The 72,089-nt window shown below is 37.1% G+C and overlaps 1 protein-coding gene across 1 annotated transcript; it reads right to left on the bottom strand.

Moving 5' to 3' along the window:
• Positions 1–17,859: 17,859 nt before the first annotated feature.
• NDUFS4 (NADH:ubiquinone oxidoreductase subunit S4) lies at positions 17,860–65,591 on the bottom strand. Its single transcript, XM_064736636.1, has 5 exons — positions 65,423–65,591; positions 44,640–44,718; positions 25,826–25,998; positions 22,329–22,402; positions 17,860–18,068 (listed from the first exon to the last, which is right to left on the bottom strand). The coding sequence occupies exons 1-5, from the start codon at positions 65,506–65,508 to the stop codon at positions 17,965–17,967; spliced, it is 516 nt and encodes a 171-aa protein (XP_064592706.1). The 5' UTR covers positions 65,509–65,591; the 3' UTR covers positions 17,860–17,964.
• Positions 65,592–72,089: the final 6,498 nt, after the last annotated feature.

Below are 72,089 nucleotides of genomic sequence, written 5' to 3'. Positions count from 1 at the left end.
CTAAAGCTGTAATCTGTGACTAAAAAGATCTTGCTTTAACCAAAATGATCTGTTGAAACCCACACTACTTTTCCAGAAGCACAAAAATAGCTTGGAAAGAGCTAAATTACTACTTTATTCTCAGTCTCCTTCTAGTGTTTAAAAAAATCCAATTATCACCCCTCAGTGGATCAAGAGATTCAGAAATGTGTTTTCCTGATAAGGTGAAGTTATTATCTAATGTATAATACTGCAATAACTGATGTATTGAACAATTACCAGCAATCATTCCTTGGACCAGACCAACTCAGAGATGAGTAAGTGAAAATGAGGGTAAGTTTAATATCTAATCTAAGTATTTATTAAATTCAGCAATGTTTTCCATTTCAGTATCAGGAAAACATAAGTAAACTTTTGGCAGAAGAAAATATTTAGAAACACTGCAAGACCATTAATACTCTTTTCTATTGGGGATCATCATGTTCTTGCAATGATTCTTAGGGCAATATGTTCCAATAACATTTCATTCTCTGTTGAAAAGCTCAAAGGAAGTTTGATCGCTGACATTCATATACACACAGTATAAAGAAAGGGAAACTGAATTTTCCTTACAACCTCAGAGTCCAACAGAAAAATGAAAGTCATGAGTCTGCCAATGAAAAGAATAAAATTATTCGTGTGCTGTCTGTTTCTCTGAAAGGCTTTCTTGTAATGCTTGAAGGTTGAAAAAATTAGGGTACCTATTAATCTGTGTTGCATGAGGTTACATAATGAGTAACTGATCTAGAGGACCTCTTACTGCTTTTATACTCAAGCAGAGGCTTGAGTATAAAAGAACTCTGGGAAAATGAGCATAATTCTGCTGGAAAAATCTAGATCAACTTACAAACTGATTTGGCATTTTGAAATTTAGTATTAGACCATTTTGATCTGCTGTGAAGCATTTTGGGGAGTGTGGAATAGAGTCAGGTTGTTTATTTTATCTTTATGAACCTTAAGGGCTTCCTGTGATTCACAGAGATGTATTTAGTCAAATAAGACTGTTGTTTCAAAGCCAGCAAGACAAGCACCCAAAAGAGGCAGGAAGACAACACACAGAATATCCAATAGAGTTTTAAATTTCTCCAATCATATATTCAGCTGGATTTTAACATCCTTTTACTACCAGATTTAAAAAATTATTTTTGATTTTTCATGAACTGTTTTACTTTATGGGCTCTTTGGAATTCTTAACTCCAATCTAATTTTGCTGGTAATACTTTTTATTTATTTGTATTGTAAATTCTATTTTAGAGGTCTTAAATAGTCTTTCTTAGCCAATATGGAAATAGTTACATTTTCTGTTATTCCACTGCAACAGTGATACAAACAGGAGCTGTGGACCACAAAATGAATAAAAACTAGCAGTCTGTCTAACACTGAGAGTCAAAACTGAAGTCTGGACTTGAAAATGGATGTACCTGTATAGGTATCCTTGACCACTTCATTTTTTGTTTACATTTCTAACCCCTCCTCTCCTTGCAGTTCTAGGAGAGAGCTTGTGCAAAGTAATAAAAGAAAGACAACTCAGAGCTACAACGACTGGGGTTTCAGAGCAACTGCTATATATTGCATTACAGGAGCCAGAAGCTACAACAAAACTTCAATTTTCACATTGGACGTATTTTCTAATAGAAGAGTAAATTGACATTATTCTCTTGGTAAAGTGGAATTCTCTGTGTCTGTGTAGTGGAGACGTGATGTGCTCAAGAATACACACAGGATTCATATTCTACACACAGGCTTCAATTACTGCCTTATTTAGAAATCACAACTTATCTGCAGTACAGCAGTAATGTAGTAGTATAGCAGCATAAAATAATAGACCTGAATTATATGTCTGCTTTTTTCAGAGTATGTCAAAGAAATATGCCTCTCCCTGCCCAAGGGTATTTTATTTTATGAGTATTGTACATCTTCCTACTGAGTAATCATGCCTGTTTTAATTGTTGCATATTGCCAGTTCAAAGACTAAAGAGCATTTGTTGAGACTTCTGTAGCAGCATCTTGGTTTACTTCTGAGGAAGTGGATTTTAATTCCAGAAACCATGACAAGCTCCTCCTTGTATTGGTTTTGTACACTGGCAGGGCATTCAACAGGAAGTTTTGTAGTAGACTTGTGAGTAAGTAAGTATGTCAGACAATGGAGGCTTTAAAAAACAGTACTGAAAAAACAAGAAGAGAAGAGACTATTCATTATACAGATAATATCAGGATGAGGATAATTTGTTGTTATACACTGGAGTGCAGAAAATACCCATTACCTTCTGACTCCCTAATGTGAAGTGCACATCTTGCTTAATGCTCCTCTGTGCAAGTTCTGGGACAGCCACTGAAATCCCCGGAGATGGCTATTGCACAATGCAGAGCAACTGGCTGAAACATTTATGCCTTAAAAAAATCCAAGTGTATGGAAATGTGTTACATGTTGCCTCAGTTCTTGCAGACCCCTGCGAGGTTACAGCCTTCATTTGAGGCACAATGTCAAAGACTGAGTAAGCTTTATAGAGCTCTGCTGGGAACAGTCTCCTGGGTAAGAGGCACCCTATGTTCTGAGTTTGCTCAGCCTACAGGAATTTTGTTCAGCCTAGAGCTATTGGTGAATTCCTCTTTTTACGAGGATGATCTTTGCCATGGACCTTTTCTTAATCTTGTTCACCTGACAAGTACTTAACAACAATAATGTTGACTGGCATGTAGATTCTTTCACATTAAGAATTAAATACATTTAGAGTGATCCTTGCCTGGGTAATTTAGGTCACTTTATCTTGCCATAAGCTTCTGCCATGCCTCATGACAAAGGCAGCAGATACACCCAGCAATAAAAAACACCAGGTGGAAAAGAACACAAGTGACAGCCAGCGCTTAGCTGAGTTAATACTGCTTTTTGTATTCACTGGTTTACCATGCTGGATTGAAAGCATGGGTCTTGCTCCCTGCCATGGAGAAAGCACTCACAGGGTCTGTTTTTCACTACAGCATCATTCTCTTTTTCTGGAATGGGGCTTGCTGAGAAGTTATCATGGCCCATAGTACCAACAACTCAATTTTAATCACACATGAAATGCATAAAGAAAATAATGCTTGCTGGTATTTTGAAAGGCAGGGCTGTCTCAATGGTTTAGGCCAGATGCTATTTTGGCAGATGGTGTAAAGGCAGCAAGATGAATACACTTTCTCTTAGTCTACCAGCTCTGAACGCTCTTTAAGATACCATGTTCAAAAACACAGCAGCAACTCCATCATTCAACAATGAACAGCAAGCCATGCCCTCTTTTAAGGATTTCATCTGCACAGTTTTGTCTCACTTCTGGAATCATTCAGTCTGCCCTTAATGACAATGGGGACTTTGGCAGAGCACAGAGGATTGATTAGCTAACACACTGCCATTTTATTCTTATCTTTTTATTTCCATTGTTTGTATGCTGCTATTTCATATGATAGCCAACGGTTGTTATTTCTGACAACTCAGATAATTAATCTCCCTCCAACAGCTCTTCCTGTGCAAGGAGCAATAGTTTCCTCTTCACTGAAACACTCTAACCCACCATTTTGTGGCAAAAAACAGCCCCTGCATTTCAGTTAAAAAAGAAAAATTGTTTTTCTGTGCATTCCTACTTCATCACGCATTTCTTTCTCATTGTCTTCCAAAGTTGCCAGTGTCAGTACCATGAAACTTTGAAATGTGCAGGTTTAATACATCTGTGATAAGGAAACATTTGATTTCTTGAAACAATTTTGAAAACATGTATCAAGAAATCACAAACAAAACAAAAGTGCTGCAAATGCCATCTGGTTGAGAGGTAGTTTCCAAATCCACTTCAATGCCAGGATGGAATGGAATGTCTTGTGGACACAGCCAAGTCTCAGCAATTCATAGAATTGTTTAGGTTGGAAAAGACTTTCAAGATTATCAAGTCTAATCATTCACCCATGTTCCTCTTCCCTTCCCTTATCCAAACTATAATACCTACCTATCTCACCTGGCATCTCCTTCTGTAAAAAAACTACCTCAAGAAATTATATGACAGTGCATTTAAAGCTCCTAGAACGGTAAAGTAAAGCAGCTAATTAAAATAGCCATGTAGTACATAGTAACCTGTTCAGGATATTACTGTTGTAAGTTTTTAAAAACTAACAAGTTCAAAGAATAAATTTTATCACAGAACTTTGGAATTTCGAGTTAACGCTCACATACTGTTTGGCAGCCTGACAAAACCAGAACTTTGCCTGGATTGGAATGAAAATTTGATGAAAATTTACTTTGCTTACGTACTTGGCTTCTTTTAGCAGAAAGTTGTTGCTACTGCTGTGGAGGAAAGTAAAGCCTTTTATCCACTGGAAACAGGCAGCTGGATGCTTTAAGTGAATTGTTAATATTAATTTCACTGAAACCTATATATTTAGTTATGGTGGTGTTCTTAGTTCTAAGTTGCTGTTAAGTGACTAAGGAAGTATGCTTTCAAGCAAATTTTACACTTGTTATAATGCATATTTCTTTCTTCAGACCTTAAATAAGGACCAGAACAGTAAAGCTATCAAAGGAGTATCTTAACACTTTGCCTTTCCTAAACAATTTGGGCCTAGCAAATCAGCATTTGTTTCAACAGTTGCGATCCTGATATACATTGACTCCTGTCACATTGCAGTTTGCACTCCTGATGAATAACTTCCCTTTCTCCTTCATCTATCTTATTTGTGACTACACACAAATAATCATCAGATTGGCAAACTGTGTTGCAAATGGAAAGTAAATACTAGTAGACCAATCATCACCACTGGCACTGTTCTAGTAGGAAAACAACTCCCATTTGTTATTTATTGACTATATTCAGTCGACTCTTTACTTGCTGTTTTGAAGTTTATAAGGTAAAGTTTGTAGAGAGAGGTGACAACACTTTCAGGCCAACTGATGATAGAATTTTATTGGAAAAAAATACCAACTCGATAAAGAAAGTGAAAATGGAGACCTACCCTCGGTACTTTCAATGCTCTAAATGGCTGTTTTATTTATGTATGTATTTATTTGTTCTAGCCTCTGGACATGTCTCACACATTGAAATAAAACTACTAAACTCAAAGTACTTCAGTGCCATCAGAAGGCACTTAAAAACTACTCAATCAATTCCATGTTTGATTGCAACTTGTTAATGAGTTACAGATTACTTCCTTAACAATAAAAATCAGAGCAGCAATTTATTTTTCCCAGTTTTTAGCTGAAAATTTTCAGTGTCTTCATTTAACAGATTGACGAGACTGGTATTCCAGACTCTCCACTTCAGAATCTGATTTGCAATTCACTGCCAAATTTATGACACCTTCTACTTCTGAGAAAATTCTTAGGCTGTGATCTTTCATACCTTATCAAATGCTGGTTAGGGTTAACTGCACTTTGTGGCAGAAACACGTTTCATCAGCTCAATGACAACAACCAATCATAATTCCCATTCTGAGTTATGTTTTGACTTTGCATTGGGCATGATTTATGTATAAAAGAAATTAAAGCAATGGCTACCAAAAGGATTTGGCAAATGACAAGCCATTGGCCTGAGAAGAGATTAAAGAAAGATTTTGATGTGCTTAGTTTGTAATCAAATCCTAAAAAGGAATCTGATTAGTTATTTTAATTCAGAAAGCTCTTATCAGAGAGGGAATATTGGTTAAAGCATCTAAGTGGAAAGTTGTATAAACTGGTTATAAATAAAACTAGTCTATAAATAAGACTAGAGTTTTGAAGATAAGCCATTCTGGAGTAGCATTTGAAATAATGACCACAAGGAATAAAATATTTTATGCTAGCAACTCACAAGTGTGTAAATGGGACTTGATGACAGGATAGAAGTGATCCTGTTGTTCAAAGTTAAAACTTGTGATTTATATCTTTGAGTGGTTAACTTCTTGTATCTGTAGCAGAGCCTTGAAAGGAGACTGCATTTCCATACACCTTTTTTGTACCATGTTTTAAATACTTTAATGCTGCCAGCTGTTTACCTGCAGGGGCCAGATTTACATTTGCCTTCAGTGTATAATTTGGCTTTTGGGGAATGAAGGTAGACAGGGTTACTTTCTTTGAAAGCATCAGAAAATGACCACAGAAAGTGATGGGATACTGGGGCAGAATTTACTAGTATTTTCATGATATTGAAAAAAAACCCTTGCCTGCTTCTGATCAAAGAGGTCCAAAGAGGACCTTGATTGTCAGATCTGTAGTCATAGAGGTTCCTATCCTGTTTTCATAATGGAGTTAACAATCCTGTCTGTTTTCTGCCTTTATACATGGGGTTAGGCAGTGCTTACTTTCTAGATCCACTAGGCAGTTTCTCTTAAAAATTATCTCCTATTGCTAATGCCATGGTTGGGACAAGGGTGGCATGTTTAATTTTCCCAATTTAACTCTCACGTATTATCCTCCATGGCAGATAGTGTGGTTTTTTTGTTTGGTTTCTTCTTGTTTTTCCTTTACACTGAATCTGCATTTATGGAAGATATTTTTGTAGACAACAGCAAAATATATATCCATGGTTGGCTGTGATTGATTCCAGGTCCCTCAAGACTTGTGATTCTCATTATTTAAGTTCACCAAAGAGTTGTTAAACCTCTGTGAGTGTGATGAGATGGAAAATGTTTGATGCCCTAAGGAACTTTAAGCATAGTGAACTGCTCCATATGTCCTTTGCCTGAACATTCTGCGAATGTGGAGTTTGCAGAGGAGATGTTTTGGTTTTTTGTAATGTAGGCACTCTTAATTCTCTTGTAATCTCCTAAACTCTAATTCACCAATTGATCAGCTAGAAGAGTAAGTTCTAGCTTCTGGGGATGCAGGTTTGTAATAATCACTTCATCTATGTTTCCATTCTAAATTCAGCATATAGGCATGTTGGCAATTTATCCAGATTTGGTCTTTGGAGAATGATTTTGAAGATGTGAGGTCAGAGTCATAGTCTTCTATGCCAGATGGCATAAAAAACATCTCAGCAACTTACTTATCACTGATATTTTCTGGTACCATTCTGAAAGCAATGTAAAAGATTGGACAATGTGCAGTAGGGTCCCTGCTCAGCTTTCTAAGATGTCATTCACCACCTCCTATCCTTTGTCTTGACACTTGGAGAGTACAGGCCACTTCTTTTATTGCTTCCAGATGTATAAAGTCAACCTTTAGTTCTACAATTAGATTTATGATGAGTGAGACATTTTTTGGAGGAAGAACAGTCACTTCTACTAACTCAGCTCATTCTATGTATTCATCAGCACCTTGATGATGCTGCCACACACATAGCAAAAGGAAATCCTATTTTCCCTTGAACGTAAGAAATTCCAGAGCTAAAAACACTTCACAATATATTACGAATTTTCTGTTGAACATACTGACTAACCAGAACAGTTATTCAAGAAAGGATCAGTCTTGGGAAACTACTCTGAACCACCCTGCTGGAATTAATATGATGTCCATTCACTAAGCAGACTTGTGAAGATACCAGAAAGAACAGTAATTTATGCATCCTTAGTTGTTATTATGATATCATCTACTTGGAATTACAGCTCAGCTGTGGATAAAATGGGATGGGATGTAGAGAGAATACCAAGAGCTGGCTAACAGTATGCAGACATCAAACCAGTTGGACACCCTTAGGGAAACATCTGAACATAAGCTTATTTGATTAAGCAGCATTTCAATGTTTATTTAGCTGGATGACAAACATCACTTCCTATCACTGGATTAGCATCTGCAAGGTACCAACAGTGAAACACACAAACACACACTCACTCACTCTAAGGACACTCCACTGTAGCTCTGATGATCACTGTTTTATAGCACCAGTTTGTGCAGTGACTCTTCACCTGTTGCACACATGCCACAAATGCACAGACAGAATACTTTGTCCTGAGTTGTTAGATGGTCTTCAGTGGAGTCCCAGATATCTCCTTCGTTTATAATTCTGTTTAAAGCTTTGAAATAGCAGCATGCTGCCTACATGTATACAATACAATGAGCAGTTAATTTGGGGAAATTGAAATGAGAGGGAAAAGGTATAATATATTCTACTTCTGGACATAACTTCATTAGCAGGAGGTAATTACTTAGTGTCTGAAGATTAAAGTAGTGCTTTATCAAAATAAGCATACAACCCAGACTTGTCCCGCAGGGAGCAGCGTTTCATAAATACATAAACAGGTGGCATAGTGCATACTCCAAAGATGGGAATATTTCCAAAAGAAGTTGCAGAAGCTTTTATGAAGTAAATCTTTATCTGACTGGGGAGAAGGTTCTCATTTAGCTATCTGTTACACAGAGTATTTGAGTTAGCAATCCATATGGGTTCATTTTGGGAGAAAATCTGTAGTACTGCTTGCAAAATGGTTTGTTCTTTCTCTCTTTCAACAAAGCCTGTCACCTCAATCAGGGCTGGGAATATTTTAATAAGATCCAAACAACTGTAAAGTGTTCTAACCATAGAATGGTTTGGGTTAGAAGGGACATTAAAGATCATCTAGTTCCAACCCTGCCAGTACACCTTTCACTAGACCAGGCTGCTCAAAGTCCCATCCAGTCTGGTATTTAACCCCTCCAGGAATGGGGCAGCCACAACCTCTCCAGGCAACCCTCAGAGTAATGAATTTTTTCCAAATATTCAATCTAAGCCTACTCTTTTTCTGTTTGAAGTAATGTCCCTTTGTCCAATCATTACACACCCATGTGAAAAGTGCTTCACCAGCTTTCCTGTAGGCTCCCTTTAGGTACTGAAAGGCTGTTCTAAGGTATTCCCAAGGTTTTCTCCAGACTGTGCAGCCCTGACTCTCTCAGATTGTCTTCAGAGGAGAGATCTTCTTAATAGTAATGAAGTTATTGACATAAAAAACTACAACTGCCTTAAGGAGAAATTTTGTTTGGAATTAAGGAAAGGTTATTGACATAAAAAACTACAACTGCTTTAAGGAGAAATTTTGTTTGGAATTAAGGAAAGGTGAACTTCTCTTGGTTTTCAAAAAGTTGAATCAAAATGCTCATGAAGAATTATATATTCACACAAAGATTTAAGAAACAAAAAGAGTGAAAAACCAGTCCTTGTACATTTCACCTGTAATGCTAAGTACATTAAGGACTCAATAACTGCAGAATGTACACACAGTAATGCTTTTGAGACTATAAGAAGCTGGACTAATAGCTGCTAAATTAAGCACAAAGAAACCTTTAAACTTGCTCAGACTACTCAGGGAAACAGCAGGAGAGCTTATTTGGATGAACGTAAGATTGCAAATCTTTTTATCAGCATCACTGCAGGTGAAGGTTGTGAGAACAGCCTTATATATACTGCAAGAAGACTGTTCCACCTGATATGCTAGAATGTTTTAGTCTCTGAACCAGGATGCCAGGCCAGAAACACTTGCACATAACAAAGACAAAATCTGGCTTCAAGAGAAACAAATGCACCCCATGTCACATGATTAAATATTCTCAGATTCAGGTTATTATTGCCCAGGGACTTCTTTAAAATTGAATTAAGTTTAACTGATTGCTATTGATGCTCTGACAGCCAAAGTTTACAAATTCACTTCAGTAAGATGGGGTTAGAAATTGGATTTCTTTTTCTTTCTAAGCCAAGATTTTGGCAGAGAATTGTGAGGCAGCATATTCTGTCTGTGATCTGGCAAAGAAGATACTCTAAATTAATTAGAAGTGGGTGGGGAAATATTATCCCTGAGGACCTTGTCTGGAAATAAAACCTGGAGCTTTTGAAGTTCCTTGCAAAGAAAAACAGAAAAATAGTAAGACAGAAATAAACTATAGCCATTAACAGCCACAGCAGTTTCCTAGGAGACATTAAGATCCACAACTGAAGTTCTGGCTTCAAATCAGACCTGGGTCATTCCTACACAAGATGAGCAAGTATCCCATCAGTATCTATTTCTTTGTTTCAGTCAAGTCAAGGATTGTTCTCTGGAACAGTCCTATTTCTGTAAATAAATGGGTATTGTGTCAGCAAAAAGAGGAATTATGTAGCCTAACATTTAGGGAATTCACCTGGGTTGTAGCAGCAGCATGTGCCACATCCTTAACTGCACCTCCCCAGATACTCTATTTTCCTGCTACTCGCTACTCTCATGCATGTTTAGTGGTTTTGATCTGAAATCATTACCAGGCTGCAAAATATTTCAAAACTAGTATTACTTCAGATTGAATCTTTCCCCAAATCACAATGATTTCAACAAATCAACATTTCCCAATATTACCTAATTTTTTGCAGAGTATTTCCAAGCTGCCAAGACTCAGAGAACTTTTTACATTGCTGACAACTCAAACAGCAGGGCTGTAATAGGTAAGAAAAAAAATCAAAATGATGCCTAAAACCAACACTTAATTTTGATTTAGCCTGCTACTAGATTAGCAATATGCTACAGATTAAAAGAATCAAAAACCTAGACACAACTAGCAATTCTAATCACAGATGAGACAGTTGACTACACTGCCATTTAATGCCCTCAGGAGATGGTGAAGGTCATTTAAGTGCACCAATGTGGGACGCTGAGCCCACTGGCCAAAAAAGAAATTCCAAACTCCAGCAAACACAGCAGCAGAATAGAGAACACACAACCACATCACTCAAAGACTGACTGTGAATCTTTAAGGCAATGCCTATGGAAAAGAATAAAAGGCCCAAGAGGCGCCAGTAAGAACTGGATTTTTGTTTCTGTGACACCATTTGTTTTCTGTTATGGGGTATTTGTGTCCTAGGTTAACATGCTTCTGAGATAAGGCCTCCTACCTGATAACATTCATCCCCAGGCCAGGCCACTGATCTATGCCCCTGGCACAACACAACTGTTTCTGTCTGGAACCATACTTCCAAGAACACATCACTTTGAGTAGTTTTTCGTATAGAGAACTGGTCAGAAAAATGGTCCAGTGAGAGAAAAATAAATTGTGAACCTGGAAAGAGACCCTGAGCACGTATGAAAGACCATATGGTAACGATCAAAGCTGAGGAAAAACAAAAAGCTGCTTTCCACCTGCAAAAAAATTGTCTGAAGATAGTGAAATGGGAATGCTTTGAAGATAAGCCATCATGTAGTGTGGGAAAAGGAGGCAAGAAGTGAAACCTGGTATTGAAACAATTTCCTAAGGTGCATTCTGTGATTGGTGGGTGGTGGAGCCAGGTGCTGATTATTTTCTACCCTGTTCTAACATGTAAAAATCAGCAAAAGAAGTGGTACTTGTATTTGTTTCCCGCTTTTCTTCATAACCTGCTTTCCAGTGTATAGAAAGCAGGCACAGGTGAGTCTAAAAATTATCTTGGCTTTTTTTTTCAAATAATACCAGATTGTAAAGTAAATCATCCGCCCTTCCTGGAAAGAAATTCCTATATTATCTTTCTTCTGGTCTTCTGGCTCTCTTCAGGAAAATAAAGACTTGATTTCAAACATTGGGCCTGAAATTTCTCTCTTCTGTACTTCCTAATCAGCCTGAAATATGAAGATAGGCACTGATGTGAAGACGCTTTTTTTGAGGGTACCTGAACAGAACTGACTACACCCAACTTTTTCCATGCCTCTGTTGCACTGACTGGTAGCATCTATGCCTCATTCAGAAAGCATATGGAATTTTGAGACATAGGCAGGACTTTGACACCAAACTAAACTACTAGTCTGGAGGAAAGAAAAAAGCAAAAAATAATTTCTTAGCTATTCTTATTAACAGCAGAGGATGCTTCAGCCATCATTTTTTAAACAGGCAGGATAAAAACCTGAAGGAACTTGACATAATACAACAAAATAAAAATATGTAATTCAACCCTAAGCTGTGCAAAGCATGGAATTTCAGATATAGAGATATGAATCCAACAGTTTAATCATCACTCAGATAATATTTAATTCAACAGACATTAATTATCTCTCAGACATGAAGAGTGGTATTGATGACTGAACTTCAGTTGTTTACACCTGAGATGGCAGTCATTTAACTGATCTCTGTTTATAGTCATGTAAGAACAAAAGGTGGTTACGGTGGATCTGTCTAGCTCAGGTCCTGTTTCAGAAGGGGAGCAAATGTAGACAGCTGTCTAGCTTTGCAGGGATGCCTGCTGAGTCGTGTTCCTTTGCTTATTCCGACACCCTTCAGCCATTTGTGCTTTAGGGAATTCTATGCTGAAGGTGGCTGCTATGTGTTTAAAAACCCTTGGGGTTTTTTTTCCCCCCCAAACAACTTGTTTAGTCTCTCTTTTGAGACATGCACTTTTAACATTCATTCACATCACACCCACAGCAATAGACAAGAAGGTATTTCTATAGCTCCATGCATTTTACCTATTCAGATTTCTGCATCAGCTAAATTAGTCTAAATCCACCAGCTACTAAAGGAACCCAGTAAGTTCCTCATATTTTGAGTATGTGCAAATATCCTCATATTGTGAACAGGTGGGCAATTCTCACTTCACCTCATTTTAAAACAGATACTCTAAGATTGTGGATTTGCAATTTTACTCCAAGTTACAGTGATGGGCTGCAACAAAGTTGTTTCCAATTTACTCTTATTTTTAAAATTTGGATTATATTAACAGTAGCAAGTTTTGATTTCTTATAGCCTAGTTATTTTAAGTAATTTTTAAAAAATCATTTTACTTAGGTAGTTATTGCACCTTTGCAAGCACAGTCTGTGGAATTCAGTTACTGTGCATTCTCAATGCTGTGGTTCAGTATTCTGAGGCACAAGTATCTTTTACTCCAGCTTTGCTTTATGCATAACTGCAAACAGCAGTTGCAAACTAAGAATAATTAGAAATCAGAAATTACCCCCCACTTCTTCCCCCTCACATTTAGTAATTTATTTTGTAGTGTCTCTGTGAAGCTCCTTAGATTGTGATGACATTTTATGCCTGTTCTAGAAATTGGCTATTTTACATGTCTGAATGCTGTACTTTGGGGTGTTGACTGGTAAAGGAACATTGCTATCATATCCCAATAATAAACTGAAAAACAAAAAATGCACCACTGGAAAACTAAAACCTGAATGTTCCATGCAACAGAGTAATGAACAAGATATTCTGAAATGTCAAGAGCACTGCAGTATTTCTCCAGTCATATCCAGAAATATTTTCTCAAGCACTGTGCAGACATCCCAGGTGAAGCAATAAAAGTGGTCAGGTGGGGGAAAGGGTAAGAAAGCAAAAATAAATTTCATTCATGAGCAGACTGTAATTTTGACAGAACTATTTGGCAGCAACACTGGATCATGTAAACAAAAATAGTGAAGCATCCAAGAACTGATCCAAAAAAGGTGCAGGAATAAGCACAGAATTTAGTAGGGACTGTTTGCAATAAGAAGTGTGTCCTGGTTTTAAATTTACAGTGCTTCTCAGTTTGATGTTTAACTTCCCTTAGCTGGTTAAGGAAGAAGGCAGCAATGACAAGCTTGCATTCAATTATAGAAATCATCTCAGTAGACTGACTACAACTTTGCATACATATTCCTGTAACAGACAACCAAGGCATGCCAGAAGACAACTGCTTTACTTGATAGACATGCTAAGAATTTTCTCATTTTCTCTACCTAATAACAGAGAAATTAAAATATCTTCCAGTATTTATAGGCACAGTACCAGAATAAACAGTTTTCTTCACGTCTTCTAAATGACATTTTCAAGAATAATTGTAGTTATTTATCAAGACTAGCCATTGTTTTATCAGAATGTTTTAGGACGAAAATTGTATATGAATCTTCATTTAAGTATTTCTGAAGTCCTAGAGAATACTCTTGAATCAGTGGAATTTGGTTACATGTAGGTATTAATTTTAAGAAATGTGATGATCACTAAAGATCGTGATGGTCAACAGTGGATGTTGTTCAGCTTCAAAGTGGGAAATGTTTGTGGTCATTTCTTCAGTAAGAGGGATGTATTTAATTATCACAAAACACTGAGAAAACACAATAGCATACTGTTGCCATACCGGCAAACAGTACAAACAATATCCATTCTGAGCCAGATCAGGATAGACACGTGAACAAACCCAGCTTCGGCAGCGGTTGATAAAAACAGGGATACACTCCAAGGATCCAGGATACTCTAGGATACTTTCCTAGCTGCAGCATGTTTAGGTCAGGGATTTTACTAATCAGGATACTATTTTATATTTAATGCAGATTTTTATAGCATGCATTTTTTGTATTGTATCTAGTGAAAAGCTAGTTTTGGCAGTCAAAAAATTCCCAATGAATTTCAAAATCTGCTATGTGAAAACGCACTTATCCTCATGAGATTGTTGATGTACTTGTTTAAAAGCCGGTGAATGATACAGTTTTCCCTGGATTACTTGTGATTTTAGAGGCCACCCATATTAATCCTCAATCCTCTCTCCTCCACGTTAGAGATTTGCTCCTCAAAAAAAGATACTTACATCTTCAGGTGTGTTATTTCTCTGTAACTTTGCAAGAGCCTTCTGAAAGCCCTCTGTAAATCAAATTAACTACTCAAATCATCCTGCCCCATAATCACCAACTGCAATGAAGAATGTGAAAATAATTATTTTTAGAGTTTTTCGAGGTGTAGGGAGGAATGAAAGAAAACCCAATAAACAAAAAACCCCAAACTATGTCACCAGTTATTCAGATGAGACTTTTAAGAATAATGTTTAAACCGTAAGTTATAGCTACACAGTTTCAAATTTCAGTTACTTCAAGACCACGGTCTTATTCTAATCAACTTATTTGTACTTATTCTAATCAACTTGTCCTAAAAAGGTGTTAAATTCACTTTTTCACTTTTTGTGCAGGAGGCATTCACGACAGGAACCTGTTTACCTTCCCTCATGATGAACATGGATGTGAAGAATCAGTATTTTACATCCACTGAAATCAACATTTTAATACCAATTCAAAACTATTTTGCACCCCGTTTCATATACCACATACCTTATAGAGTTGATGGGAGTAAAAAGTAGTAGCATATGGGAGGAAAGATATTGTGATGCTGCTTGTTTCTTTGAAGAAGGAACTTTCACCAAGACTTGACAGGAATAATCCAAAACTCATTATGATATGCTGGCTGAGACAGCAATGACAGATAATAAGCCTTTTTCAGAAAACTGGCGGCTCTGTGGAACAATTTGCTAGAAATGGGAAAGGACTTTGTCTCTAGCAGCAGCATACTGCCTCCAGTACTTCACACAACATAACTACCGAAGCCAAAGCGTAAAAATACTTCAGATCAGCCCACTCTTTGCACAGGGCTTTCCACAATAATGGAAGCTACAAAACTGGAAGGAAAACACCTCAATTCTAAAACAGCTCGGTGAAAGAATGTAAATGTAACATCTGAGGTAATTACTCTGTAATACTGCAACTGCCTAGTAATTCTTTAACATTCTTTTGCTATTTCCATGTAAGGTGGCAAGACATGTGACCTGCAAACAAATCTCACTGGGTAAAGAACATATTCAGTCTACTTGTGAGCTTTACACTTTTTCTTTACTCAGTAATGATCTTTTTACTTTCACAGGTTTCAAATATTCCTCCCATTAAAAGGTTAGATGCAGCACAGCCAAATCTACCACCAAAGTGAATTTGTAATCTCATTCAACATTCTAATTCTCCTTCACATGAACTGCTAATCTCATTCATCATAAATGACTAATTATATTCGTTTACTTGTTGTGCCTTTTGACGAATTCAAAGTTCAGGAGCCATTTTACTTATCCCAACACATTGTGGAGTAAAGTAGAAGCTGGAGTTCACCTATCAAATAGTCACTTCAGAAGGTACTTAACTAAAGACAGTCAAATCATGTACAATTTTCAGTTCCAGCCTAGAGTTATAATAATTTTGTAAATGAATGAAAGAGTAGTTTAGTATCTAATACAACTTCTGATCTCTAAAATATATTCTTGTTGCAACTGATCCTTTCCAAGGTCAGTACTAGTACTTAGTAGTACTGCCCTCAGTAGTACCACTCAGGTTTGAAGACTGAAGTGACTACAATCAATTCTATTTCCAATGTCACCACAGTCATTCTTAAACTATGCAACAGGATCAAAAAATCCAAGTCCTAGGAAAATTATCAAGGGAAAAGAAGATCAGGGCTCAAATACAACTTAAAGACTTCAAGGGGGCATGAATTATACACAATCATAAAAAAGAAACAAACAAAAAGATTTCTTCCTTAAAAGGAGATCTATCAAATTCTCCTTTTAAGTAATTACATTATCTTTCCAGGAGAAACAAAGAAATAAGAAACTGTGCTTTATATGAAACTGGTTTTAGTTATGAGAAGTCTAAATTAACAGACAGCAATTTCACTAATTGGGGGTCCAAAGATAATGTTAGGTATCTAACACTTATCAGTCAATTCCACAGACCATGTAATTTCAAAAACCAAGCTGTGTGGATTTCTTACTTTGATAATCTGATCATGCTTGAAGATCATTAAATTAAGAACTTGCTTCTCTTTACTTGGAAAAAACCAGAAGAAAAACACTCCAATGAATGGCTTTTGCTTTTACTGTCTTCTTTGTAAGACAAGCATATTAAGCTGAGCTGGAATACAAAAAGATGCAGTAGATTCTGGCTGTTAAGATTCCAGTTTGGTGCACTTTGGCATTCCTGGAGGACTTCAGGCTCCACTGCAAAATGCAGCACTCAAAATTCAACAGAAGATGAATTGGAATAACAGCTTTTGTCTGTGATAGGAAAATAGCAACTTCCTCCAGCTGGTTGATTATGCTGAAACTGGGTCAGAACCAATGCCTTACACAAATGCTAACCAGCTTATAGGGAGCTGGTTAAAACTAAAACAAGAATACACAATATAATAATAAAACCTGGGCAATAGAAGATAGTTTTATGCCTTCTTTTCATTAAAATCTAACACAGCACTCACACCATTACTTAGGTCTATGTGGAGAGAGCTATTTCACTCTATCTTTTGTGACAGCTGGGATAAAACTTTCAGTTGCATAGCAAAAAGGTGTACAATCCCCCATTTTTAAAACGTTTTACTGACCATGTGCCAATGCCATAACTTGTTAAGTTAAAGTAGATAAAGCAACAGCCAAAGATATGTAAACAAAGATTTCAAATATAACATTATGCACTTTTAAAACTAATAATTTAATACCATTGAAGACAAATTGAGTGTACAATATATACTTGCTGTTAAGGCTGAGATGCTATCACCCACATCTCCTGTTAAGCAACAGGAAACCTCAATTCAGATAAACATGTAACCAGCAATAAAATACCCAGAACTGTAATTATGTAATTAGTATAAGCTGATACTGTGTGAGGCACTCAAGTATTCTGACTTCATTTGTGAATGTTTAACTGGCTTAGTTTCACTTCTCTAGAATATCACAGAAAAACAACTATAATCTTAATCTTTCAGACTAAACTTTTGTTTTGCTCCATAAGCAAAACAAAACCCAGTGCTTTCTATTCCAGTCATGAATGCTTCTGGAATAATGACAGTATTAATTTCAGCGGAAAGGAGTTATATAATACACATCTATACAGAAGAGTCTTGAGTTATACCCACCCTTTGCTCTTCAACTGCCAACACTGTCTTGCATAGAAAGAAAAAACCACAGCTTTTATTGAAAGACTTTGTCTATGTAAAGCTTACTGAACTTGTTAAACTTCAGAAGTTTAAACAGGATAGTAGATATAAAATTACCATCAAAGATCAATCATAACCTCTAAAGTTGCAGCTGATTTCAAACATTCCTTTTGAGAGGAATGTACAGCAAGTTTTTAGAAGTAAGAACACTTCAAATCTCCTCTATTTATAGGGAAGTTTGTAACAGGTTCAATTGGAGATATGAAAACCATTTTAAATAGACATCACAAGATGCATCTGCAGTTTAAAGGTCAAATTTATTAGGAGATTAAGAGATGTATTATACATGGACTATAAATACAGCACAGCTGACTTTATTCACAGTCACACACCCAATGCCAACCTATTTTGTAGACACTCTTGTTCTTTTGTTCCAAGAAAAATTTGCACCATAAGACTTGGATTTAGGTTTTGGCATCTTCTTCTCTTCAACATCATAACTCCAGCCTAGAGGTTATGGGGTGATGGCAGGGTGAGACAAGAAAGAACAAGAATTATATCCTCAGCATACAATATACAGCAGATCCAACTTAAAGGCTTTAACTTTAGTATGTTTTTTCAATGTAGGCACCCACTAATCTGTTCCTTTCTAGTTGGCAACAGAGATTAATAAAATGCCATAAATGTGGCAAATGACCATTCTGTGAGATGTCAAGACTTGACCATAACACAGACCTCCATGCAAAAAAACCTGACAGTCTTCAATGAAAAGCTCAACAGGGAAGACTGACTGTCCTGTAAGTTCATGGCACCACTATTCTACAGCACACAGGAGCACTAAGGCTCTGTGCATGTTGGCACAGGAAAAGAAGAAGGTAAGAAAACATATGCCATAAAATAACATACAAAAGCTCATTATCAAAGGCTAGGAGACAATGGAGACCTTGGAAAGCTGATAAAAAAAGAAGGGTGGGAGGGAGGACCAAAAAAACTAAAAAGCAAAGAAAAAACTTCAACATTAGTAAGGAGTTTAATACTTAACATTTTAAAGGACTTTAATACTTAACATTTTTTATAAGAACATAAAAAATTAGGAGTAAAAAGAAAAGGGAATTAAGTGATAGAAGACAAGTAAATTATGCGATAGTTAAGCAAGAGAAATGCTTAAAAATGTCAGAAAAGAGGAGGTGGAGACATTAGTGTTTATGTAAATCAAAATGCAAATTGATTGCAGTCTCCAGGTGCCTGGAAAGTTGCCAGGGCAGCACTCAGTATTCCGAAGTTTGGTCTCTTTAGCTGCAGTATTTCACTCAAAGTTGAGATACTTCTGTTGAAGCCAGAATTGGTTAAATATGCAGTTTTAAGTGATACTCATAAGACACTACTTTACTTGGTTTTAAAACTGAAACTTGCAAGCCCTAAAATTCTTAACATATATCTGAATTTTTATACTTAAGGTGCTCGCAGTAAACAGTCAAGATACAGCTACACATCAAAATATTCTGTAAGATACACAAGTTGTCAAGTCACTGCATCAATTTTGCGTATTCACAAACGTCACATAAACATTTTCTTCATGTTTATCAGCCTCAATCAGTGTTAATTTCCAAGTTAACTATTCTCTGTAAGAAACACTGAACAGGGACTTTAAAAACATATTCTTTCCATCTGTGAAAACACTGGCTTTTGCCTCCTGTTCTGATTAAAAAATATAAGCTTGAGTAAACAGCCAGAACTAGATCCAGAGACAGACTTCAGTGTTGCAACATTCAACATTGTAACACCTAACATTGAGACACTTGGCTGCTGGAATGGAATCTACAGCCCCAAGGTATTGCTTCATCTTTTTATACACCAGATGGAGAGGGGCCGAGTGCCTCTAAAAGAGATTTGCAACTGCCAGCACAATGACTTGCACTGCCACAGATAGCCAAAATGCATAAAGTCAGTTACACGTAACTAATGACTGCAAGAGGCCACCATTCTTTGGAACAGACTCCTTCAGACCAGCATTTTGAGGTGTTCACAACAGAGAGCAGAGGTCACTTTTATAAAAATACCAGAATACTGGGGGAAGTGACTCTTGCCCAGAGCGCTGCTATACAAGCCAAGTAGACAGAAAGCAGATTTCACCTTCTCTGGAAGAACACCCTCACCACCTGACTAAAGGTTACTGTGGAGTAGAAAAACTCTCCATCCTTGTTACTTAAGCTGTATGTTTTTAAACAATTGCTTCAGTGATTCAGACAGGGAAAAAAATTAGGTCAACAGTCAGAATTTTTCATTTCTTCCAATTAAAAATGTTACCTCCTTGCCTAGAACTCAGACCATCCTCAACTGTAATTTTGGACAGCAATGTCTCCTGTTACTGTATCCAGTGCTGCTACTCCAACATTAGAAAACACATCAGATGGGGCAGGCAGAAAGAAATCTTAAGTTGTTAGGTGAGAAAGAACTCTTAAGTTTACTAACTGTACCAAAATAACCTGCAATATCTAGAATTTTCAGAAATTACATTCCAGGTTCTTAAGGAATTTTGTCATGGAATATTTGTGCGGTTCACACAGGAGCCACAGGGAGAGGTAGTTATTTGTGTTCCTAGACATAGCTATGTCTCAATACTATCTTGGTTATGAAGCTAACTTCCAGTGTAAATGTCTGCCTAAATTTCTAATGTCTCTTAAAAAGCAGAACTAAATAATGTAAAATTTGTATTTCTAGCTACACATGATATTGAAGCTATCACTACAGAAAATACTATGCACATATCATACACATAAATGAAAAATGAAATTAAAAGTTAGGCAAGTCAGTGTCTACAGAAAAGTACAGTGCATCTCAATTATGGTTAAATTAGAAGTGCAAGCTAAGTGAATATTGAACTACTAATATTAATACCAAGTCATAGCCTTAGTTTAGTTGGTTTCATGCCCAATGGAGTAATTTCTAACTCAGGGAAGGCATAAACTTTCTTCAGTGAACAAATGCATTTTACTTAGTCTGCATTTTGAAAAGATAAAACATATCATCTACAAAGAGATGACATAAGCAGGTCATTACAATAATTTTTTTTCTCCTATATGCTGAATTGTTCAAGAAATAATATGAACAATACAGAAACATAGTGCCAAATTCTCCCAAATTTCATTTGTTCATAAAACAGTAAAATACACTAATAAAATTGCACAGGTTATCCAGTGCAAATGTGATCCTATCCACTTCTTAGATAATAGAACCTATTTTTCAATAAAATTAGTACTAAGCCAAAAAATTTTCCACTTAAAGAGGAACAGACAAATTATATTCTACCTTTTACTATTAAAAAGTGCAAGTAAATTGAACTTTAAATGGTTTCGTTTCTTAGATGCACAGGCTAAAGGACTTACCATGTTTGTGATGCATAATATCAACCTCTAACAACTTTGCATAATTTGGTCTGGCCAAGGAACTTTACTATTTACCCCAGCCTAAATATAGTTGAAAGCTGCACACCACAGGGAAGACTTTTGAAGAACCTTACACTTCATGTGCCTTATTCCTGGCTTTATCTCAATGTAATTAATCACCTTCACATCCACAGGGACTAAGCATCAAGCTAACCTTTTTAAGGAAAATGAAGTTGATTTAAAAGAAGAAAAAAAGCAAAAGAAAAGAGAGAAGCAAAAAATTCATGCTAACAGAAAAAAGGACTGCTGAATATTCAAAAGGCTGAGATTATGGGTATGGTTTGTGGTACCTTCATTCTGTCAGGAAATACAAGCCTAACTAAGTTTACAGATAAATTCCCTGTGATATAACATTGCCTTAATAGCTAATAAGTAATTATACTGGCTTTTCTACTGTCTTTTTCACAAATAAGAATAATCACCAAGCGTATGTGTTTAGACTCTAATGCTGGGCAGAGTTAGGTGTAACATCCTAAATCTACAGGTTCCTCATGGGGAGCAGCGAGGGGATGTGCTCATCTCCCCTCTGGTGACCAGAGACAGGACACAAGGAATAGAATGAAACTGCTTCTGGGCAAGCCCAGACTCAACAATAGGAAAACCTTATTCACAGAGAGAGTGTGGTCATGGGAACAGGCTTCCCAGGGAAGTGACCAGAACACTAAGTTTCTCAGAGCTCAACATTGGAGTGACGCTTTTAGTCACATGGTTTCCTTTTAGGTAGTCATGTGAGGAGCAGTGAGTTGGATTTGATGATCCTCTTGGGTTTCTTCTACAATAAATCTATGCTACAATATAGCCAAAAATGAAGTCCAAGATGCTTACATGGTAATAATTTAATTCTGTTTTTTTTTATTATCAAACATTCACAGGACCTCTGACAGTTTTCCTTAGTAAGAACTGAGATGCTCATGTTAAACCTTCAGGCAAAGATCACACCACCATGCAGCTGGAACACCAACCCTGGGATACACCTGAAGTATTTAACTTTCCTCCAAGACCTGAGCAAGCTGTGATTCAGCTCTCATTTAAAGCAGAGACAGGTGCAAAACAATTTTAACATTAATATTACATTTCAATAATAATAATAATGGCTGAAACACCTTTCTAGACAGTGGAAAGTCTAAAGTCAATGCCTTCAATACCCCTGGAAATATCCTCCCTTCTCATTTTCCTCCTCCCCATGTAGAACACTAGTTTACCAACTCTGCAGAAAAGAGGGAAGGTACTTTATCCTGTACTTATTCTATTGTTAATACTTTGAGATCAAGATTGCCTATAGAAGGATGAACCTCTCATGGCCCATACATACAATACATACCATTTTTTTCAGCAAAAGCAATGGCATCTTCTTTAGTAGAGAAAGTAAGAACCATGTTGGATAAAGGGTCAGCTCTGTAAGTAAACAGATGACAATTTTAGGTGTACTGGAAATAGAAAAAGATTGCATCTGTATGTCAAATGTTAAATCAAATACTGTATTACACAGCTCACAGTAGTATGCCAACTCATAAAACTATTCAACAGACTTCTAAAAATTATCTTCAGGGTCAACACTTACTTTTGGCAAAGTATTGCTTTACTCTTTCAGTGCATTAGACTTCCCTCACAGCTACTTGCAAAAATTAATTGGGTTGTTAGACACACCCGTCTAACCACTTGCTGAGGAAACAGGAAGTGCTCTGTGAGACTCTTTAGTTTAAATCTGCAAAATTCCTTTCTTTTTGTAAGATCAGGAGGTCTAAAGTAATTCTGAACATTTCAAGGAGACCAAGTGTCTGTAGAATAGTTAGGTGAAGAATAATCTTGGACAGAAAAGAACAGAAGTGAGCAGAGAAGGAACTAACCAGAAACTGAAAAGCACATTAAAAAAATATTGAGAGTACTGCTTTAGCGGAGGTCACATGACCCCCACAAATCATTTCTACACAGCAAGCAGATCACAGGCCACAACTGAAAATGAAGCTCCAAAATGCAAACAGCTAGCTAAGTAATTACATAGTAGTTTGTTTTAGATGACCAGCTATTCCTCAACTGCATGAATGAAGGACCATAAAGGTTTTTGAAACAAATTAAATTCTCAGTGAAAACACAAAATTGCCTTATTTGTTGCTATAAAAGCTCAATTTACGAACAATGACAAAGAATGGGGGAAAAAAAGAAGAAGAGTTCTAACTCTTAAAGAAATTAGATACTGGTTGTAGCAAAACAAAGACAGATAAAACCTCCCTGTGACAACACTGCCTATGAGCCTGGGAGACAACTGGAAAGACGACCAAATTGAAACAAACTATTGAAGGAGCTGCCTCTCAACTGTTCTCTCTTTGAAGCTAGAAGGATAAATGAAGAGAAAAGACCGAAGATACACTGAACTCTCTACAATAAAGGGCAAAGCCTGTGACTGGAGAAGGGGGAGGGGAAAAGGGGGAATCTCGCTTCCAGCAAAGACAACAGTGTAATTTTATCTCATGTACACATGGAAAAATGAAGTTCACTACATATCCAATATATTCCCCAATAAAAAAATCAGAAACAAATAAACAAAAACCACACAACAAGCGAACAAACAAACAAACCTAGGATAAAGACAGAAATTACACTTTTGCAAGCCACTGCGGATAGGTTCTCTTAAAGATATTTAAACATTTCTCTTATAACAGCATCTAAGTGAATTAAGAACTAAGAATTAGTTGATGACATGACCAGTGGTGAACTAAGTGGCCCCAGTATACTGCAATATTGTGACAACTTCTGCTTATTGTTATTCCCTTCCATAACTGGGGCTGGAAAAATCTTTTCAACACTGCTAAAAAGGAACAAAGAAGCTTTAGGTCTGAAGTGTGGTGAGGGACCAGTGCCTGTTCAGAACAGCAAATATGGCAAAAGCCTTCCAGGACAGAGGCAGTTGGGAAATGAGAATTGTGCAGACATTATTAGTTCTGTTTAATGTGCAATCATCTTTCATTCAATCTAAATAGGTTTCTGATTTATTTCCATAAATGAGCTATCAGTGTGAGAAAACTGGATTTCAGGATGTCCAGAATGACGTCCCAATAGTGTCAGCAGTACCAGTGTTGCAGAATTTCCCATGCCTATCCCCATTTGTTCTATCCATCACTGAAAATCAGGATTCCATGTTTTGTTCTCCTATGAGATCTCATACAACGAAAACTTCACACTTCCCACATTTTTTCGTTTACAGTTTTAAATTAAAAGGTGTACCCAAGAAATATATTTAGCCATTCTCATAATGAAACCTCCCAACTACAAAAAAAACCATGCCATGGGTCCATTTTACTTAGATCTGTAACTGGATAATTTTCACTTTAAAAAAGCTGAAATAGCCAAGAAACAAGTGCAAAAAACCTCCAGCCCCAAATAAGACTGCAAAATGACAGAAATTTAGGAAAGACTTACAGGTCTTTCCAATATATTCAAGTATATGGAGTTCAGACAAAAAAGGGCTTTAACAAATAGACCCTAGAGAGCTCTTACCCACTAATCTCATTACATTATTCAAAAGTAAATGGAAAACTGTCTGTGAGATGTTTTTTGCAGAAATTAAATCTCAGTGGAAGAAACTCTTCTTGGGTATTTTTGGGCGTCGAATGGTAACACCAGAGTTACTAGAGTTAGTACACTAACAGTTTTCAGAAGCATGCCTTAAAAATGAATGGATACAAACTAATTTACAAAACCTTTAACCTACTAGCATTGATTCTCAATGGAGCACTTTTTTTTAATCTTACCTGGAGCCTGCTTACCCATGAGAAATTCCTTTCCCTACCCCAAAATAAAAACATATGTAGAGCCTTCTCAAATTTTTATGAGAAATCAATGCAACAGGAAGACTTAATTTCAGAGTTATTTTGAACTAAATTTCTGGATACATTCATGTTATATATATATAAAAAAAAATTCTGTGACTGGATTTGGAATGTTAATACATCTTAAAAAACGCATCCTGAAATTATTTCATGTTTAAGGTTTTACAGTTTTTTTCATAACATTTTGTGATATTCGATGATAAGAGCTAACACGGCAGCAACCAGATATTCTCAGTACACACAGTACTCTTTCTGAAGTTAAAAAAAAAATCTATAGTGGTTGATTTCAGTTTATGTCTAACCATTAACTATTCTGAATATTGCCTCTGAGATTACAATATTGTCAGAAGAATTGCTGATATAGTTCTCCGAGTCAACAGGAATTCTAACCACACCGTGAAATGTAGGTACTGTATTCATATGAAAAAAAAAAATAAGAATTAGATGCATACAAGTTGCAATTACATTTCCAAAATACAGCATATTTAGCTAAGACTAGTACCTTTCTGGATTTTTTGTGTATTTAAAGATTTTAATGCTAATACTGACAATCCTGTAACAAACAGAATAATACTTTAAATAGCTGGGCTTCTTGTGGTTTTTTATTAGTCATGACTCCTCATTTTAGATCCTCAGGATAAAAAAAATCTGGAAATATTGTTGTTTTTGTTTAAAAGATGCAACTGAGAGCTAAGAATGATTAACTACTTTATGGACCTTCTGGTCCTGATGCTGCCACACAGTAACATCATCCCAATGTAATTACTGAAATGTGTGGTTGTTAACATCTTTTTTGAACTCTTCCAGATGATGAAATGAGCTTTAAAAATCTGTTTTTAAACTTAACGGGTCATACAACAAACAAACCCAACCACTTTCTGTAAGTACTGTTATAATACAATCAGATTTAGGTAGAAATATTTGATATTTCAAATTTAATAAGTAGTGAGAGCCAAATATAGAAGCACTTTCAAATTCAGTAAGTACTCACGTAGATGCCCAGCCCATTAAAGGGTTCTCCCAGCGCTCCCTGTTATCAAATTCCATCTTCCATTTCTTTGTATTGTTAGCTCCTGACTGCATTGCATTACGTGCCGGAACAAAAATGTGAACTTTTCTGGTTTTGATGTGCTCATCCGGAACACCAGTTAAAGTAGAGATATCCTAGAAAAAACACGATGCGACTTTTTAGAAAAGAGTTCATCTGAAACGTGTAAGATAATACTGCTTATGCTTTTTACATAAGTTCATGCTATATTTAAAGTTACAAAGCTGAAAAAAACTTAGAAAACTAAATTGTAGTTTCAACAGAACACAACTGAAGGTGACACATGCTAGGGCTGCTATTATTCTGCTTCCCCTGACTGGTTAGATTTTGCTCGGACCAGTTACCTGAACTAGCTCATCTCCCATGCACAAAACAGCTACAGCCAGAGGAGGGACAGGACATTTCCCCCATCCTTCTCTGTCCACAGCTGCAAAGTCAGGACAGCTTCAACTTGCACCAGCTAAACCAAATGAGGAAAAGTGCAAATGCTTTCTTCCTTCAGGAAAATATTAAGAGTGTTGACTGAAACATTGACAAATTCCAAAACATGAACAGGACTATTCACCAAATATTTGCCAGCCAAGTATGCACTGCAATATAAGCACTTTCCCTTGGGCTTAACTCTGTATATTGTTCAGAGACAGCAACACCTATGGTGACTCAAGAAGCTATCCTTTGCATGAAGGAAGAGGCAGAAGGTAGTATCTTTTGCACAATATGCTACTGATTGTTTGAGACTGCAGAGAAGGTGCTAAAAGTCAGCTCTTATCTCTCTAGCCATAAGTAATTAAATAAAGTTGACCCCTCATCATGTTTCAAGTTATGACTCAGCATTTGACAGTCAGCTCTTCTGTTGACATTCAAGATCAACAGAGGGACATCTAATGCTGGTAACTTTCTTCAGTGTATTTGTGAGGAACAAAATGATTAAGGAGATTCCAACCTTCAAAGAAAAAAAAAAGATTTGTAACATTGTATATAATCAACAGTAGGATGCCCTCCTCTACTAGAGGGATAAGCCTTCAAAATAAATGTAACAAAGATAAATCCTTCAAACCAGCCTAAAAGTATTAACTGACTTTAACAAAGCATAAGATAGGGAAAAACCTCACAAGCATTGCTGTGAAAAATTACCCTCAGCAATATCTGATATAATTAAAGTGAACATTTTTGCTAAAAACTAAACAGTAATTATGCAAAATTAACTTGTCAGTTCACCCTAGTAAAGACTGAAATCAAACATCAAATCCATCTCCAAGGAGGTTAAACTACTACTGTTTCCTTACATACTTAAAAGGCCAGTGGGAGCTCCTTAGTCTTTCTTTTCCCCTTCCCTCCCTCCAGGAACAAGTAGTAAACTGGTGAAATTCCAGAAGGCTGCAGAAAAACTTTCGGCATATTGAACTTATCTTGACAATATTGCCACGACTTGAACGAAATGAGAACCTTAACTAGAACCCTGTCGTTTTACATAAATGTACCTATTAACATTATGGGATTTTCCTTTGTGGCAAACGTGAAACTTCCTGATGCAGCCACCAGATCATCCTTTGAAAAGCAGCAGTTCTCATTTCCAATTTTATTTTACACAATTTGGGAGATCAGTCTCTTAGAACTATAAAAGGGAAGAAGTGTAAAGCATTTGACTTGCATTTACAATTAGTACAGCAGGGGCAACAAACAAGCATCCACACTCTAGCTTTCCAACTTCTGACATTTCTACCAAAACGACCACAATAAAATGTCAAAGTATTTTAATGGTTCCATTATAAATGCCTTCATTAGGACCAAGTCATTTTAATATGAGTTAGCAGTGATATGAAAGAGAAGCAGTACCAGCTACTGGAATGTTGCAGCACCTATGTAAAAATACCTTCTGACAGACTGGCACTTCTCACTGCTGAAGCTTAAACTGCAGTTTAGGAAGGAATTTGCTTAAATTTTTCTGATTTGAATTGGCAAAATGCTTTGTTTAACAAAAAAGAGTTTTCACCTGCAGTAAAGTTTGGTGAAGATTCAATGTTTCAGCTTGCTTATTTATACAAATAGGTAGAAATATTAGCCTTTATTTCTATATATAACAAACATGAGAAAATGTAGTAATATTCGCAAAAAATTTCTTTTACTGCTCTTTAACAATATACTATGTGCAAAAATGCTGGGGTTGTTATCATCAAACACTTTCAGACATATAAAATCCAAAACAGCCCAAAATTACTATATTTTTTAACTATTATTACTCTCAGCAACTCTTAAGTCCATTATGAATTTTATGCTTCAGTTTTAGAAGTTTTTGAATTCTTCCAGAATAATCTGGAACTACTAAAAAAAGATACTACATTATATAACATCATGGACATAAACTATTTTCTCTTTTGAAACTTTAACACAAGGAAATCATAAAAATGTTATACAATGCATACAGAACACAATCTAAAAAGAGGGTTAAAATCAGCAAATGCTATATTTGTGAGATTACCATAGTAAAAAAATGCCTAGACTTGTTTATCTGGATGAAAGTAAAATGAAAACCCCAGACACAGCCTTCAAGCCATGTTTTTCGGGCACTCAGTTGGCTCTAAATCAAGGTTATTTCACTAATAATATAGGATTAATCCCATAAAAATCTTTTCAAACGTAAAATTAAAACCTGCCTGCTTTCCCAAATTGAAATATCTACTTGGTGTTGCTAACTCTCCATACTTACACTCATTATAGCTAGAGTTTCCGTGCCTTCTAGCAATCATTTATTGATATCTTTCCCATTTTAAAAGCTGGCAATTGAACAGACAGTTGTTAGGACAATGAGTTTCTGGTTGCTGAAGCTGAAGTTGTCCTGACATAAAATCACTGATTTTTGCTTGCTGTAGACATGTAAGGTACTGTAGCATAGCTGAGCTGTTGCCAAAGATATGGAATAAAAAGGCTTGGCATCTATCACATACTTGACACCTAAAGAGCACAGAAGCTCTAAGATTCCTATTCCCTGTAGGCGCACTCTTAGTCTAGACAAACTGATTTCTCACAGTTTTAAAATGCATTACAACACTCTATTGTGATCATTTCATCCACACAGCTCCAGCTAGTGACAGAAGAACCTGTCCTTTAAGCGACATTTCAATGGGCTAAAGCTCCCGCTCCAAGATGCCATTAAAACAATATAATACTTGAAAAGAACTATGCTGCATTGGGTTGAACTCTTAGCTGGGTCTTCAGTGCTTTGTTCTGAGTTTAAGTTCTCATTGAAACTACCTGTGAACCAACTTTCCAAAACAAAGATATTTTTGACAGCTGGTTTCACATTAGTATCTTTTTTTTTCAAGTGTTCCTTAATTTTGCTGTATTAGCAATTTAAGATACTAGTGAGGTGTTCAGCATTCAAAATCTAAAAGATATTAGATGACAGTAAAAAAGACTTGAGAATTGAACTCTATAGGTTTACTAAAAATTAATAACCCCGTTTCAGATTTTTAAAACTGGCTGCCATCAAAAAAGTGCATTCTGACATTCTGTTTTTCTTAATATATTTGCCATTTGAATAGCAAATTCTGATCTTTTTTTTTGGTAACTCAAGAAAAATTTCATACTAATTTTGAGGCATTTTGTCTCTTTTTGGAATAAGCTCAAAGGGACAACCCCCCCTTTTTTTAAAACCATGGAAATCATATAACATTTCTTAAAAACACAGGGGTTTTTCTTTATTACAACTTAGATTACTTAAGAATGTTTGTCACGGTGGAAAACCTGCTAAAGCTGTTCTGGAAAGGGTAGTAACAGACAAAATGTGCTATGCAGCAATAAGAAAACTGATTCATAGAGGCAGTGTCAATGAAAGCACTATTCAGCACGAAGATGACTTAAAGGGAATGAGAATTTCCTTCTTTTAAATACTCCACTAATAGCAGAAATTCCAAAGGGGACAAGAAATACAACTCTCTAATTAAAGGAGAGAGACAAAATGATTGAAAATAGCTCTGAAAACAAATGCTTTCGAATAGATGGGTCAGGTGTCCATAAAGGTGTTATATTTCTTCTTTGGCATTTCCTTCACCATGAAGACAGAAACTGTACATAACTACTATTAACTACCTACAGTTTAGCACTCCCCCTTTTTTTCTTTCTTTTTTTTTTTTTAATAAAGGAAACAGGGAACAAGCAATGGGAAGTTGATGTCAAAACACAGAAAAACCTCCCAGCAAGCTTCCAGCAACCACCCAGGATTTAGAGTCTTGCTAGCCGCTCTCTTTTCAATACCAGAATTTCACACATTTCAATGACCATTATGACTTCAAAGAATCAAATTTTCATCATTGTCCGTCATCTGCCGGTTGATTTGTATAAAGCAGTTCTTCTGCATGCATTCCAGACAAAGGGCTCCTTACTTTCGTGGCTATATATCAAGTTTAAAAGTTCTATTTGTGACAGTTGTGTCTGTGGTAAATTAGGGTAACACTGAAGGAGTGCAGCTGCTCCACAGGAACCTCCTTTTTGGCATCATTTCACTTAAATAAAAACTGAATAATTAGTTTCTGCCTTTATTAAACCACAAAAATGCCACTGGCCTTAGCAATTACTTCCGGTTGCCCCACCTACTTAACCTCAATAGTTTTACACTTGTTAGACTGGTAAGTAGAAGTTTTCTGTACTTTATAAGAGTTTACAACAGCTTGCTCTCTTCCCCACCTCCAACATGTTTTACCAGACTAACTACGTAAAGTTTTGCTATAAATCCATGTTGCAATTCACTTTATTTAGAAGTTGTTATATCAAAGCACAGAACATCTTGCATAATACCCACAGAGTAGCTGCTGTGAAAAAAGTTTTTTATTTAATGCGCTCAGCTGCTTAACTGTACGTCAGGATCAGAACATTTTTGTTTCTATATTTCAAGACAATATTTTTGAAGGCAATGCGAGAGAATAGAATCTGCTATGTAAACTGCAAATGGAAAAATGGAGCAGAATGAACTAAACATGGTCAGACAACATTTATCTAACAGTTACAAACAAACAAGGGGAAAAAGCATATTTGCCCTTAGGAAACTTTGCATCACACAGGATACAGTTTTCTTCCAGACTTCACAATCATTTTGCATTATCACAGTAAATGATGAAAAATGTGGTATTATTCATAACATATTCTTCCATGTAGCCATCCTGCAGAATGATTAATAAAAAGGCTGAAAAAAGCACCTGAAGAACTGTGTTTTGAAAAAGAAAACAAAACACTGTAAGCAGGAAACAGAATTTGATAATAACAAAGATTTCATGAAGGTTTCCATTTAAAGAAAATCTCTTTTCACAAGCAGTTTTGTAAAAAACTAAAGAGAAACTCAAAATGCAGAAAAGTAGGTCTAACAGAAGCAGAAACCGTCACATTACTGGAATCAAGCTAAGTCTACTATAATACTTTTTAGATTGCTGACTGCCATTATGCAAAGGAAGTGTCAGCATCCAGAACAAGCACTGGTAGGTTCAGCTTTTCTATTCCTTAGTTTGTGTTTCACAGCTGAGGCAATATTATAGCAACCATGATGTCTGAGCATTCACTGCAGTTGCAAAAACTCCTTGAGAACTTCCCCGTTGCCCTGCTCCAATGGCTCACTACACTTCCCCAATATTTTACATGCTTAATATTATTCTATACTTGCTGGTATGAGACACTTCAAATAAAATGATATAACACATTTCAAACACCATCAAACCAGCATCTCTTTGAATCCATGATTTGAGAAAAACACCAGGAAAGAGCACACGGGAATAAGGACTAGAACATGACTTCACAATAATAACTAGAACACATCCTTCTCACCTGCCCTTCTTTCATGTCTTTAAAACACTTCACTTGAAGCTTGCCATGCATCCCCAAATTTTCTAGTCACATCTCCTCCAAAAGTCACAGAAAATTGGTATTTATAAAAGTGATTACTGGTAAGTTATAGGAAAAGCTGCTGAGTTGTGCTTTTGTTAGTTTAAACTAAAACACTGAAAAGAAAAACAAAAATCCATGATTTGCACTTCTCAGTACCTTCACAAGACTCAAAACAGAGAGGCATTTTTCTTGACACACTTGCAAAAAATACCAACCATTTAGTCTGCATTTTGATAGACAAGTAAACAACATTTTACAAACTTAAAAATGAAACAGTTGAAACACCTTAGTCCCACTTTCAGCACCAACAGGCTATTTCTTGTTCCATATCATTTTTTCTGCCAAGAAACAATTGCAAGAAACAAAAATGTATTTTTTATTAATACCATATTTTTTTCCTGTAACAGTATGTTTTAGCTTCGTAGATATTGTCTGAGTAAATAAAAAGATGTTGAAAAGAAAGGAAATCAAATAGCTGGGTTTACACTTTGATTTCTCTCTATATCTCTATTAAGAAAATCACTATTAAATAGAGGAAAGCAGGGGCACTCAGGGGCAAAGAGCATATTTCATAAAAATAGATGTTGCTACTAGTACTTATAAGAGAATTCAGTGTAGATGTGATGTTCTTCAAAGTGACAGAATGACAAACAGCATGATTATCTTCAACAAGATGGAAAAAAGTCTGAATTACAGAAGATCTTGCAAATTACTTTTTATTCTAACCCAACTATATTTAGAGAAAGTATATTTTCTAGAACTCATTTAAACCATATGTTAGCAAACTTTTTGCTTGCACACACAGACAAGTGTGTGCAAGCAAAGGTTAGGTCTTTTTCTGAGGCCTTTTAAAAACAGTTTTCTACAGCGCACGGATTTCAAGCACTCTACTATAAATTCACAAGAAAGTGCAAGAAAATCAATTAGTGAAGAATAAGACTACAGCCACATTTTTAGATGATGGACTTTCAAATCAAAGAAGAGGCAGTCTTAATTTACCTGCATTTAGAAAATGAAAGAGGGTAACTAAACAATTGAAACAATCTGATTTATGTTAGAATAATTTATGTTATGGTAACACTTCCCTGCTGTATTACCATAAGCAACTGCTCTTACAGACACTATTACTCAGTGCAAAACAAGAGAATAGGCAGGAAAAGCTTTGAAAGAAAGCAGACAAGTAGTACTAGCAGATAGACACTACCTAGGATAAAGAACTTTGTACCTATTCCCCCAGTTAGTTCAATTTTTTATATACTATTAAATAAATAACATATTGTAGTTTACTTGTAGCTCAGTGATGGCATGTTTTTCAAACATAATTTATTCAGTTTGAAGTATTTATAATACAATCCTAGCATAAGTCACAGTAAAGCAGACTGTCTTGCAAAGCTAACACAATATTTCAATAGTATCTTGGTGAATTATTCATTACCCATGATTTATAGTCTATAAAATGCAATTTTGGTCATGGACACCAAGAGCCTTAACCAGCAGTTCAAGATGAGGTCTTCATATCTGAGGTGAAAGCCAAAATTCAGGCTACTCTTGCGCACTGGAAATAATTTCTGTATTTTTTGTGTGTTTCTGATACCATTTTAATAAAATACTTACTTTTAATTTTCACTAAAAATTAAGTGTATTTACAAAATTAACCATAAGCATATGACTCAAATGAATTTTTTAAGGTTACAGGTTTTCAGGAATAAGAAAATGAAAAATTATTATCTACTTAATGCCCATCTGAAAAACTTACAATGCTTCCTTAGAAGTACCAATAAAAAAAAATTTCCAAATAAGGCCTCAGTAGAGTTCCCAAATTCAGGTACCACTTGTTTCATAACCTTCAGCTTTCAGAAAGGGCTTCAGTTGATGTTAAATATGAGGCTCTTTCTCAAAGCTCCCTTATCCACTGAAGCTGCAAAAGACCCAAGGGAGAAAAAGACTCAGAGCCTGCATGGAATTAGGAAATTACTTACACACAGGCAGTGGAATTGCTGCTGCAAGGCAGGAACACCTTGATCAATTCCTAATTTAACCTGGACAGCAAATATTCTAAGGTCTGAGCTACTGAGTACCCATTTGGATGTACAACAACATCTTAAGAACTGATAACTCTGGTAAGATTTTTTATGATGAAATCATAAGAAAGATTGTCACTACAGTGTATGAAACACTAATTGTGAATTCAGTTTTAACTAACTAACTATGTCCTACGGATGGAAGCTAGAGCAAAGAACACTAAAATTTAAATCTCGTTATTGTGCATTTTCTAGTGTTCTTTCCCTTTCACCTCACAAGTACCAATTAATTAATTTCCTATTGAATGGTAGCTATGGAGCAGCCTTTAACTTTAAGGTTTAAAAATTAGCAAACAATTCAGGATTCAGTTTATTAAGATAAAGATACTCATCAAAGGTGAGGGTAAAAAAAAAGGCAAAAAGTAGTTTTTAAAGTTTATCTTGACAGTTCTGACACACTACTTTATGGTCTTCTACTAAGAAGAGTATCAAGAAATTCAACCGATGCCTGCCTTAATTGTTCTCTATTCTTCACATCTCTTTTACAGAGAAAATTATTTCTGTAACAGATCTTTGCCCATACAGTTACAAGTGGTGTGAGACATAAGAGACAAAAACAGAAGCAAATCCCCAATCAAGAAATGCAAATTTAGAGCAAAATCCCTGTTAGTGCATGCCTCTTAGAAGAAGAAAAGTTGCACTTCAGAAACTACAAGGAAATCAGACCTGTTAAAAGCTGCCCCTTACCCTAATGCAGGATGTAATGCTTCTGTGTAATATGCATGCACTTTAGAAGTTGAAAGGAAGTGCTAAATAGTGTACATAATTTCCATACACAGCAGGTAGTGAAGCAAGAAAAGAACTGACACAGTTACCCTCATTAAAGAGATGCACAATAGAGAACTGTTATGCAGTGTTAGCATATTGAAGGTCTATGCATCAGGGATGTTGCGGCTATTAACAGCTTAAATGTTCTCTGCATTTTGTTAATTAGTGCATATAGCTTTCAAACCTTAACTGTGTTTTAGAAGGTTCTTTTCTAACAGTAGCACAGCCATTACTTCCTGGTGGGGATCGAAAGAGTTGATGGAGCTTCAACTGTTTCAATGTTATCAATAAAAGACACCTAAACTCCATTGGATAAAATGGTTTTTTTTCACATTTATCTATATAGCTAGTTAAAATGGATGGTTTCAAAAATCCCTCTCTAAAAAAGCCGAAGTGTAACTAGAATATATTGTATTACTTCGCAACAGGTTTTAGCTAGTTACCTCCAGAAATCCGTTCGTGTAATTAGTGCTTTGGCCTTTATATGCTTGGCCTTTACTTACAGGAAAGAAATTATGGTCTTATACTTTCTAATAAAATAGAAAGAAATCCATCATCAAAGAAAATTAACTGGAAACATTAAGGTTTCCTTTCACTTTTGCATTACTGTGGGGGGAAAAAAATCAAAAGAGAGTACAATGTACATTTGTGTTTACTAAATGGTGATAAAAATTTAAGAATTTTAATTGGAACCAGACATTAGAGAGAAGATATTCAACTTCTGACTCAACAGATGCAGAATGAGTTGACTCAAAAATGCTTTCAAATAGAGTCAAAAACAAAACAACAAAAATGTGGTCCTAAGAAAGAATACAAACCAGAAGAATAGAAAATAAAACACTAGTGCAACCTACAATATTTATCTTAAAATAGCTTCTGCCTGGTTAATAGGATACTCAGTAAGAACTTCAAATACATGATTTGTATACGGATTATGTTTGCCTACATAGGAAAACAGTTACTTATTTTCATACATGAATTTATGTGCACATCCAGATAATGAACTGATAAGTAAAATTAACAACTTCTGCAGAAATTTTAATCTAATTACTACCAGTCATAATTTTTCAGAACTATCTGAAACATCTTTTGAAAAATACCGTCTTTGATATGTCTTACTAGTATTTTGTAGAAATTCCTTGTAGCTCAGTTTCTTATCACCCGTTAACCAAGTTTTCAGGCTAACAGGTAATAGGATAGAAGTTATTTTCCCATCAGCAAAGACTTCCTTTTGCTTTAAGCTTAGAGTGAGTAGAACTGAGTATGCCAAAAATATATATGAGACTAAGCAACTGCCCTACAGTGCATGTTTCACAGCACAAGAACTAAATGGCATATTAAAACTCTGGTGCTCTCTCCATGGTCCCACTCTCCATTAATACAGGTTAATTTGCCAGTTTGAGAAAAGACACATGAAAGTACTTCAAAGATTCCTCACAAACATGCCATAAAGAATTTGAAAAACATTTGATTCCGTCATTGATGATATGAGTACAGCCAGAAAGCACTGAAGAAGCCCCAGGCTCTCTTGCAGCATGATCAAGATGTTCAAGAATTCCCATGCAACTACCAGGCTTTCCAGACAAGAAAAGCTTTTCCCTCCTGACTTGATAAAATGGCTCACCTAGACCTCCATGACTAGAACCAGCTTTCATGTCCGTACAAAAACTTAGGATTAGTGGTTTTCTAGCCTTTCTTAGGGTAGGATTTGTGGTTTAATTCTACAACAGTACTACATAAATGCAGAAAAGACCCACTTGAATGCATAGAAAAACTAGCAATGTACAGGGAATTTAATCACTATTCCTGGCAACACAAGAAGAATTCATGTCAACTACATTAATAACATAACATGGGATACTAACTTGGGTTTTTTAGAAAAGGTTCAGATAATGGAACTGTTTTATGAGAACATGGACATACCCTCCTTTAAAAACAAAAACTATTGAACAAAACAGCTCTAAAAATGAAGTTACTTCTTACTCCTGTTGATTATTTGGTTGTACCAATGACTTAGTCTTATTCTTTCTAGCAGTTAGGAACACAGTTTGCATATTTAGACTTCCAAAGCCAAGTAGGTGTTTAGATGTTGAATAACCCTTTGGAATCCAAACTAAACACAACACAATGATGCTCCTTTAATTTGTTCTGAGCAGCCATCACAGCAAACTCTTCGAAAGCATTATTCGTTCACAGAAAATTAAATACTATGCAATGAAATGAAAAAAAACCAACCCTAAAAACATACTTTGACCAAGTGGACTAGATTGAAACCTTGAAATTTTTGCACAGTAATGCTGTATGAAGGAAGCCCAAACAAAACAGACACTCAGAAGGGTTGTGTAACCTCAATCGCAAACATTCCTCCTTCCAACAGCCAGCAGAGAGAGCACTACTGTGTCCAAAAGAAAAGAGTCTCAGACCAAGGAAATACAAAATACAATTCCTTTACCCCAGCCTAAACCCAAAATAAATCTAAATAGGGATGAGAGGGAAATTGCTCTCATGAATACAATGATCCTGTCACTTTATATAGGGTTCTGAGCTACCTGCAAAATGCAGTCTTCTAAACTGAACATCAGAAGTATCTTCAACTGAATTTTAGTCATATAGCAATATTTTTTGCTCTTAGAAGACAGATAAAGGTGATGGCAATTTCTACTTGGACTGTCAGAGCTATAGAGAGCTTCTTTATCACATGGAGTAACTTGTTGCCTACAGACATTCTTACAGAAAGCACTTTATCACACAACTGGGCTTTCTAAACCACTGCAAGCCTCATTGACCTACAGCTGCTTAGAAAAACAAGTTGTAGCAAGTAATACAGACCGAACTGAGGTAGGCTATTCCAACTAAGAAGGGATTTAATTGCCAAACAACAAAAGATTATAAATAAGCAGTATTTAAAATATGTACGTAACTAGATAAACTGGTAACTATATCTGAACTTGTACTGTAATTAAGCCCAAATGCAACTATGAACGATAAATATAAAGAAGAATATGTCTAATTATTTCAATTAGAAACAAACAAAAAAATAATGTTTAGAAACAAACATATACTCTGGCAGACCAGAATGGTGTACATGAAGTAAGAAAGGTAATCAGCCATTAAACCCTTCAAATATTACACTTCACTTAATCTGCTTTTTTAACTTAAACAAGGTTTTTTTCCTCCCCAAAGCAGTATTTCTTAATCTTCACTGGGTGAGGGGAGAGTGGGCATGGTATAACAAAGAAATAGAAAAACAACTTTTTAATCTATTATGTTTTGCAGCAAAAATGCAGTTTCACACATAAACTATTAGTAACTGCAGAGTAAAGGCCTTTAAATATTTAACCCTATGCAAGTCCACCCTTAAATTAGACAGTTTTATTAATGTAGATGTGCATTTTCACTTCCTAATGGTCTTCTCTTTTGAATATTTCACTTTTATTGAAATAATTGAAGTTTGAAATAATTCTAGAATGTAGTTTTATATCTTAGTCAGCCTCTAGCATCTTTCTAACATCAGGGCAGTTAAACACAGAACTGCAGATGACCAAAGGCAAACAAAACACTTTTTATAATTTTGAATCTCAAGTACAACACAGTTCAAATAAGCTGGTCACCTTACTCGACACAACCAGGACTGAAGAAAGTACTTCTCCAGATCAAAGGCTTCATCTGCAAAGCCCCTCTATGCAAAACTAGAAACTGTTTCTCAAAACATATTTGCAAAGTAAAGGATGGAAAAAAAATCTTTATTAGCCTAATTTTACATAGCAGCTTTATTATTTTTTAATCATTTTCTACTATTCTGGAGCAGGCTGCTAATCTAATTTAGAGAAAAAAAAAAATAAAGAGAAGGAAGACAAGCCAAAGGAGGAAAATTTGAGGCTAGGGGGAGGGAATGAGTAAGTCTAAGCCCCCAAAGAAATTACCATCCTCATCCTGTATATGCTTTGAATATGACAAGTCCTTTTCAGAGCTATACATATAAAGTACAGAAGAACTTGTCAGTTAGATCCTCATCTACAGAGCAACACTCTCCTGAATTGAATCCTTTATGGTAGCCACTTGAATAAATACTACAGCTAGAATGGATTAAATGAAAGATTATTGTAAATTCTTTTATTCCATTAAGGTAATTTAGGAACAGCTTCAACTCACCCTTAAGGAATTAACCCACAATGGGTTAACAGAATTTTAAAAACCAAAACATAGAACATCCAGCATATCCTTATTGTTTAACATAGTGGTAATGCTTGGAGAATTCTTGGCTGAAATAGTAGTTTCAATAAAAGAAAATCTAGCAAGCCTGTCCTTAATACATACATACTTTGCCAAGTGTTTCTCCTCACTGAGTTGCAAAAACAGTTCCTACACACAGTCCTCAATGCAATGTCACACTGTCTCACACATAATTTTATGACACATTACTGCTTTGGTTTTCTGAGTAGTGTATTATGTACTCTCAGTTCTTGAGAAAGCAATGATTACACTTTAAAATGCATGTTAAAGTGTGATTTGCTATGTCTTTTGTTTCACAGCACGGTAGACTATCAGACTGAGTTTTGAAGAAGTTTCATCATTCCAGACTATTTTTCACTTGTTTGTATATTTTACTTTGAGCTGCAGTATTATCACTGTTTATTATAGTAAAGTCTAGGGTTCTTTAATCAAACAAAGATTATACAATTTCACTAATTTTTAATCCTAGCCAAAATTGGGATTTGGATGGTGAACAAACTATGACTCAATCCTGAAAACACCGTGTGATGTTTGCTAATAACACAGTCTTCTAGAAAAAATGGACTGGAGTGTTTTCACATCATTTTTGCGTAAAAGGTTCATATTCTGAGAATCCTATTAATACACTGTTACTCCTGAATTATCTAGCAGTAAGGATTTAAAACAGACACTAAATCATACCTCTACACAGCCAAAAGGAAGCTGCTAAGATTCTTTACACAGATATCACAATAGTTATTAGAGTCACAGAAATCACTGCAAAGGCCTGTAAGATAATTTAATCCAATTGTTAACTCAGGACTGCCAAGCCCATCGCTAAATGATGTTCTGAAGTGCCACATCTACACATCTTTTATACATCTCGAGGAATGGCGACTCAACCACATCCTGAGGCAGCCTGTTCCAATGCTCTACACCCTTTCCTGTGAATAAATTTTTCCTAATATCCAACCCATTTCCTCTTCTCCTATCAACTGCTGCTTAAGAGAAGAGACCAATCCCACCTATGTCCTCCTTCCAAGTAATTGTAGGAAACAATGATGTGTGCTCTGAGCCTCCTTTTCTCCAAGCTGAACACCCTCACCTCCCTCAGTAAATATCATCACTTCCCCAGCTCTGTTGCCCTTCTTGGCACTCACTCCAGCCCTCAATGTCTTTCTGGAGGGGTCCAGAATTGGACACAGCACTGGAGGTGCGGCCTCAGCAGGGCCCAGCACAGGGGGACAATCCCTGCCCTGGCCCTGCTGGCCACAGCATTGCTGATCCAGGCCAGGATGCCATTGGCCTTCTTGGCCCCCTGGGCACAGCCTGGCTCATGTTCAGCTGCTCTCACCAGCACCCCCAGCTCCTTTCCAGCCACTCTGCCCCAGCCTGTGGAGCTGCCTGGGGTTGTTGTGACCCAAGAGCAGGATTTAGGTCTTGCTGAACTTCTCACCACTGGCCTCAACCCACCAATCAGCCTGCCCAGACACCTCTACAGAGCCCTCCTACCTTCCAGCAGATGGAACCACTCCTGTTCAAGTTGGTGGCGTCTACAAATTGACTCAGGGTACACTCGATCCCCGTGACCAGATCATCAATACAGAAATCAAACAGGACTGGCTCTGATACTGAGCCCTGGGGATATACATTTATGATCAGTACAAACTGGACTTCATCCACCACCACTCTCTGGACTTGGCCTTTCAGTACTTAACTCTTGACCATCCAGGCTTCCCCTGAGTGAAAAGTACACCCATCTGGGCCATGGACAGGTATTTTTTTTTCAGGAGGAAGACGTGGGAAAGGATTTACTAAAATTCATGTAGATGACATTATGGCCTTTCCTTCATCCACACTGACTTACATCACTGGCCTAGGCTGCTGAGCAGCATATGCTGATTTTGAGTGCCCTTTGAAAAGTATGAACTGCTCACCCTCAAATAAAGGGTCAGATTTTCTGTGCCCAGTTTGGTTTGTCTACAGTCTGACAGAAAATGGTCCTTTACCGAGGTTCAGTACTAAGGCTTCTGAATCATTACTTAGAAAAGATTAACTAGCAGTATAGACAAAACAACTTCAGGACACACGATGAAATTTTAATAGCATCATTCTGTTTAGCCTTTCATGCTTGTAATAGTCTGCCCCTAGATGTTCTCACCATGCTGAAAAAACTACTTTAGTACCATTTAAACTGCATGGTGTAGCTCTCCCTGGAATGCTTAACCCTGTGCAGCAACTCATTTTATTTTGGCCTGATACAGAATAAAAACATCTGTGAGGTAACTACAACTCCCCAGTGACCAAGCCCTAATATATATATATATATATATATATATATATATATTCTGTTTTAGCAGTGCAACAGATAATTTCTGACAGTAGTTCTAATCTAGAAACATTCTTGAAATATCATCATTTAACCAATTAAAAAGTCCTTTTATTGACAGATATTGGTGGGAACCTTTCAGCTGCAAACAGCAACCTCCACCAAAGTGCCTAACTCCAGTACTGACTGGGAAGCCTCCTTAAACATTCCCAGACATGCTGAATTGGATGACTTTTAGCTACACACAGTATTGGTGCACCCTACTCACAACAACTGAAACAAATCACAGGAACTAGAATAGCTCAAATCCCCATTTTCAGGCAAAACCATTTCAACTTTTTATAATTATGATATAATGATGTATGTTATACCATACACACAGTTAAATAATTTGGAACATTACCTGAATGAGATTTGCTGCTGACAGCCTTTGCCCTCTATAGCCCCGATTTCCTAATGCAAGCAGGGTCTAGAGAGACTATTTTTCACACAGCTATTTGCCCAGACTCTTGGAATATGACCTAATTGGTGGCCAGAGAATCAAAATGGGATGCAAGAACTGTATTTCTGTTGAGTTTTGTTCATTTTGTGTGTTATTTTATTCAAGTTTTACTGTTCATTAAACGTTATTTTATTCAGTATTCACTGAAAACAGCTAATAACTGAGACAAAGATATAATTTCTTGGATATGTTCTACATAGACTCAGAATTTAACTCCTTTTACATTAAAGAGACACGTCTGTTTTCTAGTGTGACACATGAATGTGGCAAAATTATTGTTTTTCCTACTATTTCATTAGTACTAATTTTTCTGTTGTATTCAACAGAGTAGAGTCTAGGCTGTAGTAATGAAGTGACTGACTACTGCCTAATTATTCAATCTCAGGATGCTCATACATCTTCTATTTAATTTGTGTTTCTTAATACAAGGAATATTTTAGCACTGCTAGAACCAAATCATTCTGTTGAACAAGTTCTAGCATATGCATGTACACATATGAATACAAGGTCTACAAGAGCACTGGAAATACAGATTAATTTCACTACAATATGCAGTTAAAAGTTTTCAACAACTTTAGCATTACTCTTCCAGCCTTGTAAACACCAAGTCACAGAAGAATTCGGTTTCAAAATAAGTTACAAGATGAGAGTGGCTCACAAGGATAACCATATCCCCTCCTCCACCTCTTCTTGCTTCTTCTGAAATGCAAATAAAAGGTAATGAGGTGATGTCCAGCTTTAAAAGCAAAAAAATTCAAAAGATGGCAAAGATGAAAAATCTGTCAAAATATGATTTAATAATCTGTAACAGAAAATAAGTACTTTTCAATTAAATGTAATGCATCAATTTCCACAGTACGGTTTAAATACAACTTGCTTGGAAATAATAGTTTTATGCTTTGTAACATTAATTAACAGAAAACACCTGTAATATGCTAAATTAATTTCAATTGGTTGTAATTAATCATACTTAAACTTAGGAAATATATTGCAGCAACCTAAAAAAAGGTAAGATAGCACTCTATATTCAAATGAGATTTAACAGGTGTCTAGAGAACTTCTTCTAATGCTGAAAGAGCTGAAAACCACATCAAACCCTGAGACAATTTTCCTTGCTAATGTGATATAATTTTTGCCCACTAAAAGAACATGAATTTACAACATTACAGAAACTATTCCCAAACTTTAATGAAATCTACAAATGAAGTTTCTAATTTTCTGTCATTTTGTTTCAGGTCCTATAATAATTTAATAAAGAAAAAAAAGATTTTTGCATTTAGCATGTGGGCCTACGTGCACTGAATACTGTAAGAAAACACTATTCAGTCTGACATGTAACCTAACACTTAAAGAAATAAAGATAAAATAATAATTTAGATACATTATATGTATGAACATAAAAAAACTTATAAATGGATGCTATATGAGAGCTCAAAAAACCTCAGGAAATATGATATTAGAGTTTTCAATTTGATGACAACATATAATGACGTTAGAAATATGCACTCCATGTACAGTGTATTTACAATAACACTAAAGGAACTAAATAGCCGTACTTCAAACTAGTTTCACTTTAACTCAACTGGAAGTATAAACTCTCATAGCTAGACAGGGTAACGTACAACACTAACTTTGGATAATGTATATTTGAATTCAATATAGAAGAGTATTTCTTTTTGTGGGTCTGTCTTTGCATTGTAGTCTTTTCAGACATATGTGTACATCACCCAAGGCCACAACAGGGAAACATGACACTTTCCAGGTGATATAAAAGCTGTATTAAAATATATATATGTACATATGTATTTTAACATTAAAGAACAGTACATTTAGAAGTCATTTAGGAAAATGTATGTCTACTGACTTGTTCAACCTTACTTACACAGTGACTCAGAATCTCTACAAATTTCCTGATCCCAACTTATGCAACTAGACTAGCAATATAATCATATCTGTGAGAAAAAAGTACTATTTTTTTCCTTAATTTTTAAATCCAAGATTATACTGTTACTTCTCAAATTCAGAAAGAAGTTTAAGAAGTAACTGATTAATTTTTTTACTTGCACGTAATTATTATTGCTACATCTATATACAAAGCATAAGAGAAAAAAGCCCTAAAGAGCTGTTAAAGTGTGTTTTTTTCCAACAGTCTGTTAAACTTCAGCTGTTTCAACTTGTACATATCATCACAAATGTACAATTTATAAATATAAATTCCAAAGATTTCTTAGGTAGTTCATATAGCTTCAGGGATACAAAAAAGATAAATACAATGTGAACTGTCTGGTACATAGGATAGGAACATTTTTTTCCTGGAGATTCAAAAGCGATATGAAAACCAATGAAAGGCATGCTTCTGCTGTGATGCATTCCCCCAAGAAGTCTTACAAAAATTATACTATTGAATAATATAAACATAAGTGTCAGGTTGCATCTAGAGTAACAGACCACACATTATGGAAAAAGTTACAAGAAAAGATTGCCAAATTTCTGATCTGCTACTGATTAGCAGAAGAATGTTATGCATTTGTTTCCAGTTGTAATCTAACTTTCATGCATATTCAAAAGCTAGAGTGTATGTGCATAGTAACAATAATCTTCCATGATATATCTTTACACAGTATCTTGGGCACCAATGAAGAAAATTTCAGGAAGCTGGCAAATTCCATATAATTTCACTACACAGAAAATATAGCTAAACTTCAAAAAGAATAAACTCATTATTAATTACAGCTCACATTGGTCTTTGACTAAAATATAACAATAATAAACAAGGTACTCATCATTTTACATTGCTTAACACTTTGAATGCCATATTCATTTGCATACTTGTATTTTACTGATGTTCCACTTTTAAAAGCGTATAAAGGACTGTTGCTTTGTAGTTCACATTTATACGGCTTTCCTAGAAGAACGCAGAATACCATACTGAATGCCTATTGTGCAGAAATAACCCTGAAGGCTGTATCATAGTATTCAGTAGAAAACTCTTACCAATTTTTCATCAACTGTGATGAGTTGCGTGTCTCGAGTTTGGTTCTGCGCCAGCCGCCATGTGGAAGTGCTCAGTGACCTGCAGTGCAAGACTTGAAGTTAAAAAATGATTCATGCAATGAGAAAATAGAGGCAGACAAATCTTACATAAACAAGTTACTTTAACAATATCCGTCTTGTAAAAAAAATTGAAGAGGGAGAGATGAGGGCACAAAAATCCTTTTTCTCCCCAATTAGTTCTGTCTGCTGAGTTTTTGGCAGACTCCCACTTAGCAGTTCACAACAGGCTGCACTTTATGTCAGCCTACAGGCTCTCTGTCACAGAGAGACTGCCAGTGGCAAGGACTGTACTGCTCTATATGAATGTACAGTAGCTGATTTGTCACGAACAGACAGAAAAACACAAGGCTGCTGCAAGCATTCTGGAACTCTGATCCTTAAACCGATGGCATCAGAGGAAAAAATCCTAAATCTATTTGCAATGGTAAAGCTCCAATTCTACACGTCAATAACAGGACATTAACAAATTCAAAAAAACCCAAACCAATCAAAAAAAAATGACTAAACAAACTCTAAGCTGATACTGCAAACATAGTTTTCAGGTTGTCAGTGGGCAAAACAACTATTTTGCTTAATTTCTAAATAATTTTGGGTCAGCTTATTCATTTCCAAGAAATACAATTTATCTTCTTGCATAATTGCTAAATCTGTAAGATACATATGGAAACAGAGAACACAATTCCACATCACTGAATTAACTAGATTTGCACTTTGCTTACATTATGCCACTAATGACAGGATTAGGCCCTTTGAGTACAAATCATCTTTTGGCGAAATAATGCAACAGCAGGTGAACAAGCCAAGACACTTAATTCTCTGACCTCATGATAGAATACCAGGTTGGAAGAGAACCTCAAGGACCATCTGTTTCAACCTTTCTTGGCAAAAGCATGGTCTAGACAAGATGGCCTAACACCCAGTCCAGCTGAATCTTTGAATTGTCCAACTCTGAGGAACCCACCACTACCCAGGGGAGATTGTTCCAATAGCTGACTGACTTAACTACACTGTGAAAAATTTTCCCCGTGTCTGACCAAAATCTCAACAGGAGTAACTTCTACCATTAGCTTCTTTTGCATGTGACTCGCTGTAAAAAGGAGTGTCCACCTTTTCTGTTACCACCTTTTAAAATACTGGAACACAGTGATCTTGAGTCTTTGCTCAAGACTAAACCAATCCAATTCTTTCAGCCTTTCCTCATGTGCCAGGCTTCCTTGTCCTTTGATGACCTTTGTGGCCTTTCTTTGGATCCTCTCCAGCCTGTCCATGTAGTATTGCAGGTGTGGCCTGAGAAGTGCTGAGAAAAGTGGGATCACAACTACTTCATCTCTGCTGGTTATGCTTTTGTTGATGCAACCCAGCAAACTGTTTCCTCTCTTTGCTCAGAAGCAACTGTCTACAAAGACTGAGACTGTTTTCCTCAGGACCCCCAGTCCCTCACCCCGAAGTTAGTCCCCAGCCAGGTAAACCCCAGACTATGCTGCAGTTCTGGATTACGATTTACCAGGTCGAACAGCAACTTGCTCTTGATGAACTTCATAAGGATCTTGTTAGCCCACTTGTCTAGCCTGTTTAGATCTTCCTACAGAATGAATTTCCTTTCCAAAGTGTCCACTTCCCCACTCAGTTTGGTATCACCAGCAAACTTTTATCAGGGTTTGCCAAGATCCCACCACAGATCACCTATGAAGAAATCAAACAGCGCTGGGCCCAAAGCTGATCCCTGGGGACCCCGCTTGCAACAGGCTGCCAATGTGAAAAGGAGCGAGGCACCACCACCCTCTGAGTGCTGCCTGTCAGCCAGTTCCCACCCACTGCATGGACACTTCACCAGACTGTGGTGCACCAGCTGTTCTGGGAGGAGGCTTTACAAAGCACATCAAAACCCTCGGAGAAATCCAGGCAGACAACAGTGTGCTCCATATTTGATTAAGGCCATTTTAAAGAAATGAGGAACAAAAATGCAGGAATTCAGTTTTCTCTACAAAAACCTTCTGAAACTAAATAACTGCAACAAAGTTTAGTTAAATATCTAATATAAATCAATACTTTCAACACAGATTACATTCTATTTAATTATCTTCCCTCTGCCTTTATCAACTTCAAAAACATCTCCAAAGCACAAAGTTTATATACTCACCTAACTCTGTGGCATGGACAGACAGATCTATTCCTATTTAAAGTGACAAAATCTGTCAGGAAAGTTACTTTATTTCAGAACACAGAAGTTTTCCAGTGCAAGGAAGCCAAATTATTTCATAAAAACTCAAGGTAACTACTTTGCTAGCTCAAAATCTCTGTACCAGAATGCTTCTGGCTCAATACAGCCAGTATTTTTCAAGTTGACATGTAAAAGAATACATAATAAAAACAGAATAGAGAGATACTAGAGCACTAGGAGAACAGGCTGTTACTTGGTCCTTATTCAAATACACACCAAGAGAGATGTTATCCTAAGAGCATGCTGAACAGCAGCATTACACGTGTGTTCCAGACTTAAGTAGCCAAAGCCAGAAAATATTCAACCTTAAATAAGGAAAAAAAACCCAACATTGCAACAGGAAAATTATTTTCTTCTCCACTACAGTAGCTTTACTATCAAAGTAATATTCTGCAGGTATTCCTGGAATTTCATGTGATACAGTGTTCACTACATTACTTAACATCTGTCCATAAGAAAGACATAGGATTATGCAATTTAATTATTTTGTTCTCTCATCTAGACTATGAATCAAGAAGTTCTCTGAAGCTTGTTCTGTGGAAATGTCTAATCAATATGTAAACATTCAGGTATGTAAAGGTTGTAAAAAGGCTGATCAAAAGGATAATTTTTCTTGTAATATAAATTCAGTTATGAACAAAATCTAGCACAATTTAGTCTGAACATGGTTGAGAGCGGCTAGTTTTGTTTTAAACTGGAAAAGCATTTATCAGCTTTAAAAAGTACAAATGCCATGCCCTTGAAAATTATTTCCACTCAGCATTACATCGTTAGACATTGTTTTTACTAACACCATGATAAAGAGCAGGGTAAAAACCCCACCAGATTAAAGGTGGACAGAATCTCCTTCTGAGATGCTCCAACATTTTACACAGAGGGAGCTGGCTTTTAGCATGAGATGACTCTGTCAACTGGGAAAACTTCCAAGGCATCGTACCTTATAGCTCTCCATGATATTCTGGCTATTCCTCAAAAGCATAAGGACAGCTTACTAACCTAAGTGAACTTCTCCTCTTCATCATTTTTCAAAGATATTTCTGTTGACTACAAAATTCTAGAAAACACACAACTGTTACTGGAATTTACAACCTTGTACACTTCTTAAATGAGCTGCCATCTGTCTGTCCCTAGACTGCAATGAGTTGGACAGAACACACTTTCTCTAAGAACTTCCTAATTGAAGAGTGGTTGAAAACTGGCTTTTGGACTAGGAAAGTGAATCTCAAGCCAGGGGAGGAGAGACCTCCAGGTGAAAATACATAAAACACCAGTTATGCGTTAAAGGTAACTGGCTTACGATATTTCTATTTGCTGCATCTCTCACAGAAAGTAATCTGAAGTTTGGAAAAACCAGCAACTCTAAAATGTCATGTGAACTTAAATACTGCTATTTGAAAGTTAATAGGAAGTGTAGCTTGATTCCCAGAATGCCTGTTCAATTTTCAGCAGGCTTCATTGCAAGTGTGTAGGTAATATCAGGCACTAATCTGAGGACAGAACCAGGAAATGCACCTCTTTCACACCAGGCTCTCTTCTCAAACTCTGCCAATGGCAACTTTATAATATCTATTTTGCCTTTAAGTTAAATGAATTTGCAATCTAAACCACTTAACACTTGAGTTAAGCCTTTTATTTCATCCTCAACAGTACAGTAACTCTCACAAAATTACCTATTAATATTTGTCCATATCCACCTTGACTTTTAGGTAGTTTTTCTGATGGATAATCTTGCAGAAGTCTAGAATACACATTTGCAAACAGAATCACACAATCACTGGGTTGTAAGTGACCTTCAAGCTCATTGAGTACAACTCAGCCCTATCTGCAACTACAACCTCCACTGCAACTACAATTCCATTCTCACAAGATCCTACTGCTTTTTTCTATCACTAACCTCTGGAAAGGAAATCTGCTTTCTTCCTTTCTCTCTGTGCGTAATATGGGTATACATTACCCATTTGCTTCTTTTTGACTGCTTATGCTTTTTTTCCCCTGTTGAAACATCTTGGGATGAGAGGAAGTTCTACTTCTACCCTGTTCCAAGTCTAATCAAACTCTGATTTAGAATTATTGTACACAAAATACTTAGAATAATTACAAATAGACTGCTAAAATAATTCAGAATTTCAGAAACTATAGAGAAAGCTTCACATGTAGCTAGCAACCATAAATCTTGCTATCTTACAGGCTCATTAATGACCAATTCAGAACACATACCAAATGAACTTCCTTCATGGTTACTATCTAATAAACAAAGTGTGACACAGTTCCAAGCTGGCCAGAGCTCTGTTGTGAATATGCCCAAATGCTTTCCTTATAGTGAGCTTGTCAGTGATGAACAAACAGGTGTTCAAATGTAAAAAGCTAGGTTTATTGTAAAAGCCCACCTTTTAAAACAAAAACTCTTTAAAATGATGTAAAACAAAAATTAAGGTTTACTAAAAAAGTCACCTCTCTCCTTTATGATTATCCATATACTTTCCAACAGTATAGCAGCTCCTTTAGCTTTTGAGTCCACCATCTAAATGTCATTTCATTCATAATGGCAAAAGGATTTTCTCCCTATTCTATGCCATTGTGTTGGGAATCTCAATTCCTCAATCTTGATCTATATAATCTAATACCATGATTTTACACTACTGTAAGTTAAGATTATCTGTAGTTTATGATAATTTCATTATACTAATTTCTACAGTTCATTTAAACTGTAACATTGTTAACCAAAATTTTGTCTTTACCACCTATCTGATTACTTCAGCATAGGCTTTGTTATATATATATATATGCTACAAAACAATATACTTTAATGATATTTCAGGGTCTCAGTGTTAGGAATTTTAAAAAGGCCAAAGTAACTTTTCCTTCCCCTGTGAACAGTTCTTCAGTGAGGCATAGTAGAACTGGACATGGCATCTAGAAATAATTATGGCCACCATTTGTTATTTTAGAGTATCACAATAAATGTAAAATGTTTTTACACTGTATAGAGAAGACAGGAACAGATATTTGGCAAAGACTAAACTACATGATCTTATTAAATACTTGTAACTCTTATATCAGCTCAGTAACACAGAATGAATAAATGAGGACTACCAGAAAAAATATGTCTTTAAAGAATTCAAAACTTTCTGTAGGTACCATGTGCCCAGAAGAAACAAATGCTGTGATCAACTAACCATGTCTTCCATAATAAGTGTGTATTCCCTTTCCACCATTATCTGTAGTTACACCAAAGTTACAAATGGTTTCCACATCCCTGATACACAAATGAAGGAGTCCAGTGAGAAGCTACTGAAGTTCTTCAGTCTACTGGAAAACTACAATATTCATAACAGAATCAGGTCTCTCAACCATCTTTTACCACTGTGGGATAAGGACATAGCAGTTCTTTGCTGCAGGGAAGATTCTTAGGTCTTCCCTTCTTAAGTTATAGGCCCCAGCTCTGCTGAAGCCATTAACTTCCGTTGAACAGAAGAAACCAAACAGTAAAAAAATGGTCAGTGGAGGTCTTTTGTGGTATCTGAATTAAGGCATCTGACTTGAACGTATTACTTGGTTATTTTGGGTATATGTATTCAACTGCTAAGACTCAACAAATTTTGCCACCGTAAATATCTGCTAAATAACCTACATTTAACCCCTACATAGTAAGAAGCTGCCATATTTACACGGCATGAATTTGCCTTCCACAGAGAGCAGTGCTCTGATTGGAATGCTTACACAACATCCAGATGTGAAAACTTGTATCTACCTGACACAATTCAGTAGATGGAACTTGAAACCATTGCACAAAAACTTTTCCTTAACCTCTTTATGCAACACATCTGACTGTTTGATCTATTAGCACCCCCTTTTGGTCAGCTGTTGGAGATGTGGTAAAAAAACCCCAGGTATCACCAAACAGGTAATCAGATCATAACGTGTAGGTAAAACAAAGTCTTGAAGAAAGCCCTATGTACTACATGAGAAATAACGACAGTCATCAAGAAATAAGTCTAAAGGATGTTTTAAGTATTTTGACACTGAAAAACCAGGGCATCAGTGGATGTGAATATACGTATATGCAGAAGCCATGATGAACAAGGCAATAGACTGAATATTATTAATTTTCAGAAAACCAACCTTTTAAATATTATTGCATTTAATATTATTGCATTTCTAATAATACAAGCTTCATAATGTGCAGCCACCATAAAAACATTAAATTCTGAACAAAAAGAACAAAAAGAAACACCACCAGCTAACAACTTCCACAGCACGCAACCTAGTCATACACTGTGATTAAACAGACTAAATACAAATCAGTATGAAGTTCCGCACATAAAATACAGGAAATAATGATGCAATGTTAAATACAATACAGATCACACTATTCAACATAATATATATTTTTTTTAGCCCCAACAAAATGCATTTTTATAATGACAGCTTGCAAAGTTAAACTTCTGAGAGATTAATTTGAACACAGTGGGATAATATTTCCTTGGTATTGAAGTCACTACTGTAGTTGAAGTGATAATGACTTAACAGAGTCAATGGTATTTTATTTTTACTCGGTTTCACTTACTAGTCTTACTACTTTCCAACACAAGTAAAATATGGAACATAGTGCCAAACACTGCCTATGGCGACATGTAGCTCTATTTTGTAGTATGAACTGCAGGATGAACTTTCGTGTTGGGAGAAAAATGAAGTTCCTCATTAATAAATAATATTTTCATACTCTGATGAAGTTGGCTGATCATACTTTTCCCTTTGCCTAGAAAATGATGTTAAACAGAGTAAATTATGTTTCTAAATGGATGAATGCAGTATTAACTTATCTAAATTACTGAAATTTCTGTAGTAAGTTGCTGAAATTATATAAATTAAAATATAAATAAACAGACACTGTTTTTACTTGCTAATAAGTTCATATGCAATAAATTATTTTTTTCTAGTTGCATGTTTGGAAAACAGGGCAAGAACTGACTATGCTTTCCTGTCAGGCAAAACTTACAAAAAGAAGCAATGGTTATATAAAGGTACTAAATTAACATGGAAATATGCATTTGACTTGTGGTTTGGAACGTTGAAGCTAAATATTAAGTTAACCTGTCTTTACAAATACTAAACTACAGGCCTGTCAGTCTCACTTCAGCACCTGGTAAAGTTCTGGAGAAGACCATTCTGAGAATTACTGAAAAACACCTGAAGAACAGTCACAGCTAGCACAGCTTCATGAAGGAACAGTTCTGCTTGACAATTTCCTTTTATGACAAGGTAATACACCTAGCCGCTCAAGAGAAGCCAGCTGATGTGATCTTTCTGGATTTCAACAAAGCTTTCAATAATGTCCGTCATAGGATCCTCCTGGACGAAATGTCCAGCTCACAGTTGGACAAACACACCACGGGATGGGTGAGAGCTGGCTCATGGGCTGCGCACAAAGGGTTACAGTGCATGGGGTGGTATCAGACTGGGGACCTGTCACTGGGGGTTCCACAGAACTTCATCTTAGGCCCTAAGACTTTCAACATCTTCATTAACAACCCGGATGCAGGACTGGAAGGGATACCAAGTAAATTTGACAATGATACTAAATTGGGAGGAGCTGTTAAAGGCAGAGAAGCTGCACAGAGGGATCTTGACAATCAGAAGGACTAACAATCACAAACCAGATTAAATTTAACATGGGCAAGTCCTGGATCCTGCACCTGGGATAGGGCAGGATGTACAGACAGGCTGGGGAATGAGAGGCTGGACAGCAGTGCTATGGAAAGGGCCCTGGGGCTCTGGTCCATGGCAAGCTGAACATGAGCCAGCAGTGCCCTGGCAGCCAGGAGGGCCAAGCGTGTCCTGGGGCATCAGGGACAGCATCAGCAGCCGGGCAAGGGAGGGATTGTCCTGCTCTGCTCTGCTCTGGGGCAGCCTCACCTGCCTGTGAGTTGTTGGGTTGGGGGCACTTCTGGGTGCCACAGTATAAGAAAGTCATAAAGCTATTAGAGAATGCCCACAGGAGGGCAAAGGAACTGTTGAAGGGTCTTGAAGGGAAGCTACATGAGAAGCAGTTTGGTCTGTTCAGCCTGAGGGAGAATGAAGAGACCATATTGCAGTGTGCAACTTCGTTCTGAGAGAACATGGAGGGCAGGCACTGATCTCTGTGGTGACAGTACTTGAGGGAACAACAAGAAGCTGTGTCATGTGAGGTTTAGGCTGGATGTCAGGAAAAGGTTCCTCACACAGAGGAGGGCTGGGCACTGCCACTGAAGTGGTCACAGCACCAAGTGAGACAGGGCTCAAGAGGTATTTGGACTAGGCACTCAGGCATGTGGTATGACCCCTCCTGTACAGGGCCAGGAGCTGGACTCACTGATACTTGTGGATCCCTTCCAAGCCAGAATACTCTATAATTCTTTGAAATTAGCTACATTTTCAAGTAGTGAATACGTCATCACATAGAAAATAATAAAATTTTAGTTATTTTAGATTCTACTTTAATTATCCCACAGGTGAGAAAATGCTGTTGACCTGCTATATTCAAACAAGTATCAGCTGAACCACTGACAATGTAAAGAAATGGTCCTTCCAGAACCACCACAGGATCAAAGCACTATATCCATGCCTGCAGCCTAGTGGATTCCTCAGGACACAAGACAGTTCTGCGAAGACATGAACTACCCACCATCAGTTTTCTTCATTTAATCAGACTTCTTGCAGTCAAGACATAATAAAGAAGGTTAGCTCTGGCCTAGCACCATGCCTGCACTTTCCCTGACTCAAACAGAGCCCATTTGAGCAGCCAGCTAACTGAGGTGCCATGACTGGGTGTACAACAAAGACCAGTCCTTCAGAAGGCTCCACATGAAGCAGACAGTATGTCCAGGCCAGCTCAGCCACTCCTCTGCCACTCCTGCAGAGCTGGTGTCTTTTGAGATTTTGAGTATAAGCTTATGCTTAATGCAAACAGCTTGAGCTGAGGAAAAGTTCAGCCAAAAATCCACAGAGCTAGCCTGAAGGTTCAAGTCAGCGCACTCACAAGCAACAGCTGCACATCCTAAAACAGTTCTCTGCAAGTCTCAGGCTGGTATCAAAACATTTCTTGAAGTGCTTAGATACAAACTGAGTCATTACTTGCAACTAAACTTCTAAAAAATGTCATGTCAGTGCTCCTTGACCCTCACATGCACATGACTCAGAGCACACCAGTGGTCTCTGACATATCACAGAAAACAGATTAGAAACACTTTTGAGAGAGGGGCTTAACATGTTAAGAACAAAATTACTCAAAATTATTTAAACATTTTTGTTTTAGAAATAAAAGAACTCATTATGAAAGGAGACCAGATATACTACAGTTAGAGCAATATAATACCTAATTTGCAAGATGTCCAACAGCTATCAGGTCACAAGAACTCTGAATTACTGCCACCCATACAGTTGCTAATAAAGCATTTCATTACACACTACTCTCCAAACTGGAACACCTAATCTTAGGAATTAACCTCAGTTCACAATCTGAAAGCAGCTGGCTGTGGAGAACTAGAAACTTCTTATAGGCAAGTTATTTGGAACACATATAATACTAGAAATGTTGCACAGCCCATAACAACTATCAACTAAATTTACATTCTCTAGTTAGAAAGCCTAATAAAGTTAAAAAAAGAAGAGAGAAAAGTTGTGGAGGGTGTAAAGACAAAATACCCAGGTGACACATTTGCTTTGTTTGTGCTTTCTAAATGTCAAATTCCCCACACACACATTCAGGCATTCATAGAACTTGACAAAACTAAAAACTGTGCTCTCTTTATAGAAGGAACAACAAAAGTCAAAGGGTTTAATTTCAAAACTGTGAGGAATGAAACTAATGTCCCACATCCCACCTCTGTCTTATTTTGTGCATTTTGAAAAAGAGCCTTTGAATCATGTTAACATTAAACAGAAAAACAGAGTAAAGATTCCTCTGTGTTTGTAAACTGGTTTATGGCACAGCATGGTCCTGTATTTCACCCCTATCCACTCCTACTGATTTAGCCCATCAATATGACTGCATTTACTAGCTAAATAATTTCTATTCTAATAATCCAAGGCCTGTAAAATACAGTATATATATCTATATATATATATATATATATCTGTATGCATATCTATGTATATACATACATACATGCATATATACATACATATACATACATATATATATATACATACACACATAAAAGGCAACTTCTTTCTTATTTAATGCTCTCAAATACTTGAACCATAAACTACAACACAAAAAGGAATTCTTTAAAGTGTTACTGGAAAATTACATCTTGGTTTATAATGGTTCGTGAATGTCGAATAAGCTATTTGGCAAGTAAGCCTTAGCTGTTGGGCAGCTATGACAAACTGTATTTAAGAGCTATATATTAATGTTTGTAGTACAAGCCAGTTAGAGAAAGCCAAATGCCTTACAAATGGAACATGATATACAGGTTTCTTTTCAAAACTGTATGCTCTTAGGAGTTCTAGATGAGAATGGGATAATCTAGGTAATATTATTCTGCATGATTTAATTTCACTTGCTTTGTGAACTTCGCCTTGTCTCAGCTACCTTTCTCTTCAATTTCCTTTCTGACACTAAGCCTTTGTCCTCAATTCCTCTTTGAACTCTTGCCATTCCTCAGTTATCATGTACCTCAGCTACACTCCATGTCACACACCTTAGTCACACCACTTGATCTGTCAAGCCCACATGGTTCTTATACAGCTCTGAGGAGAAAAATCTCCACGATACTTCAATAAATTTTTGACTACTGAGTTATATTCAGAGAAGATACACCAATGGTGCCACCTTACATGCAAGAACATAGTCTGAGTTTTCAAGTGCTCTAACATCGACAGTCTGAAGACAAACTCTCTCAGACCAGGCATCAGGACTCTAAGGGCACCAGCAGGTCTTAATGGCCATGACCAGCCTCATACAGGACCTCCATGAACAGCCCCTGCCTATGGCCCTGGAGCTCCATTTAAAAGCTCAACTTTGGGTCTGGCATCATTAGGTGCACCCACCTCCAGCCCTGGTTCTGGCTCTTGCCCTGGTCAGTAAGGGCACTGTCCCTGCTGGGGTCACCCTCACTTTCCAGCTTGCCTTACCTTCTGGAGTAGACAGCCTTTGATGCTCCTTGACACTCTGCCTGTCATTAATTCCTATCAAATAAAATACAATACTGTTTTTTCCAGTCTATGCAATTAATCTGCACTTGGTTTTCAGCCTCATATTGCAACCAAAGCAAAGGACTTAATTTTTATGCAGTCTCTCTACAATGACTGATTTTAAATCTTACCTTGTTTTAAAATTATACTAACCACACAAGCTTTCAGTTGTGGGTACTGCCTTCTACAATACACATCTGAGATGAAAACAAACAGCTGGCTGCAGTGTAAGCAACCTATGTGTCTCCCACAGGAGTTTTGAAAAACAAATTATCACACCAAAACTTTAACTCCTATTCTACACACAAGTGCAAGCAACAATGGCACTAGCTAGGAAAAAAAACCCCCTTCCTTTCTTTTGCATATTGCATCAGCATCTGCAATCTTGGAACAATAATTCTTTAAACTGATGGACAAATTATTGTGCACTTCAAGAGAAATATAATGAAACGACCAAGCTACATAAATGAAGTCTACATTCAAAGAAAGCTTGACTGCTCTGTTTTTCCATAATTATCTGATTTATTTCCATCTGTCATTATTTATTAATGTAAGCACACTTCAGAAGCATTTTTGAGAACTCACCTTTGAGAATAAAAATAATCTCAATAGCTACTCTATTTGTGTGTTCACTTATGCACCAATCCTCATGCACTGATCCCCTCCTCCTCCACTAGTACAATTCTTTCTTACTTTTCATATTCTTACTATCTAATCAGCTGTTAGCTCTCTCTCTAAAAGGAGACTGCAAGTATTGATATTACTCACGCTTTTATAAAGCCTTAAGGCAACACTGGTGCTTTCGAAGCAAACCTCATTCTTGAATTTCAGATCAAATAACATGCAGATTATTTGTCTCTTTCTCTGGTAGGCACGAACACTGGCATATGAAAATATACCACTCTTGTAGAATTTTCCTTCCAATAACTTACCACAGCAGATGCAAATACTCCTTGAATATGTGACAGAACGGTCAAAGCTACTGCATGAAGAGCTTTCTGCCTTTTTCCTTCATTTGAAATGCAGCAAAAAGATGGTACATTGTAACTTCTGAAAATGCAATATCCATAAAAATCTTAGCTTAAAACTTACTGAAATCTATAAAAAAACATGAAGAACTCAACAGCTCTCATCTGCAACAGAAGTTTAGTTTGGACTTCAATATAAATAGCATCACTAACACTTAGCGGATTACTTCATTAACATTTAGCAGAAGATTACTTCAATAGACTGATCACAAATGACAATGCCAGAGGTGTTCACGTATAAAATAAACATTCATAAAAGGTCTAAAAATATTTGTATCAAATACATAAACTCTGACTTTAAAAAAAGGAACCAGACTTGTTTATGAACTCTTTCATGTTAAGATCCCAGTAATAAGCAGCTGCAAGAACTGTTTGCCCACACACATTCTGGAGCTGCCTACAGACTCTCTTGTTGAGTCAAAAGTTACTTTACTTCTTTAACATCCATCATAGGTCAAATGAAGATTCAGACACAAACTACTGCAGCCAGAAAGAGCTAAGCAAATAGTACCTAAACGTACTATTACACTGCCAGGAGAGAACAACTGCCCTTTGAAACTCAGACAGAAATAATACCATTAATTTCTTAGGAAATATGAAAACACACATTATAAAGAAGAAAATGTGAACTCTTCAGCTTACCTCCTGCTAGTTTAGAGATTTCTTTATTCAGAAACAAAAAAGGACGCAATCTTAAGATACTTCAGAGGTATATTTTTTAACATGGTCCGAATCAAATGCTTCCAAAAGAATTTTAAAAACTTAGCAAAATCCACTGTACTATCATAAGAATGAAAACCTACACATGGGTAAAACATATAAAACATTTAGCTATTAAGGATCATACAAATTTACTGAAATTATTAGTATGAAATAGGAGCTGTTAAACTTGGGGTTTTTTTTTAAACTAGTTGTGAGTAGGTTCACGCTTCCCTGCTAACTATAAAATTCTCAGCATTTCAGTCTCTTAAAACAGTCAATTTCATCTAAGATGGACAATAATAAGGTCAGTTGAGTCAAAATGCTCAAACCTATAGTAAGGCAAAATCAAGGCAATTTTTAAAATCCAAATAGCTGTATTTTTCCACTGTGAGTTAAATCTGTTGAACGTGTTATATTAAGCCTACATCAATAAAGCAAATTTTATTATTTTGGTAACACAGATTTGAAACACTGTCCATTGACAGTTGGCATAATTATTCCCTTTCCCCATGTATCCATCTGGTATTTCATAATCTTACTACTGACTAATTTATTTGACAAAAAATGTGGTTCAACTTAGTGTAACAAGTTCTACAATTACATTTCTCAGACTTTGAGATATCAAATATTTGGTATTAGGATATACCAACATGAAAGTCTTTTCTGTAAGAATGTTTGAGGGATTTTCTTGAAAATAAAGGGTCATTTTTCAAATGCAGTGTTAGTTTCTGTTTTAAATTGTCTAGTCCCTGAAGGAAAGTATTATGTCCTTCTGTTTTAAGATACTACTGCCAACAAATTTCACCTCGACCCTACAAAGCTTTTTTGAGGGTCTGTTTGTTTGTTTGTTTTGAGGGTTAAATTCTATATCTACTCCACTTCAAATATTCTAAGTAGAGAGAAGATTATTAGGTTCTCAAATCAGTAAATTTTTGAAAAAAGTTATTATCACGTGTAACAACACTTTTAAAATTAAAAGTATGCCAGACTTCATGTAAGCAAGCTGCAGTTCTGATCCCACAATAGTCAGTTGCCACAAAACTGATTAGAAGAGCATTCACTTGTGTTAGTGGACAAGGAAGAGCATTGCTTATTTACTAATAAGCTTTCAACAAAATATAATTTACACATCTGTCTGTCTCTGTATAACCTTTACTCTGAAAAATGTTATTCCTCCCCTCTGGGTTTCCAATTCCAAAACTGAAGGAACTGAATGTAATTAATACAAGTCACCCAAGTCATATGAGCAATAAGAAAGAACAACCTAGGAAGCCTTATCAGGAACATTTTGCTGTCATGATGCAAGTTCTACTTACTTCTCCATAAGTACATTAGAAAAACAGCCATTTCCAGAACAACACATCTCCTCTTTGCCCCCTTCTCAAACTTTGGCTCTCCCAAACTTTTTTTCCTATCTGCCCCTCTTACTTGCACATCTTCCTAACTGTCCTCTTCCTCCTCTAGACGAATTCTGAAAATATGCAAACCTTCACAAACATTGCAGGAATCCCAGACACTTTAAGAACTCAAATGAGATGAATGTGAGCTAACCACCAAACTACACAATACATAGTACTTTTCACTTTTTCACTGTGATGGAATTGTTCACATTGACAGCACCGTTCTACTGTTCCCATGCTTCATTAAATTCAACATCTTCATTACTCCGTGGGGGCCTTCCAAAGCTTACTCTTTCCACTCCCAAAGAAAAAAGGAGCACTCCTACACCCTACTTCCAATAAAATCAAACAGAGAAGGCAAAAGCAGGAAATCTAAGACACCCCTCTGGTTCACAATAGCTACTTAGATATTTTCATAATGGTGCAAACCCATGAACACAACAGACCTGAGTAAATTATTCTGTTGCAACTGCTCAAGTACTGATGAATTAGCAGCTTTGAGATACTACATAAAATACTGCAAAGGGACTGAAGTCATCCTCTGTATCAGAAATTTCCCCCTCTCTTCGTCAAAGCATGCAAAATGATTGTGGAAAGAGGGCTGTGCTTCACAAGAGCCAGACACAAGCCATTGTCAAAGGACCTGTGACTATAATAAATAACCACTGATATTGCTTTCAGTCACAGTGAACAGTCAAGACTCGGCTCCTAGACCCTCTCTTAACCACACAATCACTATCTGAACAGTGTGGACAAGAGTCAAAAGGAGTAGTTTTTAAAGGAATTACACACTTCAGATACATGAAATACCTACTCCCAAACTATGGCTTCAGGGTGTCTGCAAGACCAGACAACACTCACTGATGCCTTGGAGTTTTGTTTTTAAACTCATGCTCATTATGTGTATGAATAATGTAGTGGATTTCACATTTTTCTCCCCCTGTCTATGTCTATTTGTCTCTCCATATCTTTCACCTTGAGTCTTCTCCAATGCTCCATATCATCACAATCTCACAAGCAAAAAAAAAAAACCTGCGGGAATTTTATTCCAGATTTCAGTTTACTCCAGTGCTATTAAGAATCTCAGTAGGATACTGAGACTCAATTACAACCAAAATACATACTTAAGATAAAATTGTAAAATTCTAGCCAAATACACACTTTAAAAGCCAAATACATCTTTTTTTCCTGGTAAATAACCAAAATGAAACGATCAATAAACATCTCTTATACAGCTAAGGCAAGACTGCAAAAAGACTACTTTTTCTCCTGGTTTTTAAATTTTATTCCAGGTTCCCTATGTAGATCATATCAGTCACTGGAAGTAATTTTAACAAAGATAAATTATACAGAACTATGTTTTTTATTAATGAAAACCAAAGCTTCTGATGTGTCTGAGCCTGACAACACCACACATACTTTTATATATTTTGTGGTATAAAGGAAGCAGCAGACATGTATTACAGATGGATGAAATAATAAATAATACAACTTCTGCAACATGCTGCTTATTCCAGACTTGACAGAAACTTCACACTGGCTACCACTAACATTGGTGAAATAGTGTTTCTGTTAGCCAGTCAGGGCTTTGTACATCTTTAAATGGCTCTCTGCTGGTCTCTCTGCTGGTCTCTACCCACACCTAGCTCCACAAAGTCTACTAAACCATATTTTAATGTGTGCTTTGGTATTGAGATGCAAGAAAAATGTCAGTATTATTTCATTAAAGAAGAAGAACCAAACAATAACACAAAGGAGTAAGCTATTATCTTGCAGAATTATTATTTTTTTTAAGTTAGTAAGCATTTTCTCTATCTTTCATGGAAGGACAGGATAAAAAATTAAGACAGGAGTTTTTTTCTGTTTTAGAAGTCCTTTATTTTGCCACAAAAATGGCTACTCCCTTTTTTTCCTGAGGGGGAAGCCTGCTTATAAAGACAGTAACTGAAAACTGAGATATAAATGGCATCCCAGATTTCCTCAATTTTTTGAAAATTATTGAATAATAGGCTTCGTCCTACACAAGTGTCCATAATTCTTTACTTTCATAACCTCAGATATCCATTTATGATTGTGTCAGAGACAGAAGACAAGTCTAAGGCCTGACATATTTGTCTGCTGCGGTACGGGGAGACAGGATAACGTAAAAGACTCAAGATTAGTTGGTAAGACTAACCTTCAGTAATGAAACTATGTATCAGTCACTTGGTGGGATTCATCCCGCGAAATGGGAATAAAACACAATAAAACTGTTGTTGGCATGGAGGTGTGATCATGGGCTGTTATGATCTCATCTCATGCTGGCCCTGCGTGAGGTGATGCTGGAACTGGCCACTCCTGAGGAGGTGATACAAGGGGTGGTTCTGGGGTGGACGGAGAGGAGGACATGATGCATGCCGTTTTCATCCAGGGGATGTCCTGAAGGTGCACAGTCTACCAACCCACCCTGACTGAGCACCACGCTCCATCTCCTCCTACTCGGCAGCTCTCAAACATTCAGGGCTTGGCATGTATTTATGCAAAAGTGACTAACAAAATTGACTTGCTTTGCAATTCCTACTGCGTCCTGAGTTTTTTGTGCATGGGCATCCTCCTGAACCCATAACAATGATGAACCAGCAAAACCTTTGCTGTCATACTCAGAGTCTTTACAATAGCATCACAAGAGGAAGGTAACACATTTTGAAAAACCACTAAAAAGTGACACGAAAAATTCATGATCATGAAATGCAGAGAGCATGTGGCCATACTACACCTACACACAAAACATTCTTCTAGAGCAACAGAAATTAATTCTGACTCAAATATATTGTGATAGAAAGGGCTTCTCAAAAAAACACTCTGAAGTGTCTTAGAAACAAATATCTGATTCCCAGATATTTTCAGCAGGAATTTGTTTGATGTTTTCTTTTCCAGCTTCAACTGTCCATATTTCTAAGGGAAGGAAACACTGCAATCTTTTAGGTCAAACTAGTGAGAGCATGTTCAACATAATTTCAAGCTTCCTGAAAACTTCACAGATCTTACAGCATGAAAGGTTCAAAATAGTTTTTAGGCAAAGGAGACACTTTTACTTTCTCAATCATCTAAGGACTCAGTAACCACTGCTTAAGTGACTTAAAACAAGCACTCGGGACTTCACAAAGATATGAGGAATGTTGCTGCATGTTCTCTTAATTTCAGACTGAACACTTATGTCCATATTGTGGAAAAAGCCAGTACCAGTTTAGAATCATTGGGCAGCTTGGGCATGTGTACATTAAAGTGCCTAAGTATGTCCCAATAAAAGCAGTATTTGTGCTAGATGATGTCATAAAATTTCTAAGAACCAAATATCACTAACAGAAATCAGAACAGAATATCTCTTGTAACTCTTGGGAAGTGACCACATTATAATTTAATTGAACTTCTGAAAACTGGAGCACTATAAGAAGTTTCACACGCAAAGATCTACAGAAAAATGCACTGCAAATGAAGATACATCTTGAATGCTTAAAATTCAATCCTGCAGTCCAAACAAGATATATTACTCTCACAACCTAATTTAAGCAAGTAACATGAAACTTGCATTATGTTTTACCGAACAGTCAAACTTTACTCTGAATCTAAGTAAATAAAAGTGTAGGGCTGGAGTGATATAAGAGTCATTCAAATGCCCTCACAGTTGACAGTTCCAGAATCTTCTTAGGTCATCTCCTAAGAACACCAATAATTTTTATTGTTAGTAATTGTAACACCTGAATTTATTAAAGATACACATCTAGCACACTGGTTATAACACACTCTTTCTACAATTTTTCAATTGTAGAAATTGAAGAGATTACTCCACTAAAAACTCAGACAGACAAATACTTCCAAATAGACTCCTTGTACCAAACTGCATCTGTCAAAATACTTTTCTGAAAGGAAATCAGTATTGCAGGATTTATATATCCAATTGCAAGATATGCAGCAAACTACTGGCTTCTCCAACAAGTAGTCTTTTGGATAGGTGCCGATCAATTCAGCGGGAAAATAAACTTAAGTGATCTTTGGTAAATGTTCAGTTCTGTGAGGTCAGGAGATGTGAGACACCAAAGCTAAAAATAAGACTTGCACAATGGCAAATTCTGAGGCATCTTTCTGTATACATAAATTTATCTAGGCTTCTGATGAAATACAAAGAATTACATGCTCTGCATGAAAGATTATAGGGTATGTATCAAAGGAAGACAAACACTTGCATACGAGAAGCAATACAAAGTGAAAAAGAAAGAGATACACTTTCTCCTGTCTACTTTTATCTGATTTATCACTCACAATGAGCCCTAGGAAGACATTTTCAATTTAAAACATAGAACCCTAAATGCTTTTCTGTAATTATGTATGCTGATTCTCACTCCCAAGTAGAGAGACTACATAGGCTGGTTAAGAATAAAATTTCATAGAAATATTTTTCATATAAAGACATTTTATATTAAACAGTAATTGAAAAAATATTTAAGTTTCAGCGCCTACCTCACCAGGGAATAATTACTTTGCAAAACTTATGCAATAAATGACAGTCATAAGCATTCCCTCATACTGCCAAAACAATCTTATTCTGAAGTGTCTTCTCCTTATTCCACGGAAAATTTCTCATTCTAACAACAGGGATTACAAAACTGTGCACAAAACTTCAGGAGAAACTCATAATGCCCTCCTTCTTCTTCAAGAAACTTGCCCACCTATGATCAGGTCACCGTCCTAGAGAATGTGAAGCATAAGTTTCAGTCCCACTCAGGCCACTCTCCTCAACATCCCCCTTACTGAAAACACTAAGGGACACTAATTTTTCTTCACTCTCTGAGGCAACCAAGGAATCTAACTCAGTGTTTCAAAGAAGAAATCACAACTGAAGTGTACCCACCTCACATTTCCATTCGCTTGTCATACCCAGCCCTGCTACATCCTACTATTTTTTTTCTGAAATAATTACTTGAAATATAGCATGGCAAGACTTTACAACAAACAAAATTATTTTTAGCCGGAATTACTTGACTGATGAAATTCACAACATGGGACAGGCAATAGTTCTGACAATACCAGAGGAGTAGAAGGGCAGAAGGTAACAGCTGAACATGAACAGCAAGTTTCTGGATTGCTGCAGAGCATCTCCTAAATTCATACCCACAGATTTCAAAGCATTTTTAAGAGACTGACAATTAACCTTCAACACCATCAAACAGGTGCCATTTTAGGAGGAAGAAGGCAGCAGTATCTAATAGGAAAGTCAGAGGATAAAAACGTACAAAAACAGTAGAGCCATAGTTCTTGCTCTGCATGTACATATAGTTTTCTCTACGTGTTTCTATAGGCACAGACACATATTTATAAACATATATTTAAAAACCCCAAGAGATTAAAAAAAATTAAATTACTAGAGCAAACCTGTATCTGTTAATATCTAAAGACTTAAAGAGCACAAAGAGAAAAACCTCCAAAACACAACTAAAGGCAGTGAGCTACATTATTTGTCCTGGCTAGACTGACACAAGCCTTGGGCCTGTGAGATGCACAACAGTAACAACATGCGCGCATCTTCAACTCGTGGTTGGGTCACGTACAGGACTTCTAACACAGGTCTCTGCATTAAAGAAACAAATAACAAAGTGCCACCTAAAATTATAAAGACATTTCCAATATTATTTTTAGAAAATCGGCGAAAAAACAGATATATTCAGCCTCTGAAAAAGGTAAAAGGTTTGTTTCGAAAAAGGGATGGCGAGGAAATGCAACACGATAGAAAAGAATGTAGTGGGGTGCAAATCTCGGGGAAGACTGCTGGCGAGGTGACGCTCCCCAGCAGAGAGGCCGCGACGAGCAGAACTCGACCTCCGGGCACGGCAAGGACATTGGGCGGGCGGTCACGGCGAGGCAGACAGCAAGGACGGGCAAGGGCACGCACCGACAGACGGGAACAGGCAAGGACACGCACGGGCACACAGGGACAGACAAGGACACGCACGGACTGACACGAGGGAAGCCCCGGCCCCGCGCCTGCTGCCAGCCTGGCCGCCCCCCACCCGCGTCGAGGCCTACGCGGGCCCCCCGACCCAGCTCCCCGGGCGGCCGCGGCGGAGGTCCAGGCCCGGGACGGCCTCCTCGGGCCCCTGCGGGCGCCGGGGTGCGGCGGTGCCCCCCGGGCGGCCGGCGGAGAGCCCGCGGTGCCGTTACCTGGGCGGCGGCGGGCGGACCGCGGCCGCTCCGCTCCGGGCGACGAGGCCCCTCAGCGCCGCTGACATTGAGAGAGACGCCGCCATGATGCTCAACGCAGCCGCTGGGAGACGGCGGCGCCGCAGGGCCAAACCTCCTCCGCTCGGACAGGAAACGCGAAGGCGAGGGCGGAACGAGGCGGCGGGAAGAGGCGGCAGGAAGAGGCGGCGGGAAGGGCGGGCAGGGAGGGCAGGGAACGGGGCTGGGATGGGGAGCGGTGGGGAGAGGGTTCGGCAGAGGCAGAAGGGAAGGGCGCTGCTGGCCTGGTGGGAAAGCAGAACTCATGTCCGGAGCTCCGGGAAGGCGACACTCGGGTGTTCGGGGTGCAGGCCTCCTTTTTCCCAGTTACGTGCTTGGCCCAGAAACATTTTTTAGCAGCGTTGGTTGTGACACCATCTTCTTTATGGGCAGAAGCTCAAAGACAGGAAATTTAGGTTCTCTATTCGAAGGCAGTTCTTTACTGTGAGGGTGGCGAGTTACTGGAACAGGTTGCCGAGGGAGACTGTGGACTCCCTAATCCTTGCAGTGTTCAAAGCTGGGTTGGATATAAAGCCTTCAGAAACCTGGACTATGGAACCAGAGATGTGTCCCTGCCCCATGGCAGGGGCATTGGGACTAGATGATCTTTAAGATCTGTTCCAACCCTTAACTTGAAGATTCTGTGGCTATGGATGGCAGGACAAGCCCCAGGGAGGGCAGGTATCTGGGCTGGCAGGTTCCCTGTGCCTGGAGCCCTCTGTCCTGGGCACAGAAGCTGTGGGATCAGGTAATTTTGGCCCCAATCTTTCCCATTATATTTTGCTGACAAAGTGGTGCACTCTGTACAAAGACTTGAAAGTGTTGGTACATCTTCTTGCACCTGCTAAAAGCATACTTCTTAGATTTGCTGTCTGAAATGGATTCACATTCTTAGTTCGCTGAGATAAGGAAGCCTCTAATGGTACTGTGGCACTTTCAGGAGTTCTTTTCTGTTTTTAAACCAATTCCTGCCTTACCTCCTATAGCAAGGAAGACTGACACGACCGCTGGTCTCTTGAAGTGGAGTCGAATTTATAATGCATTAACTGTAAACTGGAAGCAAATAACAGTACTCATGCCCTACAATAATGAGGGTTCTGTGTATGCGGCTGAAGAAGACAGATGGCTATAAATCAGAAGTCAAGTATGATTCTGTTCGGTGCCAAAAGCTCAAATGACATAAAGTTTCCAAAAACACATGGTGCAGAAGCAGTGTTAGAGGACGATCTGCAACATTGTGAAGAACTGAAAAGTTTCTGGTTCTGATGGCGAAAATAGATGGTATTCTTGAAATTGCTCTTTTTTTATATTAAAAATCTGATGACCTCTTTAAAAAAAAAAACAAACTTAAATGACGTTTCAGCTTTGATCTTACTTTAAAAAGAGAAAATATTTAGAATGAAAAAAAAAAAGAGCTAATAAATTTGTACAGAAGGGGAGGTTGGTTTTGACTAATTGTTTCTGCTTTGCTCCAGGAGAAGCAAGCCTTGTGCTTGATTTTGACAGCAGAGTTTGACAGGGCCAGGTACAAAAATTCTGCACAAGTGAGTAAATTCAACATTTTCTTGCTCTAAATGAAGGAAGACTGAAAAATAGTTCAAATGATAAGCTAAACAAACTTTCAGCAAATGTCTTCTGCAGTATCAAATCAACAGAACATTAATTTTCAGAGCAACACCCATACACTATATAGTCCTAATGAAATGTCAGACCTAGAGCCATTATTTCAGTCTTTGTATTAGGCGGTTGCAAGTCATCCAAACTTTCCACTGTAAAGTGCGTAATTTTCTATTCTTTCTTCCCATCAAATATTTTTGTTTTATGTAAAGTGTATGCTGTTTTTCTCCCTTTTAAAACAGAAACAATGCTGCAGAAAAAGGAGTAAAGCAAAAAACCTGTTTGGGCAGCCCAATAGAGAGACACAGTAACAACAGCAATTTATAAATTTGGTGGGTTTACAGATGTGAGTACTTAAAATTATTTTTTCAATTGTTAGTGAGTATGTTCAAAGTCAGATGTAGTAAGACAGATAACAGGAGTAATTTTGTAGTAATGATGAATAGGAACAGGTTATTGACGTAGTGAACTGGAGTCTTTTGTTTAATGCAGGTGGGAAAAGCCCAAACTTCTGAACCTAGCAGTTTTTGTCCAATGAGTTTGAAGGAAAGGCTTGAAAAACTGCTTCCCACATTTATTTGAGATGTTTTTTTCACAGCTGTACTAGTTATCAGCCTAATAATGCATGTCTCTCACATCAAAGTTTCAGTCACTTGCAGAGAAGCATAGCAAGAATATCTACGTCTCACAAAATTTGTTAGTTTTTCTCTCTTCCTAAGTCTTTGTCCAGTGCCTGAATGATGGCAGCATTCACACCAACTCAGATTTACTTCATCTAATCCAAACTTTTTTCTCTTATGGTGCTTCAGCCAGGAAGAGTGTTCTGTCATTTTTGTAAGCTGGGGAAGATTTTATAGCTGTTAATAAATGCACCAGTGGTTTGGTGAAGCCAGTTGCCTTTGAGGGCTCCATTGTGAGCTGAGGTAAATTGTCTGGGTCTGTCTATCAGCTGACAGATTATCATAGCTCAGCTGAAGATCATTTGGGCAGATCCAGCTTTGTGTCCTCTCTTCCTGCCAGGGAGGAAGCCAGTAGTTTGGGCACTGTGTGAAGGCTCCTGTGTTTCGTGTAGCCCAGTTCTTCAGACTCCTGCCCTCCCTGCTGCCTCTCCTCTGCCTGGGGAAAGGACAGAGGTAGCACATGGCAGCTGGAACTTTAACTTGCCACGTTATGAACTGAATCTGCCAAAGGAGGGTGCCAAATTCAGGAGCTGCTTTTGGCAGCTGCAAGGACAGGATGGTCCTGTGTTAGATCACAACTGATGGGCTTGAGCATGTGTGCAAGTGAACGTGCTGCTAATTGCTTGCACAGCCCCTGGAACCGTTTTGACCCTGACTAATTAGCACCATCCCAAACAATGTCTGAGCACAGTCTGGGAATGAGCATGGGCCTGGGACTGTTCCTAATAAGCCGTGTGGATGAGGCCTTTCTGGGTTTTGGGTTGTTTTTTTTGAGTAGGGGAGAAGAGGAGAAAGAGTTTAGCTCCACGGGTGTGAGCTGTGCCATGTAAGCTGAGCCGCATCAGGGGTACAAAAGGATCCTTAGACTGTTTATTTACTAATTTAAATGTAACCATAGCAGTTGTTGATGAAGTATTTCTGTATAGTAGTCACAAAATGGTGAGAGACTATTTCAAAACAAATAACTATAGCAGTCCAGAAACAGCATTTGTGGCAATTCCAAGCACAGTTTACTGTGAAATTAATATGCACCAACAGTCCCTTGCAGTCTGGTGCCTGAGAAAGGGAGAGACATGAATTTTTCTGTCTCCCACTATTAGCCCAGGTTTATAAGCAGACCTATAAGATACTCCTACACCGGTTAAATGTGTACTATTTTATCTGATTGGCTTAAATTTGTGTAAATGTATTCAGACATATAATACAACACCTTTTTTAATCATCATGTCTTAGGTTAAGCTAGTGAATTTTTGTGCATAGCAGTCTTAGAAAATGGAGTGTTAAATGCCATGTTCCTCAAAATAGTTCAGTGCAATTTTTTTGAGGTGACTGCAGAACTATCACTTGAAGTCAGTACTTTCACGAAGGCTTAAACTTTTCATTCATAAATCTGGCTGCAAGCTAATCTTCTGTCACTGATATACTGTGAAGCACTGTCCCTCAAGACTGAAACAGTTCATGTGCCAGCACTTATTGTGCTGTACAGTATGCTCACAGTTCCTATTGTCTCACTCTATGAGAAAGCTTATTAGCTTAACTGTGAGAGTTAGAGTCATGTTTTCTCTTCACATATGTGAGCTGCACACATTGTGAAAATCGGGGAGCAAAATTTAACTTTTTAGTATTTTTTCTGCTAGGCTGAGGTTGCACAGCCTTACTTCATACCCAAACAAACCAGTTCTGGTAGAAATAATTTCACAGTCTCAAGTAAACTACAGTTAGCAGTGATCGGCACAACTCTTGAGCTATTCCTTAATGTATTGTTGCTTTGGATTAGTTTGTTTTCTACTGGGTGGCAGAGAGGAACTATGTAGGAAACAAAAGCATCAGTCTCAATCTCGACAGTCTAATGGGGCAAAGAACTGGTGGAAAAGGGATCCAAAATGCAAGAAAGCTGATTATATTGTCTAGACCTGCATGACTTCCCCGTTCCATTTTATTTGTAGGTTGCATTGATTTTACATACAGAAGCTATGATTTCAGTGTTGGATATCTCTAGATTCTACCCTTCTGACAACTAAGCATGACAGTTTAACACAGAATAAATAATTCATTTACTTTCATAGGACTAGGGTTTAGTTTTTAAAATACTATGTTTTTGTTTTAGAATTTTATTTTGAAAATTTTATCTTTGTAAAGAGCTTTCTATGTAAGTAGTGACTCTTTTGGCTTCATTCTGTCCCAAATAATTTACTTTGCTGATGAAATATCAGCTGCACTTATGCTTGTAGGGTTTTTTAAGTATTTGCAGTGGGACAGAGACTATTCCTATGTAATCCTTTGCAAACCTTACAATGCTTTAGGTGTTAAGGTAAATTTAATGGCAGAATTTGTCCCAAATGTCAGTTTCTGCATTACAAGATGAGTTAGCATAAGAACATAATGTTTTGGGATTTTAGTATTTATTTACATTCTCTGTATGGCAGGTAGGTTGGTAAAAAAGCTGATGGCATTCTCGAAGTCTGTTTGATTGCATATGAGATGTAAAGTGCAGTTGGAGCTGTCTGGATTTAATTTTTCTCCCCCTTTGGTATGGGGGAATAAAATATCTCAGCTCATACAGGAGAAAAAAATTAAAACCAGGCAGAGCCAGCCCCATTGTAAGCTTCACATGCAATCAGACGTCCTTGCAGAGAAACTCCCCTTCCTGGCTGCACTGCTGCCACTAGTGAAACACAATTTAAAAAAAAAAAAAAAAGAGAAAAGAAAAAAAAAATCACTTTTTATACTTGCTGCTTTCAAGTTAGACATTGACATGTGAACCAAAATCTTCTTTTTAACTATTGCCCGGGAGGCCACCAAAGAATCCCAGCTGACCCCCTGCCATCAGAGTGAGTGATGGTCGGCTGCTGGTGTTGCAGCTCACTTCCCCCAGGCTGCCACCCTGAGAGATCCCACCATCCACCGTTGGTGTGAGTGACATTGGCCCACTGGGCTTTGAAAACACTTTTCAGGTCGGTCATTGCAGAGAGATAGCTTCCTTCACACACACCATCAGGGTGAGTGACGTCAGGCCACTGGGGTTTAAAATACAGACCCTCAGGCTTGCTAAGCTGACACTGCTGAGAAAACTGCTTTTATTGTTGTACATCAGCAGGGACCTCTTTGTCTTTTTTTGCATTGTTTACTTAGAAGCCAGCCTTCCCATTCCCCGACTCCCACCCCAGACAATTATTAACATCTGTAGGGTAATTTCTATGTCTTCTTTCTTTTCTTTTTTTTTTTTTTTTTTTTTTTTTTTTGTTTAACTGGAGGTAAAACAGATTTCAGTCTTTGAATTTTTATAGCCATCTGCCTTCTCATATGATTTTTGAAAGATCCTAGGTATGGTGGTATTTGTTAGTGGAAGAGTCTTAGAATAATAAAAGTAAGACAGTTGTTAAAGATTCTAGTCCTTTTAGTTGTCCAGATCAGACATTCTTTCGCTGATAATGATAGTCATTCTTCCTTCTTAGCTTTTTGTGAGGTTCCTGGAAAATTAAGTCTTCAGGAAATTATCTCCTCCAGTCTTGACATAGTATGACTTCCCTTGTCCTTGTAGTTCATGCTGCAAGAAAGATTTCTGTGTTGCTAAGTGTTATAGAAGTTTTTACCTGACATTTTGCATAGAACCCTGAGTTCAGATGATTAGATTTTAGAGGCTTTCTGAAATACTACATGGTATTAGTATAAAAAACCCCCTGACTTAAACTGGTTAATGTGGAAGAAAAGAATTTTAAATCACTGTTCTGTAATATTGCTGGAAACACTATATTTTATAATAATATGTAGAGTGGAGCAGAAGTCCCATTTTTCTGAGCTCTGTTTCTCTTTCATGCAAAATTAGGAAATGTTTCTTGATATATTGGTGAAAAGTAGTAATTTATTTATATATATGAGATATATATTCTATTAATATATACTATAGAGCTATATTATATCTAGTTTTGTATCTATTAATATACATTCTATATTTCGTATATCCCTTATATCTATAAGATTTATATGTAAAGGATTTTGATTCTTTATAAAAATGGGAATCATAAGTAAACGAAATAAATACCTGTTATACACAAATGGGTCTTTTCAACTCAATTCAGTGTCCCTGTTGAGTTTAGCTTTAACTAATCTGGATAGCAAAATCAGTCATACTTGTGCCTTTTGAGTCAGATATTGACATGTCAGGATTTAATTGGAGAGCTCGAACTCATCCATTTGTTGTTAAAGCAAGGCTCTTTCATGAAAACGGTATGATCATTACTTTTTTTCTTCCTGCTCTCCACTGACACAGTTAAGCATTTAGTAGATTAATTGGCTTGTGAATTTACCTCTTA

This window comes from Zonotrichia leucophrys, chromosome Z (genome assembly GCF_028769735.1).
Source record: "Zonotrichia leucophrys gambelii isolate GWCS_2022_RI chromosome Z, RI_Zleu_2.0, whole genome shotgun sequence".
Classification (NCBI taxonomy): Eukaryota; Metazoa; Chordata; class Aves; order Passeriformes; family Passerellidae; genus Zonotrichia; species Zonotrichia leucophrys.
The sequence above is the reverse complement of the archived record's forward strand: the minus strand, read 5'-3'. Positions and strand labels throughout refer to the sequence as shown.

Coding starts and splice junctions, on each gene's coding strand:
- NDUFS4 (XM_064736636.1), bottom strand. CDS start 65,508: ATGGCGGCGTCTCTCTCAATGTCAGCGGCGCTGAGGGGCCTCGTCGCC. Junction 44,719..65,422: donor GTCCGCCCGCCGCCGCCCAG/GTAACGGCACCG, acceptor CTTGCACTGCAG/GTCACTGAGCACTTCCACAT. Junction 18,069..22,328: donor TGCTTTTGCTGAAAAAAATG/GTATGTATTGTA, acceptor CATAACCTCTAG/GCTGGAGTTATGATGTTGAA.